Source organism: Mytilus galloprovincialis, chromosome 1, assembly GCF_965363235.1.
Source record: "Mytilus galloprovincialis chromosome 1, xbMytGall1.hap1.1, whole genome shotgun sequence".
Classification (NCBI taxonomy): Eukaryota; Metazoa; Mollusca; class Bivalvia; order Mytilida; family Mytilidae; genus Mytilus; species Mytilus galloprovincialis.
Window position 1 is genome coordinate 87492607 of NC_134838.1, and position 72089 is coordinate 87564695.

Genomic DNA, 72089 nt, shown 5'->3' on the forward strand with positions numbered 1-72089 from the left:
AGCTATACAACAAGTGAAAGAAAAATACACAAAGAATTTTAATGAAAAAAGATCTAAAGATTTTGAGATTGTGCACATGCTGCTTACTACTAGATATGAGAATATGTACATAATTTCCAAAGGAATGTAAATTTCTTCTAAAGGAGGATACTTGTTGCTGTTGTTATGTGGACTGACAATTAAATGGTATATCATTAAAAGACTTATAGTTAAATGGTCAGCTAATTTTTGAAATGTGAATAAATGATACATGTACCAATAATAAAATATAATTTATTATATCATTATATTCATATTCTTGTGTTATGGATTCTTATACAAACACAGGTAAATAATTACATGTATGTATATAATTAGGTATCAGTTGTTTTGGACCTCTTGGCAGTAGAATCTCTTGTCGTGAAGCTTCTCAGTTGGTGTCACTGGAGACTTCAGAAAGGTAATGATGACAGGATGCTTTGATGGAGTTCGAGATTTTTTGGTTGATTCTTGTTTGCTCGGATCGTTACCAGACATGAATGAGGTTATTTGAGCTTGACTTGGATCACTTTATTTTTCTTTTTTTTTCCTTTATCTATTCATTTCTATTTATTTAACTTTTCAATGCCTCGTTGGGAGCAGTTGTATATGTGGTGCAAGTACTGTTATTTATCTCAAGGTTGGAAAGATCGAAGATATCTTCGACTGTTGTACATTTGATGCACCATAATTTGTATTAGCTCAAACATATACGGTATACAAAATAAGGGGAATATACACAGCAACCCAGAGCAACGCCTAGTATTCATCAATCAGATGAGTATAAAATCCACAATACGATAACAATCAACACAACGAAAGCATTAGATTTATAACTATTGCATACTAGACACTAAAACAATGGGGATAACCGAAACAAATATAAATATTAATTACTTAAATAATATTATCAAAGACCGCAGTCACAGACAGAAAACTCTTTCATATATGAGAAGCTTTTATCTTATACAGCAAAAAGTAAAATCACAAAAATACTGAACTTAGAAGAAAATCAATTCGGAAAGTCCATATTCACACGGCAAAATCAAATAACAAAACGCATCAAAAACGAATGGACAAAAACTGTCATACTCCTGACTTGGTACAGGCATTTTCAAATGTAGAAAATGGTGGATTAAACATATTGAGATTCAATGCATATACAGTATTGATAATTAATATTTCAATCTACTTTTATGTTTTCACCGATTGAATAAATTTTCCTTTTATGATTAAATGCATAACTTGCAGAATACGTTTACTTTTGTACAAATTATCAATCCATATCTTGTGTAAATGTCTAATCTCTCTGCATCGGTTATTAGTCCCTTGATCAAGATCGTACGTAGTAAAACGTTTAATTCATTAAAGTTAGCCGCTTGTATTATTGGCCAAAACAATTTATAATTCAAATAGTTTGGACAGCAGTGCTTTCTTTGATAAGATATTAACGTTATCATTTTATGAAATTATTTAGCTTGTGCCCTCCCGAGGACCACACGAGACGTTAATATTAGATTTTTACTGTTTATTGATTTAAACATTTTATCATCTTGTCGATGTTCATCCTTTACTCCCCAGGTACAAGATCATACATTATAATGACAATTTAAAGATAATTATTTTACCTCAATTTAGGATAGACTCTTGAGTTTTGAAAAATCGAAATAGAATGAACGGATTATATAAACCGGAGAAAAAATATAATACAAGCCCAAACGAAAAAATATAAACAAGTCGATTTTGAAAACAACCTTTAAACCTACCATTGCACTGGAAAACCGCTTCGTGGTAGAAGGGTCTAAATACAGCACAAACAACATTTTCCAAAAGACAAAAAAAAAAAAAGAAAAAAGAAAAGGTTTTTAATCAAAACGCATTTGACTATCAGGTCGAACAACTGAAGTTCTTAAACCCTGCTGACTGCCATTGACGGTATAAATATATATAAATATATTACTTTTTTGGAGTGTAAAAAATTCTTTGGATGTTTTAGATAAATTACGTGCTTTTGATGGTCCTTTTGATTCTGTTAATAGTTTTGATTTTTTCTACTCTTTACACTACACTTTCACACTATCTTATTAAACAAAAGTTTTCCTATTTAATTAAATGGTCGTTTGGTAAAGCTGAATGTAGATTTATTTGCTGCAACTCATTTAAAGCCTTCTTCTCAAATGAGAAAGGTAAATACGATAGATATACTTACTGGAGGTGTGATGAGATGATTGAAGCTGTTAATTTTCTCCTTGATAATATTAATGTACGTTTCGGCAACACAGTTTATCGACAGGTTGTAGGTATCCCATGGGAACTAATTGTGCCCCTTTAATAGCAGACTTGTTTTTGTACTGTTACGAATCACAGTTTATGACTAAACTCAGTAAAGACCCGTCGAAATTGCATTTAATTGATAAATTCAACAACACTTACCATTATCTTGATGATATTTTTTCGGTAAATAATCAAGAATTTTCTCAATATACTGCTGAAATTTACCCCAAGGAACTTACTTTAAATAAATCAAATTTATTTCGGTTTTAAACGGGAAACTCCACACTAAAATTTACGACAAAAGAGACGATTTTTCGTTCCCTATTGTTAATTTTCCATTTTTAGATGGTGATGTTCCTTTGGCACCATCTTACGGTGTTTATATTTCACAACTTCGCTATGACCGTGTCTGTTGTGATGTTTTTGATTTTAACGAACGCAACCTATGTATTACTGGTAAATTATTAAACCAGGGATATCGTTACCATAAATTACTTAAAACCTTTACTAAATTTTTCCATAGATATAAAGATTTGGTTTTGAATAAAATTGAGAATGGAAATGGGGAATGTGTCAAAGAGACAACAACCCGACCAAATAAAAAACAACAGCAGAGGGTCACCAACAGGTCTTCAATGTAGCGAGAAATTCCCGCATCCGGAGGCGTCCTTCAGCTGGCCCCTAAACAAATATATACTAGTCCAGTGATAATGAACGCCATACTAATTTCCAAATTGTACACAAGAAACTAAAATTAAAATAATACAAGACTAACAAAGGCCAGAGGCTCCTGACTTGGGACAGGCGCAAAAATGCGGCGGGGTTAAACATGTTTTTGAGATCTCAACCCTCCCCCTATACCTCTAACCAATGTAGAAAAGTAAACGCATAACAATACGCACATTAAAATTCAGTTCAAGAGAAGTCCGAGTCTGATGTCAGAAGATGTAACCAAAGAAAATAAACAAAATGACAATAATACATAATAACAACAGACTACTAGCAGTTAACTGACATGCCAGCTCCAGACTTCAATTAAACTGACTGAAAGATTATGATTTCATCATATGAACATCAGGCACAATCCTTCCCGTTAGGGGTTTAGTATCATACCATCATAACATATATGAGAAGAACATAACCCGTGTCATGCCAACAACTGTTTTTAGAATAAATGTGTTTAGTTCCGATGCAAAGACCTTATCAGTGAAGTTTGAAGTTTGGTTGTACCTGCAGAAAACTTATTTCAAACGGGATAGCACATCTTCTTTTTTACGGAAATGTTGTTAACCGTGCCCGGAAATTTAAAAATGATCCATATAAACTTGTCGCTCCTTTAAATAAACTTATTCTAAAAGGTTACCTATTCAACACTGTAGTAAGATCATTGAATATTGTTTTTATTGGTATAAATATTTATTTTGTTATCAGTAAATTAAAAGCTAACTAAATATTACTAGTATGTTATATACATATATATATATTCATGGATCTACAATCTGTCGATACCTGTAACTTGGCATTGCACAAGGTCATGTTTTTCTCTGGCTGTTTATGACGTCTTTACACTAAATCCATTGGATGTTGGATGTGTACGGATTGATTGTTTAGTCTTAGATGCATGATTTTTTATTAGTTGTTAGTGGCTTTGAACTAGCTGTCAGATAACTGCGAGTACTCTCAGATCTGTTCATTGCGTCTTTTTGTGTCGGGATGTTTAAGTACCCGGCCACGTCTACTTGTATTTTTGTCCATCTGATGAGTTAAGCCTTTTTAAACTGGTTTTTATAGTTCGTTCTTATGTTGTACTGTTATACCACTGTCCAAGGTTAGGGGGAGGGTTGGGATCCCGCTAACATGTTTAACCCCGCCACATTATTTATGTATGTGCCTGTCCCAAGTCAGGAGCCTGTAATTCAGTGGTTGTCGTTTGTTTATGTGTTTCATATTTGTTTTTCGTTCATTTTTTTTTACATAAATAAGGCCGTTAGTTTTCTCGTTTGAATTGTTTTACATTGTCTTATCGGGGCCTATTATAGCTGACTATGCGGTATGGGCTTTGCTCATTGTTGAAGGCCGTACGGTGACCTATAGTTGTTAATGTCTGTGTCATTTTGGTCTTTTGTGGATAGTTGTCTCATTGGCAATCATGCCACATCTTCTTTTTTATATCCTATAGATTAATAGAGATATGATTGGTTAAAGGATTTCACATGGTGACTACGTATATTTGATATAGGGTGTTCTAAAAAATTGAGGGTTAGTTACCATACATGGTTAGTTACCATATGGGGTTAATAGAGAGTTACTTCCCTTTCAAAACAAAAAAGATGCCACAATCCTTTATAAAAACAACACGCTGTTAAAGAAAAATCTGAATTGATTCAACAGACGAAGAAATTGACGACGAAAGGTTAAAATAAATTCATAAAACAGAATTGAAGCTAACAAGTTGTTATCATTGGCATAACGGAGTTTTCAAAACAAAAAAAGAAATCTGAAAGGATTCAACAGACGAAAAAATTGATACATGTAATGAACGATTGAAATAAATTCATTAAACAAATTCAAAGCTGAAAAGTTGTTAATGTTGGCATTTGTTTCCTGTATAATAGACCAATGAAAGTAGGATCTTAATACTAAGTATTGAAGACCTGATCACTTTGTTAGGCCGGCTAGTCAAAATACCACATGTGAAGATAGTAACACGACAAAAAAGATATCAACCTGTACCACATAGACACTTTTACACTTGATAATTTGGTATCTTTTAATTGGATTTAAATGATAAATATCTCAGGAGTTGTTGCTTTTAATCAAAATGGATGATGTCAATTTCTATAAAAAATTTAAATTATTTTTGGCATTAAAAATATGTTTCTTTTTTAAATTAAGTGTTGTATATTTGACCTCATTGTAATCATTTTACATAGGAAATTAGATGATACTCAATTTATACCTTCAGCTAAGGCCACACCAATTTGATTCCTTGTTCGACGGACCCGCCCGCACCTATTTGTTTCAAAACAGAATTATTTTTTATTTTTTTTATATTCCCGCTTCCCGCATCCGGAAATGTAATCATGTCCATTTCCCGCACCGGTTTCTTTGTAAATATTATAAAAAGATATCAACATTTGTTTTTAAAATCACAGTCTAACCTTTAAATAACGATTTTAAACATAAAAGCACCCCACCACACTGTGTAAATATCTGTTAGAATATGTGTTTCAGCATGAAACCTATTTATCCAAAGTGGGAGTGCGATATAAATTTATAACAGCGGAAATACCTGTAGAAAAAAAATGGTTTCTTTCCCCCTTACTTATATTCCCTATCAAAAATGTTCGTTGTTAGAATAAAGTACAAAGAACTTCTGAAGGATTTGCCTTCAACTGCAATTATATTGTATGCTGACGAAACAAAACTATCCATAGCCGCTGCATGTTTATGCACCTGTCATGATTGATTCAGGGGTTGTCGTTCAGCAGTTATCGTTTGTTGATGTTGTTCATTGGTATTTTCACGTTTGGATATATAAATTAGATCGTTGGTTTTCCTGTTCGAATTGTGTACGCTAATAATTTTGGGGTCCTTTATAGCTTGCTGTTTGGTCTGTATCAAAGCCCTGTGTAAAAGGCCGTACTTTGACCTGTGTTTGTTATTATCAGGTTGAGAACAACCGTAGTCTCAGACAAGGGGTCATTTTACTGATGTAGAAAAGAAAATAGAAATACCAAGGATTTGTATATTTCTTCTATACAAAACCTTTGAAAACTTAGAATTTTGTACTCAAAAAGAGGAGAGTTGCATCATATTTTAAACAACTTTTTCTAAAAGACAAATGAAAGAGGGGTCCACTTATTTTGAATAATATTAAACTGTTAAAGTAAATGTGTTAATTTAACATGGTTAAAGTCCAGGAATATTACATAATTCTTGGACATATTTTGACCATTTAATACCAGATAGATATATAGTTCTTTGAGAAAATATGAGCCCTTTTGTACAAACAAATATATTATAACTTATATTGATCCCTCATAAAACATGTAAAAAGGATATTTATAACATTAAGGGGTTGCCCCCAAACTGATTATGACTTGGATGGAGAATTGTCTCATTGTCCGTCACACATACATAGACCAGATTTAATTATTTCTTGGTGAACAGGGAAAAAATACTTCAGAAATTAAATAAATGTCAAAGTACAAGTGATAAATCAAGTTTTAATATTGTCAAAACCTACCATTTTATGTTTACAAAAAAAATTATAATCGCTCGCCTTTACTTTTCAAGCTTCGCCTAAAAAATTTGCAAATTAAATATTTTTTTATTAAAATTTTCAAATCGCTCGCTCGCTCCAAATTTTGGAGTCCAAAAATCCGTAGAACAAGAAATTAAATTGTTGTGGCCTAATTAATATCTAACTATACCATATGATTGATGGCCCGGACAGCACTTTTACGTGTTGTAATATTGTCCATAAATTTCACTGTCATGTTAGTTTATTTTACGTTATTTAATTTTTTCTTGCTTTCACTAATATAATGTAACTTTTAACATGTTCTGCCCCTCTATTCATATTTTCGATCGAAAGATTGCAAATATTCAAATAGTGGCACAGAGGAGTTAATACACCAAGATGATATTAAACCTAACAAAGTATGAAATATATCAGCTCATATAAGAATTGGCTTTTTGGTTCTCTGCTGATTTAGAAGTCAATAAATCAGTCATCACGCAAGCTTTTTTAAGTTTGTAGATAGATGTTTTTGTGTTCTGTTAAAATGTTCCTTTTAAAATTGTTACACGATGATGACTGCTGTACCCATATTTTGACTATTTTATTTATTATGTCTGTTTAGTTCACGCATCATTGTAAATATAACGGAATTTGATGAGACTGTCATCAAAGTGAGAGGTTTAGCGCAATAAAACCAGGTTTAAGCCACCATTTTCTACATTTGAAAATGCCTGTACCAAGTCAAGAATATGACAGTTCTTGTCCATTCGTTTTTGATGTGTTTTGTCATTTGATTTTGCCATGTGATTATGGACTTTCCGATTGAATTTTTCTCTGAGTTCAGCATTTTTGTGATTTTACTTTTTTCTATTATATTATGTTCACGACATCTCATTTTAAAGACAGTACATCGATATTTTCCTATGATAAAATTCTAACCATAAAACCAGGTTTGATTTACCATTTATAACATAAAAGAAATGCCTTATCATGTTTGGAATATGACAGTTGTTTCTGATTCATTTGTTGTGTTTGAGCGTCGAGTTTTGAGCGTTTGATGTTGCCATTTGTTAAGGAGCTTTCCGTTTTGAATTTGCTTAAGAGTTCGGTATTTTGTTATTTTCTTTTATTTCCATACTACTAAGGATAAGATTTACTATTATCATACTCACTGTCAGTAGCAGTTTGATAAACAAAAGAATGAAATAATTAAAAGGAAAAAGGTGTGAATTTAATATGTTTTTCTATTATCTTTAATGACTGCAACCATTCTTGACTAGAGTTATCATTGATATGTTCATAATTTTAAATTAGCTGTTTACAAAACTTTGAATTTTTGAAATGATACAAAGGCTTTTCTACCTCAGAAATAGATTACCGTAGCTGTATTTTGCAACACATTTAGGAATTGTTGAACCTCAATGCTTCGTACTTTATTTGGCTTTTTACAATTTTTTTCATTCGAGTGTCAATGATTAGTCTTTTGTAGACGAAACTCGCGTCTGGCGCAAATATTAAATTTCAATCCTTCAATCCTGATTTCTACTATGAGTTTATTTACTCATATATCGTCACGCCACACATACTTTTACACGGGATAAGATGTGCAGAAAGTTTTACCCCTTTGTGCCAATCAGATGAAAGTGAAGTTTTATTTTTTGCAAGTGTTTAGGCATAATAACGCACGGCCGGTCAATTACCCGGTGAAATTAAACCTACTAAAATCTTAATCAAGATATTAACGTTATAAATCACTTTCAAGTTTAATTGAAATTTAATTGTATTAAATTAAATCAACAAAGCAAACAACTGACTCGGTGTATTAAAAAACAAATTACTTGGAAATCATTTTTTATAATTTAAACTTTAAAAAAGGGTGTAATGTTTTTCGTTTGTTTTTTTCGTTTTTTATTTTTTTTTTTTTTTTTTTTTTTTTTTTTTTTTTTTTTTTTTTTTTATCGCAAACAAGAAATTATTTTTTACAGCAATTAAAAATTTACTTTTTTATATAATTATTTTCTTTCTTTCGTAATACAATTTTTCTTAAAACAGCAGGTAGAATCAGGATAGAGAATATCAATTCTATCTCGAAAGATATTTTTTCTGCTTAAAGCATTTCAGGACTATTAAAATTGAAGATTGTATAGAAAACCTGCAACAACACACGATAACTATCAAATGATGTTTTAAGATATTGTAGTTTGCATAATAATCAGGGTAAATAATGACCTAAAATAATTCTTTTATTATGCCTTGAAGCACGTTTCATTGAAATTTGATTTCATCCGGTCTATTTTTTAGACGAATGACCTATCTTTCGGAAAGAAAGAAATCCGTTTATATAAAAACGCTGCAAACATAATCGGGATGTATAAAATTAATAGCAGAACTTTCAACTGCATTGAAATTAGATTTAATTTGAAATATTCAGTAGATGTTCATCTAGAGAAACTTTAACCTTCTATATATTGATATTTTTTTCAGAAGGGTAAATTGGAAATGCTTTACAAATTTTGTTATTCGACTTTCGCGAAATGTTAATTTATTTTTTTTTTAAATTTGGAATAAGCGTATTATAAATATTAATAATTATCTTTCGTGAACTAAATGACGTCTTGTCAACGACATTTACAAAAGGTATACTTTAGCATTAGACTACATTTCGACACATTGTCGTTTCTTCAAAACAATCTTGATTCAGGAATTCTTTCTTGCCGGTTTTGGCTTTACTTTTGGACTTTTACGGTGTTATCAGCTACCTCAATTGCCACTGAAATGATATTAATAATGAGCATCTGGTGGAGTGAAATTGGTATCGTTTATGTTGTTCACTATGAGAAAAGCATTTTATAGCTAGTGGCAATACATACAGTGATAATAGAAGTACAAAGTAGGCGGATCTTCGTCCTGTCTTTAAACAATTTATGTGACACAGGTATTATTTGGCGTTTTTGAAGTAAATAATTGATAAAACCGCCAAGCTTTCTCGTTCTGGATATATCCTTATTCTGTAAGTTTATTGTTTTGCAATATAGTTATGTATCCTGTCTTTTATATATTAAATGACTGAATAAATAGTCAACGTTTAATCTTACAGGGCGATGGATGATGTAATATGATTCTGTACACTACAAAATATAATATATAACAAGTCAAAAAGGGTACCACGTCACAATTAAATAACTATAAAATGAACAACTATTAGATATTTCGGATAACAGATATCCTTCTTCGGTAATAGCACGATGTCAAATGAATCATGTCAATATATTCAAATATACTTTTACATCGCCAAATGAGACTTATCGTTGAATGTCTACTCATAATAAGAAACACCAATGCTGCATAGTAAGATTCTAAAGGACCTAGAAAAATGATATGATAATCTATTCGAAACGAATGATACACCAAACGACAGATTTATACTATTATAATTATAGAGAGAAAAACATATGACAGTCAACAAATGCACTGTTTTTTCATTTAACCTGGAACATTACAATCTATGGAATGAAATGGTAGTAACTTGATGTTCATAACAGTCAAAATTTTGTTTAATTTATTGATATTTTTAGTATTTTTGGTGTTGTCTTAGTTTTGAAATATATGCAACACTGTTATTTATTCCATTTTAGCAAAAAGGACAAAGGTATTTAAGATGAATCTAAAATCTAATTATAAGGTTATTTAAATTTAATTGAATTGTGTGTTTATCAGTTAAAACTCAATTAGGCAACGTTAACCTTTGAAGGAATTGAATATTATTAAAGGTCATTTTTGTTCTAATAGATCTTCAACTCTCTCAGTTCTTGTACATTCTTGACTTTCAAAAATTCTGCTTTGACCGTTCTTCATGAAGATTCATAAAAGCACGACGGACGCATGCAATTTATTTAGTGTTACTGTCTTATTCTTTAATTGAAATATTAATTATCGATCTATGAATTAGAATTCATCTTAATTGAATTAAATAATTCTAGGATCTTTTTTACAACATTATATTTTAAATTCACATATTTCTAAATCTAATTTAGACAGAAAGAAATCCTTGTTCTAATTCTTTGATTCAAATATGATTATTCTTTGACCTATGTATTAAACTCCATTGAATATAAAAATATTTTACACACACCTGTTTTTAACAGCTAATTTAGATGTTAGATCTTTGCTTTGTTTTGGTGCGGCATATCTTTGTTTATATAAACGCATTTAAGCCACGATATTTAGCTTTTGAATTCTGCATGTTTCTCGTAGATATCGCTGAATACGAATATCCATGTAATGGTTTGTTGGTTTATGAAGTCTACTACAGAGTAAAATTACCTGAAATATGGTCTAGCAATATTCATATATATCCATGTTTGCTTTATGAAATTAACACATTTCTTCATTTAGGTATTATTTAAATTTGTTCTGATTTAAGTTGTGTATTGTCTATCTATAATACTTTATCTTTAGATGCATTGCATTTTTTTTCCATCTGAATTTATTGCATGGTCTCCCTTTTTGCGATGTTAGTGCTCTTAGTATTTTAAGATAAAAAAAAAGAAATAATTTGATTTCTTTTTCAAACACTTATCAGGATGGATCTCGCCCTCCTAAAAAAAATTCTTGTTGATTTTGATGTGTTTACCTTATACTGCAGTCCCACTAGGCCACCATCGCACTACGATCAGTGAAAAAAATGCAAATTTTGATGATCGTAGTACGATCGTGTAGATCGCAGTAAGGTCGTATCACGGTCGTGGTGAGGTCTTCAGGATCGGGATGAGTGTGGCCAACTTTGAATATGTTCAAAACAATCGTGGTGCGGTCGTGGTGAAATCAGGTCGTAGTAGAAGCGTAGAGAGAGCGCACTAAGGTCGTGGTAAGATCGCAAAGGTCGCTGTACCATCGTAGCGAGAGCGTAGCGAAAGCGTGATTCTATTCGGAGAGACTGCGCTACGATCTTATAGCGACGTTATTACGACCTAACTACGACCATCACGTTCTCACCACGACCCAATTCCACTTGCACTACGACCATACCACGTTAACACTACGCTGTTCAAGACCACAGTACGATTCTAGCACGCCATTGCCGCCCTCATCACGCTCTTCTAACGACCTCACTACCTTCATACTACGACCATAATTCTCATTGTCATTTTCACATAAAATATATCAAATCTCTCCAGGTTTTGTTTCTCTGTATGTAATTAGGACTTCTTGTCCATTTTCTCTAACGGCTCGACCATGCTTCTCGTTATTATATAGATAAGATCGTTGGTTTTCCCGTTTGATTGGTTTTATTCTAGTAATTTTTGGGGCCCTTTATATCTTGCTGTTCGGTGTGAGCCAAGGCTCCATGTTGAAGGCCGTACCTTGACCTATAATAGTTTACTTTTATAAATTGTTACTTGCATGGAGAGTTGTCTCATTGACACTCATACCACATCTTCCTATATCTATTGACAAATCTGTGTCATCTTTGCTCTCGTTCACTAAAATATCGTCATTTGAACTTGATGGACCAGCAATAGGTTGTAATTTAGGTTGGATTGATCTGTCAGACATCTATGCTGGATCATAATTCGTTACTATCAGAGCTCCCGTTGCCTATCAACAACCCCTACCACCACGCCAACGTGTTCTAGTAGATTTTGGTTGCATGACTCTATTGTTTCCGAGAAATCTGCGTATTAGTCAGAAAGAGAAGGAATGGAACTGTATTGATATGGAACACGATGTTGACGTTATTGCTGATAACGTAGTAAGATCGCGGTATGAACGTAGTATAATGCTGGTAATAACGTGCTATAATCGCAGTAGAAGCGTGGTAAGATCGTGTTGCAATCGGATAACTCGTGGTATGGTCGTATTGAGAACGTGATGAGCGTAGAACGATCTTGACAAGCGTAGTGAGGTCGCAGAATAAGCGCTGTGAACGTGGTATAATCGTAGCGGGATCGTATTAGAAGCGTAATGAGGACGTAGTAGCATCGTGAAATCAACGAAAATTTATATTTTCGTGCCGGTCATACCGCGACTTCACCACGATCTAAATTTATATAAGATCGAGGTGAGTGAGGTGCGATCGTGGTCTAGTGGGACTGGGGCTTTACTTTCCATATGAATTTAAACTGAATTGTTGTTACATTTCGTTAGACACTTTTCTAGCTATATGAAATTTGGTGTTTACATATCAGTCTAAATATAAGAAGACTTATTTCAACTATATCATAAAAATATAAAAGATATTTAAAAAAGAAGATATGCCCATGAGACAACTCTCCATGAGACAACTCTCCACAAGAGACCAAATGACACGGAAATTAAGAATGTATTTGTTTCTTATACTGTTTTGATTGTATGTTTTGTTTTTATATCCTTTAGATATTTAAATTTATATCTAAAAAAAAGGTTTCTTTTGGCCATTACACTTTGAATATTTTACGAAGCTTTTTTGGAATAATTAATTTTCATTAGATAAGTTTATATAACAGCATTGCATCGTCTGATGAAAATTTGTCGAATTTAACGTTGTAGTAGTTTATTTCGAATGTAGGACAGAACGACAGGACAAAAAGTATCGAAAAAGAGTCACAATTCTTATTTGAGATGCATCTTTGATTTGATAAACAGAAATTTGATTTATTAATAATTATTGCATTTATCATTTATGATTACACATAATGTAACAATGTAAAAAGAATTTATTATACACAATTTTTATAATCATTTTTTTTGTCTAGATAACGAGCTTGTTAAATTACGAGGGTAATGGTTTTGAATGATTTAAAATTCAAAATAAATCTTTAAATAATGCTGATTCCTTATCCTTAGGCAACATTGACCTATGATGGATTTTACTAGTAATAAATGTCCTTTTTGTCAAAAAGATCTTCAACTCTTTCAGTTCGTATACATTATTGACTTTCAAAAAAATTGCATATGTTTCTTGTAGATATTGCTGAGATGTTTGTGTTGATAAATTCGTTACACGGTATGCTAGTGACCTTATACTGTTAGTCAAATACGTTTTGTTAAAATATACTTTTTCACTTTTTTTTGTCTTTTGGAAAATGTTTTTTGTGCTGTATTAAGCCCCTTCAACAACGAACTTTGTTTTACATGCACACGTATGCACACGTATTAAAATTGCGGTTTTTATCCAACACAATCATAGGATTGAACGTAGTTTTCAATTTAGACTTGTATATATATCTATATATATATATATATATATATATATATATATATATATATATATATATATATATAAACAAGTCTAAATTGAATATATGTATAATGACTGAATAAATAGCCAACGATAAGTCTTACGGGGCGATGGATTATATAAATATGTTACAGTGCACTACAAAATATAAGATATAACCAGTCTAAAAGGGTACAACATCACCAAAAAGATATCAATAAAATGAACAAATGTAACTATAGATATTTCGGATAACAGATATCCTTCTTCAGTATGACAACGATGTAAAACGAATCATGTCAATCTATTTTAATTATAACACTATCACAATCTTGAATTTATACAAAAAACAACAGTTTTAGCAAACATCAGAGACGCTGGTACAATTTTAAAATTTCCAAACACGACGCAAAGACTGCACAAATATGCAAAAAACAAAAATAGTTTTTTGCGATATGAACTTGCACAACTCTAAAATTCCAAAAGTGAAGACAGTTAGGATGTTATAACAACTGCATGGAAAAATAATCACAATAAACAGCCCTGACCAATATAAGTTGGTGTAATATTTCAAATTGTTCAAAGGTAGGGCAATAATAACAGAGACTGCGTATTTAAACATTCCAAATAAATAGCAGTTTGATAATGATTAAAAAAATTAGTATTTTGACTAAGGTTAAATAATGGAACGTGACTGCGTACTTATACATCCCTGCCAATCGTGTAATTTAAACTAGTATACTTAGAAAAATCTTGAAATTAGTGAGAGTCCAGTACGGAAGCTGGAGTTACTGGAGACAAGTGATGGCAGGAAAGAGTGATGGTACGGAAAATGAGTGACTCGTTCTATGTTTTTTCATTAATGCCTGCTGGGGAAACTGTTCTGAGATTTTTTTTTAATCCAAAACCATTCCCGGGCAATTATGTCGGCCCTTGACCAATCCTCGTTGTGATATATGATGATGATGGTAGTCACTACGATGACCATTCATGCGTTTGTTGAATGACTGTTCTGTCTCGACAACATAGTACATGCCACATCGACACTGCAGAAGGTATACAACATTCTGGGTTTTGCAAGTTTCCTATAGAGTCTGTATACACAATATTTTGTAATGTAACTTGCAAAACCCAGAATGTTGTATATATTTTGTTCTTCCCTCGCCAGGATTCGAACATACAAGTCTGAATTGAAAACTATGTTCAATGCTAAATACAGCACAAACAACATTTTCAAAAAGACCAAAAAGAAAAAGTAAATTTTAACAAAACGCCTTTGACTAACAGGTCGAACAACTGATGTTCTTAAACCCTGCTGACTGCCATTGGCGATTGCCAAATGAATTGATCAAAAGATGTAACAAATGGATCTTAATATTAATTGACTACTAAACATAAAACAATAAACTTGCGGCAAAGATGGTATGCCACAAACATGAGGTGCAATAATTTGTACACCATATTCGGATTTCGACAATTAATGTCTCTTCGGTGATGTTAAGAATCGAAACGGTATTTGGAATATCCCTATATATATATACCATATGGTTGTATTTCTTGTTTATGAAAAGTTTTCATTTCACTAAAAGTTTTGTTAAGAATGGAGGTGTTATGAGTAAATAAAGTCGATAATATATCAATTTCCTATTGACACGTTCCCATTTTGCACAGTCATCTATGAAATCATCAATAGTGGTGTGCTCCAGACACAAACATTGATCAATGGTTAAGACTTTTATAACTTCATGATACCTGTCATGAATTGCTTGACCGATACGATATGTATGCGCTTAAATTCACAAGCGAATGTTTGTGCAAATCTTGGCTCTTTTGATGCTGGAGTTGCTGTCCGTTGTTGTTGACATTTTGACTGAGTGTAAATTTGCATGACGTATGAGGCATGCATAGCGAAAGACGTTTGTTGCATATTTTGAGTTGATGTGATTCCTTAAAGGTATTTTTCTAATTGAAGTATATCTTTTTTTATAAATTGGAAACTTATGTTGCTTCTAATTTAATGAAGTTAACATCTTTCAGAGTAAATAAGAGTAGCTGATCTGTCGAAAATGATAATTTGTCTGTTAGGGTTTTGACAATAACATATGTAAATATGCTCCCTGGGACCTTATGATGTGGTTTACTATATGTAATGACTTATAAGTAATGACATCAACAAGAATATGGCATGTCTCATGTTGTGAACTAAATACTAATTAACATATTGAGATCTGTGATATTGACGTTGAAAGTTATATAGGTTTGTTAAGTGTTATGTGACATTTATTTTTAAATGATAACATCATGATAACTCTGGTAACTTATACATATTGGAACCGTAATAATATGTCTGTTTAAAATATAAAGGTAAGGTATTGAAGTAAAAAACACTATTGTTTTCACACCAACTTTGAATGTCCGGAGACTGACAAGTATCGTCATTAGACAGAAACGTGATGTCTTAATACATTTGGCGAACGCATTTAGTAAGATTCTGTTAAATAAAACATTTGTTTGCGGTTGGTTGAGTTTAAAACAAATGATATTTTCAAAACTAATTCATTTCTTTTAATCACGAGTTATTGTGACATTGTACAACTCATGTGTTAACAAAGCTTTGGAAACTTCTTTAGGTTTGTATACTATGATGCCTTATATTTTTTGTCAAATTTGTTTACTGTACAAACAAAATTGTATGCGGTATGGAGGAAACTAAACCAACATATGACAAAATTGAAGATATATATTCAATGGTTTCATTATATATATATTCTTCATTGGTTAAGTGTTTCTAATCAGCAATATCCTGATTGTTTTCTATGATAACAATATATTTTGATATTTGAATGTTTATACTTTATGTAATATAGTATCCAGTATGTGATAACAGAACTACTAATGCCTGTTATATTATTTGTAGAAAAGAAATGAAAAGAATGCAATATTTATTATAGTAAAAAAAGTGGTACGATTACTTATGTAGCATTTCTACACTAAAAACTAAATGAAATGAATTCAACAAATGTAAGTCACCGTACGGCCTTCAACAATGAGAAAGAAAAACCATACCGAAAACTAACGGCCTGAATATAGGTGAAAACTTTTGCACTATTTATGCCGACGACAATGCCTTCAATAGAAAAAAACACATATTTGATCAATTTTATTAAAACAAAATCATGCCTAAGATAAATAGATTTATTTTACAAATCATATACTTGGGGCTGTTACTCCAAAATTTGATGTATTCTCTTTATATATTCTGCTTAATTTTGTTAGAATTTTACAAACGCTCACCATTTTATACTGTGGATTCATTCACAAATTTTGTATTGCATAAGCATAAGAATATTTTCATGTTCTAAAAATTAAAAAAACGAAAAGCGATAATCAAGATAGTTCTATCGACTTATTATGTTGACGAAACTCTTCAAGTATACTGATAACAACAAGCTAACTTAGATTTACAAACACCATGACACTGACTGCCCATTTATACAGTTTGTCGTTTCGGCCTTAGTGTAGATACATTTTGCTTCATCGTATTTTTTAACAGCGTTCAAATTTTCAAGATTTCATTTCAATTTCATTGAATTTGAGTATTGCAAATATTTAGTAACGGTTGATAATGGAAAACTCACCGGACAACAATTATTTTCTTTATTTTAAAAAAAATAAATAAAGCAGAAGGCATAACAAATTTCATTTAATTTGTGAAATTAAATTACTCATTTTCACACCAACATAATAAGCGAGTGATAAATAATAAATGTTAAAAACAATGTTTGTTATTTCAATACTTGAATTATTTTGAGAAAAAAATAAGATAATTGACCAAATATTGTGATAAATTATGTGCAATGATTTTGTGTCATGAACATACCCATACTTATTTTGTCTTTTATTACATTTTGTATTTTAATGATAAATTGGTGAATATATAGGTTACACATTCAAACAAAAAGACTTGCCACCTCTTGAAGATCAATGTTAATATGTGTATTTATCTTATTTGCCGGTTCATGTAAGCTAGGGTAATTAGAACATTTTAAAAGATATGACAATGTGCAATGTTGCATAACAGTTGGAAAATATACTAAATATCAAAATCAGGAGACAAAACTGAGAATATTGACTATTATAACAAAAAAATTGGAGGACAAAAATATATAATTACACATGTATTAAAGTTCGTATGCTACTTTTATGTATCAATCAGTTGTGACCGATATCCAAAACCTATGCCACAATAATAAAAGCACAAGAAATACATGTACAATAGTACACAATTTTTAAAGTCTTAAAAAAATAATTACTGATCACGATAATCTTACCTGTTTGAGACAACTTCAATTGTTTCAGATTTGAAATATTTTAACAGCTGAAAAGTATATCGTCATTCAACATGACTCGTGTTGACTTCTAAACATTTTTTTTAACGTGTATTTAAAAACATTTCCTTTAAGATTGAACTTTATACACAATTAGTTGGACGATTTTTTATTCCTTTTTTTTTGCTCTTTGTAACTAAAAATAAAACTGCTTCTTAGAACTGCTACAGAGTCGTACGATTTGTAAAATCTATTTGCAAGTAATATAAAGAAAAATATAGAAACTCGTAAGTTGCTCGTATAGTTTGATATGACGCCTTTGAAAACATTACAGCAATATCTTTACCAAAAACAACGGAAATCATAAGAAACGTAAATGATTGAAAAAAAAAGAACCAACACAATTATGGCATGTTTTGGAAAAATTTTGGATATCAGTCACACAATATATTCATTCCACCAGAAAAAAACAGACTGGTCGAATGAAAATGTAATATACTGTCAGGGCTAATAAATTTATCTTTATAGTAATATCATTTACAACTTTACATTTCTGGAAGGCTTTCGAATCTAGGCCGTTAGGGTAATGAAGTTGATCATCTATATATATGTTTCAGAGTTATAGATTTGACATGTGTCATTCCTTACAAGAAAAGAGTAATTCCTCTGAAAATGTGTATGCAAACTTTATCATTTGTTAGTGCTCTATATTGGCTATCACGTGTTTCTTTTTTATTCTCATTCAATAATCGCTATATTTGAGTTGAGGCTGACAGGTTACATATTTTTGAATACTACTGATTGATATATTCATACAAACAATTGTTAAATTTATTTCATTTTTTATTATAACTTAAATAGCCCAACTACAACACAAACTTTAGCCAAAACAGAAATGATTTTCTCTGATTTTGAAGATTATCCTCATCGTTCAGATTTTTTTTTATGCGAACAAAACGTATATAAGTTGTGTTAAAAAGCTTGTTATTGATTACAGTCAGCTGGTTTATTAAGAGTTAGACTTTGTTTATTCATATTTTCAAATCTTACTTAGTCCGTACATTTTGTGGCCTAATGGAACACTATAACTATTCTTTATGATGGCGATATATGATTTTTTCAACATTTTGCATTAAAAAAAAAAAACAGTCTCAAATCATCGTTTGAGTCTTAAAGTGTTATATGTCCAATTTCTGATAAAAATGGAAAAAGTTATATATATTATTTTATATCCATATTCAATCTCTTAAACAGCTACAATACGGGATTTGTACATTTTACTAGTATATATCAGAAATATACTGTTTTGTCAACACACTCCCATGACATTTTATTAGTTTATTTATTAAGGTAGGCACCGGAAGTTGAGAGAATAAAATTGTTTGAAGTGTTGTGCCTCTATTTTGAAGATGTTTATACTTATTTCAATTTCTAGTGTACTTTGTATGTTTCAGTCATACTTTATTTGGAATACAAGGTGTCTCCCAAATTTCGTCTCAGAATTCTTATTGACACTCGATCAATATTAACTAATGTTAAATCGTTAATTTTACAATTGCCAAAGTCATAAGCTCGCTTAAAACTTGAAATAGGATGTAATCTTGACACACACATCAATCGGATGTGAAAAGGATTCACTTTTGATATTTTCATTATTATTGTCACCACGTTCAAATTAGTGACATTTCCAGTACCTGACCAATACCAGGATATATTGTTTCTGGATAGTTTTTAAATGAAGCATATCATTTTGACCTTTTATCTCGTATAGGATTTGCAACACGCTGACACCTACCTCTAACGGTGGTGGTGAATGCAATGGAGTTTTCCTTAATGGATCTTTGCATATTCCAGGAATGTGCATGTACATATCCTCATCCGTTATCCTAACGAACTGTGCTTTTCTGCAGTGTAGTGTTGTCCACTGATAACCAAACAATGTTTTATAAGTAAGATAATTGTATGCGTCCTTAAAGTTTCCCAAAATGATAATATTCTTCATGGGTAGTATCTTTTTTTTTTCCATATATCTTTAGTCATTGGGGATTCTCCAAGTAGAAATTCGTGTCCTATATTTCCTTTGTTCTTTATGTGTTAGCCAAACAAATCTCTCGAATACCGTTTCGACTCAAGGAAGACGTTATCATAATCTGCATATCGATAGACTCATTACTAGGTTTACAAATTTCTTCATTATCATTATCGATGGTTTCAGTGATTGCTTTCTGAAAAGCAACCAATACATTTGTGATTCCTGTCTATCTATTTGTTTAACAGGTATTTTAGTCCTTGTTTGTGAAGTTATATATTTAGTTCATTAGTTTTTTTGCATAAAATTGCTTAATGTTTGAAGAGTTAATATATACTGTATGGAGTTTAATTCCCATGGACGTTATGGACCTTTCAAGAAACTTCCTATTTTCATACAAAGGAAAGAACGTATCTAACGTTCTCTCTTACTGAACCAAAAACACACGCCAAAATGCGTAAACATGGAAAAAGTTTTGCATTCCATAATTATATTTTTTTCTAAATATAAATACGCCAATATGAAGTGAATTGGTATGGCGTTTTTACCTCCCTTGTTCAAATAATTTAACTTGCAGTAGAATTCTTGCTTTAAGATGTGTAAAGAAAACGTTTCAATGACCATGCAGTAGTCGGATCGGCGGACGTAAGAGCTAAATGGGGTTCTTTTTTTGCTGTATCCACTTGCAGCGTTACGTATATAACAGGACATCCTGGAACGAATAAAACCAATACTTGCTTAATATTTGCATTATTTATTAAAATTTGAATTCAAAAACGTTTTTTGCGAGAATTTGAATTGTGACAAGCCAGATTTTCTTAAAATAAAATATTTACATCTTCTTCCTCTCGTTTAATTTTTTTTTAGTATTGACATAGTAGGTGAAGTGGCGGATCCAGTTGGAGCGAATTAGTATTGTGTTCTTTTCTTAAACTGATATATATACATTTTATTCAAGATCTCATGCAAACAAGACCGGAAATGGAAGTAGATTTCTAAGCAGATCCGGAAACCGGAAATTCAAAAACGCGACATACAAATGTTTGAACGATTTTGATTTCATTAGTACAATGAAAAATTCGGTAAAATTTCCCGATTTTTTTTAAATTTTTTTTTTTGAATTTTCTACTGTAATAGGGGACTTCGTCCCCATATAAACATGATAAATTAAACAGGTACAAGTATAATAAATTCCGAATAGTTCGACACAATTTTTGACATATTATTTGGATTGTTCAGCGTAATTAAATCATTGATATCGGGCCAAACTTTTAATGAATAAAAGTAGCTGTAGGGTACATATAAATGAAATAGCAATCCACTTAGAAAAATAACCAAGACATCTAGATGTTTCAAAAATAGATTAACCCCAAGAAGGCAACTTCGAATTCAATAACTGACGGGTCTTTATACCAATAGATCTAGATATACATATATTTTATTGTATGTCTTTCTATGATGTTGTGATGTTACACTATTGTTTCAGGTAAGGGTAAAACATTTAAACCCGCTGCATCTGTTTGCACCTGTCCTAAGTCAGGAACCTGATGTCAGTAGTTGTCGTTTGTTGATGTGGTTTATAAGTGTTTCTCGTTTTTCATTTATTTTGTATAGATTAGACCATTGGTTTTTACAGTTTGAATGGTTTATCACTAGACTCATTTTTTTTGTAAATTTTCTGTTTACAAAACTTTGAATTTTTCGAAAAACTAAGGATTTTCTTATCCCAGGCATAGATTACCTTAGCCGTTTTTGGCACAATTTTTTGGAATTTTGGATCCTCAATGCTCTTCAACTTTGTACTAGTTTGGCTTTATAAATATTTTGATATGAGCGTCACTGATGAGTCTTATGTAGATGAAACGCGCGTCTAGCGTACTAAATTATAATCCTGGTAACTTTGATAACTATTTACACCACTGGGTCGATGCCACTGCTGGTGGACGTTTCGTCCCCGAGGGTATCGCCAGCCCAGTAGTCAACACTTCGGTGTTGACATGAATATCAATAATGTGGTCATTTTTATAAATTTTCTGTTTACAAAACTTTGAATTTTTCGAAAAACTAAGGATTTTCTTATCCCAGGCATAGATTTCCTTAGCCGTTTTTGGCACAATTTTTTGGAATTTTGGATCCTCAATGCTCTTCAACTTTGTACTAGTTTGGCTTTATAAATATTTTGATATGAGCGTCACTGATGAGTCTTATGTAGACGAAACGCGCGTCTAGCGTACTAAATTATAATCCTGGTAACTTTGATAACTATTGGGCCCTTTATAGCGCGCTTTTCGGTGTTAGCTAAGTCTCCGCCGTACTTTGGCCTATAATGGTTTACTTTTACAAATTGTGACTTGAACAGAGAGTTGTCTCATTGCCACTATACCATATCTTCTTATATCTATATGTATGTTGTAAATACAATTATTGGTCAAATATCAAATCTTCTCATTTCTGTAAAGGTATGTTTTAAACACAAGAACTCTCCAAATAAATAATAAAAAAATAAGATATGACATATTACAACTACAGACAAGGTTCCTACCTTTGGTTATGTACATTTAAATTTTGTTGTGTTAAACTAGCTTACAGATTTCAACCCTTTTTAAACGTAATATATTAACAAACATGCATAACAGAAAATAAGATTAAGACAAGTACAGGAACAGCACGTTACTCTTATCTATTTAAGATTCTGCTACAAACCATTTTTGGTGCCGACAATATCATGTTCTTCACCATTTTGTGCAAACTTTACTGTTGTAAATCATGATTGCCCGCAAAATATACAACTATATTAAAACCAATCTAATTAAAATATTGATCTCTGATTACGTTATACTACATATGTAAAAGACATGTTATAATCTATTTATCACATATTTAAGTTTTGCAGGAAGGAGAAAAAAAAGTTCAATTTTAACAATTTAATGAAACAAAACAGCACCATCATTGTTCGCCATTGTCGTTAAGGATGCAATAACGTCACGTCATTTGGAATCAGGGCACACTATCAATCAATCTAATTAAAATATTGATCTCTGATTACGTTATACTACATATGAGATCTAACAACTACCCTTATCTCTTTCACTTCTGTCACCTTTTATTACGATATATTTGACCCCAGAAAGTATTTATATTGACCGATCAAAACCGTCCTAATGAAAACAGCCTCAGAATGTTTTAAAGATGGCGACGCAGGATGAAAAGACGATTTCGAAAACCAGGCCTTCCTAACTTCCGGACAGGCGCCATATTGGAAAAAAACTGATCATAGTCAAAGAGGTTAGTCGTCAATTTGAAATGTTGAGTTAAGAAAATCGAGCAAACCAATTTTATATTGGATTTGTTTTTATTGTACTGTGAGTTAAAAATTTTGATGTTATCATATTTTTATAAACAAAATTATTATGGTTATTGAGAAAAAGTTCAGCATTGCAAAGAATGTTGCAAAAACACATGTCTGATAAAACCAAGTCTTGGTTTTATGAATTTTTGACAATTGTTCGTTTTTGGATAAGATATTTCTTTAAATTAAAGGTCCGATAAAAGTTTAATAGGTTTTTGAATGTTCATATGACAACATCATTGCAGATCGGATGCAAATTATGCATTTTGACGCACATGTTATGCCGCTTCATTGTTATTCAAATGAGCGACCATAAACGGTTGTTTGTGTATTTTAACACACATGATGTATCATTGAAAATTGACAATACTACACAAACAGGAAAAATTATACGAGTCTAAAAGATTGTGTAACGATACCGATAAATAGATGGAAAACAAAACACTAAAAAGTGTTGAATATCATCGCTCAAAGATGGAAAAACTGAACAGATGATATAAATTATACAATAATTGCAAATATTTCGGCTCAACAAATGGCCTTCTTCGGTGTCAAAAGTTTTAACAATACAGATATATGATGTGAAATATTGATCATAATTCATTTTGTACACAGTTGGAATATAAGTCTGCTGGGATCGTGAAAAACACAATGCAGGTAGCCCAAAAATAATATAGAGTCTATAAGAATCTACCAACCAGTAAACTTAATAGGTAATTGACAATACTACACAAACAGGAAAAATTATATGAGACTAAAAGATTTTTACGTCCGCCATTGTTCACAAAGAACAAATAAAACACCCACAATACAGAAATTCGCCAATTAGTGCCCATCTTGACATTTGTGGTAAAAAGCATTTTCAAATAATGCCTATTTTTAAATGTAGACGGGATGAAGCATATAGAAAAAAGATGGAACGTTATTTCATAACAACGTTCCGATCGAAATTAAATCCAGAGAACTTTTAATAACGAACAATGGCGGAACGTCATAAACCTCCTTACCGACGTCGCCTATAGCGACACTACATCAGTTATCCTGAAGGGTCCCAATAGAAGGATGAAATCGATAGAATGGAACTGTTAATATATATATATATATATATATATATAAATATCTAAGAATATAACTTAAAGACGCTAATTAATACATTAAAACGTACTATTAGATTTTAGATAGAAATACGCAATATTTCGCTAAACAAATAAGCTTCATCAGGCGTGTGCATCTCTCAAGGTGAAATCGGATGCATGACAAAAAATATTGTTGTTTTCGAGCACTAGTCTCAGCAAATGAACGAAACAGTCTGTTGGGGGATGTTTATCCTTACGATTGTTCCATACTTTGGATGGCCATTTGCAGATACTATCGGGACCCGGAATCCATTCTTTATGAAGTTTAGGGAGCAAGTTAAATCGACCGCCGATATCGTCAGGGTGTAGATAGTCGTACGCGTCGTTGTCTATGTGTTTCTTGCTGTTCATATCTGAAAGGACCTCATGAAATTGTTTGCTTATTTCTTTTGTACGATCACAATCTAATTGTTTGTTAAATTTGATGTTTGAAAGCTGACGATTCCCTTCTTCAATGTAGTCGGTTTTGTTGATCACTACAACTGCACTTCCTTTGTCTGCTTTTTACTAACATTATCATTACGGATTTTTAAATTGTTCATGGCTTGGCTTTCTTGTTCTGAGAGATTCCGTATACGTTTGCCACTGACTGATGATATTACTTTAGTTTTGATAGATGAAAGATGATATAAAGGATTCTAAATTGTCGTTCTTACTCCTTGGAGGATTCCATCCCCTTTCTTTTTGAATCTGCGGATACATTTGTTCTCTTTATCATTGTCATATTCCAAATTATTCATTCCGGCTTCCTGAATGTTTTTTTTGTGTTGTCTATTAAAATGCTCTTTAAGGTGGTGGCGTCTTGCAAGTTGATCTACATCTGTCTCCAATTGTAGGTTGATAATATTTGCTGGTATCATGGGTATAGGACAGAAGTTTTAACCTCTTCTTAACTTAGATTTATACAAACTTGTTGTATGTAGTCAGTCTGTATTATGTCTCATAATGTAATTTTGTAGTCTCTTATCTTTCCTGAAATATTGTAGATGTAAATATTTCCTGTAGTTTAAGAAGGTGGTTGTTTATTATTTTGTTGTTGTCCAGTGGTATGCAAACACTTCTTTTATAATACAGGCTTACTAAATATTTTGAGTTATATTCATTTACATGTTTACCTATCCCAAAGAGCAAAGTTTTATAATGTAAGACTTCCATTGATGAAAAGAAAATTTTACGATCACATGCATCAACCTGTATTTTACAGCTGTAATTTAGGTAAATTATTTTCTGTGTGTATTGATGAAAAGTCCTGAAGTTCAATAATTGGTTCAAGAAACTCTCCTGATAAAACAAATCTCAATTAAAGTCAAGACAGCAACCCAACATATTTGAGCATTGTACACCAATTACCAGCTCAAAACACAACTAAGCCAAATTTAACATAAGGGATATCTCTGTGTTAACCAAGACATAATCCTTGCGAGTCACTCTGGTTTAAAGCAGGAAGATATGTTAGAATAATAATTTTATTATAAACAATCAAAACAGTTTTGGCCCTTGAGAAACACTCAGCATACAAAATAAAATTTTGAGTTCCTGCCTGAGCAAGTCAGCTTTCAACCTTCACTTAGAGGGAACCTGCCTGCCCGACAATGCGCCAGCCAGGAAGTGGAGTGTCTCCACAGAGAGGATGAGAATAGACATCTCATCTGCAGCCGGGTTGTGCAAGGTTTGCATCAGGGGATAGCCCATGTGCTAGTAGAGTAGCAGGGGTCTATCAAACTGGCGCTGGAATAATTTAGATAAAATTTGTCCCCGAAATGCTTGGGGATGAATGAAATTTTAGAAATGACAGTGATAAAATTCCATCAAGGAAATATAATATGAAAAGAAAAATAATATATATCACTAGTAAAAATGCTGAAATGTTTCCCTTGTCATGAAACATAATTGAAGGTGTTAGGAAGGTGGACGGTGGGTGGTAAATTGAATAATAGCACTGTAAACTATATTAACTAGTCAGACTGCTGTGAACCTTGAAAGTGATTATACGAAGACCATGCATATGGCTTCACACACAGATTGGGTACATCAAATCATACAGTGGGAGGAGACTGACCTCACTTGGCCTTCAGAATGATATACTGATTGCTGTGCAATAAATTTTTTTAAGATCTGTTATCATAATCTGCATTTCCTCACCAAGAGTAATTGTTTGTGACATGTATCTGATTAGGAAAAGATTAATGTTTGTCCTGGTGAGACTCCATAACCTCAAAGTGTCAAATACCATAGAAAATTTTCTCAAACTAAAAACAGGTGGTCAATGATGTAAATGTATCAATGATGTCAGCATCTTTCACCAGATAATAATTATACTCGTATTTGTATAAACAAAACTTATATTACATATAAGTTAAATAATTATACAAACTTGTTGTATGTAGTCAGTCTGTATTATGTCTCATAATGTAATTTTGTAGTCTCTTATCTTTCCTGAAATATTGTAGATGTAAATATTTCCTGTAGTTTAAGAAGGTGGTTGTTTATTATTTTGTTGTTGTCCAGTGGTATGCAAACACTTCTTTTATAAATGTGTAGTGTCAGTGAAACAAAACAATGTAGTTCACCAATGACAGGCGTACTAAATATTTTGAGTTATATTCATTTACATGTTTACCTATCCCAAAGAGCAAAGTTTTATAATGTAAGCCTTCCATTGATGAAAAGAAAATTTTACGATCACATGCATCAACCTGTATTTTACAGCTGTAATTTAGGTAAATTGTTTTCTGTGTGTATTGATGAGAAGTCCTGAAGTTCAATAATTGGTTCAAGAAACTCTCCTGATAAAACAAATGTCAATTAAAGTCAAGACAGCAACCCAACATATTTGAGCATTGTACACCAATTACCAGCTCAATACACAACTAAGCCAAATTTAATATAAGGGATATCTGTGTGTTAACCAAGACATAATCCTTGCAAGTCACTCTGGCTTCAAGCTGGAAGATATGTTAGAATAATAATTTTATTATAAACAATCAAAACAGTTTTGGCCCTTGAGAAATACTCAGCATACAAAATAAAATTTTGAGTTCCTGCCTGAGCAAGTCAGCTTTCAACCTTCACTGAGAGGGAACCTGCCTGCCCGACAATGCGCCAGCCAGGAAGTGGAGTGTCTCCACAGAGAGGATGAGAATAGACATCTCATCTGCAGCCGGGTTGTGCAAGGTCTGCATCAGGGGATAGCCCATGTGCTAGTAGAGTAGCAGGGGTCTATCAAACTGGCGCTGGAATAATTTAGATAAAATTTGTCCCCGAAATGCTTGGGGATGAATGAAATTTTAGAAATGACCAGTGATAAAATTCCATCAAGGTCCAAAAACTCAGATGGAACAGCTGAGTGCCCCCGAGGATTTAGGAGGACATGGTTTTGAAAACGTCACAAATCAAAATTTGGATACATAAGGAAGACAAAAGAGAGAGATTTTGGATGCACTAGTTACGAACTCTTGAACTTAATGGACTCAATGAGAGATACGAAAAAAGATTTATAAACAAATCAAAACCATTATCTTGAAATCATATAAATTAATTTATAGAAAATTCATACAATTTATCGAACATCAATAAATGTGTTAAACTTTTATTCAAACTGTATGTAGTCGTAGCTACAAACATATTTTTTCAAAGAACATCAATAAATATGTTAAACTTTTATTCAAACTTTGTGTAGTTCAAGCTACACAAATATTTTTGTGTCATGCATCCGATTTTACCTTGAGAGATGCACAAGCCTGATGAAGCTAATTTGTTTAGCGAAATATGGCGTATTTCTATTAAAAATCTAATAGAACTTTTTAATGTATAAATAAGCGTGTTAAAGTTATATTCTTAGATATTAAATTAATCTTAATTCAGTTACTGTATCAATTTATTTTCACAAACTGATCCACGCCTAAATAGATTGAATGTTGATTGTTGCTAATTTTAGACATTATATATATATATATATATATATATATATGTCGCTTATATGACATTCGTATATGTCCGGAGGTCAATTTAATAGTTACTTAGATGGCGTCTAGACTTAAATACATTCTTAACGAAGCTACATATTCTCGAGTCAATGCCCAGTAAATTGTTTATTTAAGACTTGTTATAATATGAATAAATGTTTAACATTAATTTTATTGTCATAAATGAAAAATAAGAATTTTTCAAATCGGTGAACATGCATTTGACAGCCAGTGCCCCTTAAACATATAAAATGAAATACATTATAATTATTTCAATTAATTCTCTACATAATGTTATTAATTAAATAAATTTGTAAGAATGATTCTATGGACCACCACCGTAATATGAGATATGATTGTTCTAAGATAGCTTTGTTTTACATCCAAAGACATGTATAAAACCATTCTTGATAACGTTCAAACATATCTTAGTACATATCCTAGGATATTTACAATGAAATGGCGAGCATTTATTTTATGATATTTGTAAATATTTATCACAAACAGGAAGCTTAACAAACAAAACTTCATTGTCGTACAGACATGGGGTCAATTACTTTTGAAAGTAATTAATTACATTCAATTACAATTACAAAATCTTCGATTAAATTACACATTACATTTGACCTTTTTTACCAATGTAATTAAAAGGATAATTTAGATAAAATTTTGAAGACATGCATTTCGCCAATAATATGTACATAATTATCATCCATTGCTTTATAGTAATAACAAATAATATCTTCAGCGACTATTTTCAAATTCAGTCAGTATCAAAGATGAGCAAAACTTAGGTATCTTATTTGGTTAAATGTTAAAAATGATAAAAACCCTGATTCAATATTTTGAAAATATTGACTTTTGTTGTTATTACCTATTGACATTTTATATTTTAATGTATTTTTTGAAAATATTTTTTATTTTGATCACAAATTATTAAAATTATTTTTCCTAAAGAAATATTTGTTGATTTACATGATTTAAAAAACCTGACCTTTTTAAATATACTTTAGTTTTAATCACAATTGATTAAAAAACATTTACCTAGGGAAAATTTCTCTCTCTCTAATTGTCGTTAGCACCTGTAGTTTAAAATACAAACATAATTGTTATAAAAACAATAGTTTTATAGTTTATAATATACCAAATAGCCAGAGGTTATATTTATCGATTATTTTTAATCAATGTCTAAAAATATCTATCTAAATATTCATGTAGGTAACAAGCTAATTAAGGTATAAGACCATGACTTACTAATGGTTTATTTTATACCCAAATCATGGCATGTTTTTATAATATCTGTTTTTTGTTTCTCTGTATTTTATTTTTTTGTAAGTTCAATACAAAATGAAGAATCTTCCATTGTTGTGTAATTATATAGTGACTACAATGTGTAGGCTTTGCTTTGTCAGCTTAGAACATTTACTAAGGTCATGGCTTTTCATTATTTTTTTATAACATTCACGATTCAATCTTTCTGATCCAAAACTAAAATGTAATTGATATATAATTGAAATATAATATCAATTACCCACAGTTTTGGCTTTGACTTTAAGTATATTTATTGAATTTAGAAAAACAGAAATAACAGAAAGTAGCATACCATACATTGGAAAATTGTTCAGGACGTGTAAAATAACTATTGATTTAACTTATAAAAAATAAATAGTCAATATTCAAATACAAAATGTTAAAAATGTCGTACGATTGTCAATGAGACAACTCTCAACAAGACACCAAAGGTTATTTTAAGACAGGTTCCTTGAATATACAAAAACAAGGGAACTGAATTGCTAAGAGACGAACAGTTTATTTCATTTGTTTGGTTGGGCTTTCGGGCAAGAAGATTTGAATAGACAGAATAATCATTTCACTCGTTTTAAGACTGGATCACTTGTTTTATACGTTTTCGTCGAAACATTATTTTTTAATGTGTACACACTGTTTTCGTGTTTCAAATCGTATGTGGCTGATGTGCATCTGAATGTACAGAACATTCTTTTTCAACATATATTGTGCAATATTATTGATCGACAATTCTAGACACTATCACATTAATTTTATAAAGCATCCATCATTCCCATCTATAAATATAAATTGTCCCCCTAACTAATAGAACTACTCTGAATCCGCTAAATTGCTATGTTTGTATTTCAATAGTGGATGATTTACAACAACAACAAAAAAAATAAAAAAAGTCTTTCACCAAAAAAATACGTTGAGTTTTCTACAAAATTTCACAGGATTTTGACATAACATTGCGCTGGTCGTTGTTAACTTGTTGGAACAAATCTTCTCCTCTGAAACTTATAAGTGAACGAAGTAGGCTAAGCAATACATTTTTACCCCAAAATATGGAGTTTGTATAAACTAGTTTTCAATGTAAATTTAATAAAACTATGTATAAAACAGTAGAATACTATTGTGGAATAAATATTAGTAGTTTTAGACAATACAATGGACACGCATTATGTACTAAAATCATTCTTTCAAGCAAAAATACTGACATTTTGGCATTTGTGCTAATTGTAAAACCGATTTTTTGTTTTACCTGAAATGAAAATGGCAGATCATGTGTTCAGTCTCAATCTTAAAAGAACACTGTATTTAATAAAAATGTATAACATATAAAAGTTTATACTGAACATGAATTCGGCCGTTTCCATTTTAAACATAACCATCGTAAAAGTGACATATAATAATAATTATCAAAGGTACCAGGATTGCAATTTAGTACGCCAGACGCGCGTTTCGTCTACATAAGATTCCTCAGTGACGCTCATATCATAATATTTATAAAGCCAAACAAGTATAAAGTTGAAGAGCATTGAGGATTCAAAATTTCAAAAAGTTGTGCCAAATACAGCTAAGGTAATCTATGCCTGGGAAAAGAAAATCCTTAGTTTTTCGAAAAATTAAAAGTTTTGTAAACAGGAAATTTATAAAAATGACCACATTATTGATATTCATGTCAACACCGAAATGTTGACTACTGGGCTGGTGATACCCTCGGAGACGAAACGTCCACCAGCAGTGGCATCGACCCAGTGGTTTAAATAATTATCAAAGGTACCAGGATTATAATTTAGTACGCCAGACGCGCGTTTCGTCTACATAAGACTCATCAGTGACGCTCATATCAAAATATTTATAAAGCCAAACAAGTATAAAGTTGAAGAGCATTGAGGATTCAAAATTCCAAAAAGTTGTGCCAAATACAGCTAAGGTAATCTATGCCTGGGAAAAGAAAATCCTTAGTTTTTCGAAAAATTCAAAGTTTTGTAAAAATGACCACATTATTGATATTCATGTCAACACCGAGATGTTGACTACTGGGCTGGTGATACCCTCGGTAGCGAAACGTCCACCAGCAGTGGCATATAACATATCTGATATATTTTTCATATTTACACTTGCATTTGAGCATTTCTAATGACTAAATCAGTTCAAATCTTTAACACAAACTGATTGAAACGATTGAAGTAGTCACTATACTTAAGTACTGTTCCATGTAATTATCAAAGTTTTCGTGTTTATGCTTCACACTTCAGAAAATCATTGTTTTCTCTATACTCAATCAAACAACTCAGAAATGATCCTAATCAACATATTGATAGCCTTTTATAAAAAAATTAGTAATGTCAGTATACCTTTCCTATATAATAAGATCCTTACTAGTATCATAGATCATGATAATTTGAACCCAACTTTGTATTGTTGCTTGGCGCTTTAATATTAAGTAAGGGTTGTTGCATTATTACTAAATAAAAGTAATAACTGAAGGTCAAAGTTCAAAGCCATCAATAACCTTTGACATTGTATCAACCATAAGCTTATTGATTACACAACATGTTTCAAGTAATTTTGATCCTTTATCTGTCATTGTTTTAAAGCTAATCCAATAAATTGAAAGTGAATGTATGTCATACGAAATGCCTATAATTTGCCTTCTTGAATACATTGAAAACTCAGTTATTTAAATCAGTGTTGCCCCATTGTTCCCTTTTTATCAAAATTCATTTTTATCTTTCATCTAACTCATTAGGTGTTACATGAATGTGTTAATGAACAAAATGTCAAATTATCATTGAAATGTGTACAGAATAACTGCCTCAAACGGGTAATTTTGTTTGTCAAAATATGCACTTTTGTGATCCGTTACCATGACAATTGGTATATATACAAGAAAATCTGAGCCTACACATGTATGTGCTGATACTTGGTTGGTGGTTACAGAAAATTGCTCTCAATTAGCAGTTGGTAGACGCTTTGAAGTGTTATGTCCTGATTAATTTCTTCGTAAAGAACATCCCTACTGTTGGTAACCGATGTATCTGTTTGGTTTAATTCCATTATTTGGCCCACTGGTAAGGATCCTCAATATTTAATTCGTTGTTCTAAGTACTGTTCACTTGGAATACAATACACCTCAGGGTACAGATGGAAAACAAATGAATACTATGGTCTTTCAAAATTCCTCTCATTGTTGATTTTGGAGTTCGAAACATTAACAAATAACATAAAGAACTACAGTCTTTAACAAATTTATAACGGACGGAGGGTCCCATTTTTACCAATCACAAACGTGAAAGTTCAATATTCCATTTGTTTTTATTTCATAACCATGACAAATGACCAGTAGAGTTCTTAGGAGCAAAAAAACATGACACCTCCATTCATACATTTGTAACTCTCCGCTCTTCCTCAAGCTCGACACAAAGTTCTATAATTTTAGTAAGATGCATAAAATCCTTAATACGGCACATTCATTCAACTATCGAATCCCATAAAAACAGATGTTTACCATTCAAATTTACAAAATTTGCCTTTTTTTTTTGCTTTCTCTAACAAAGAGTTCCAATTCTCATTTTTGGTTTCAACTGGGTTTCCGTCTGTAGCTGTCGCCAAACTTGTGCATCACTGGCTGTCGTAAAAAAAAAATCGGCATGTCCAGGGCCTCTCAATAAGAATGAAAAAAGACATCTCCTACAAAAAAAAAAAATACATACACGTTTAAAGGAATTTGTGTTCAATATGATAGATATAATCACATAAAATATTATTTGAAAATATTTTCAGAGGTTATATTACGAAGTAATCATAAATTTATAATATGTTTTCATTCAACACATAACTCATTAAAGCATACGAAAATTTTATTTTTCTTCGAGCTGAACATAAAGCAACATATGATCAGTTTTGTTTTATAATGCGTTCACGAAAACCATTTAAGTCTTCTAGACTAGATAATGATTCAATGCATTGAAGATATCATGCATTGCAAATAAGTCAGTGGATTTGTAAATCGCAATTATAAAAAAAAACGTGTACTCACTAAATAATGCATGCCTTGATTGTAAATGTGCTAACTAATACATATCCGTATAAGGAAATTTGTCCGACCTGTAAATTGCAACTGTTTTCTGGATTTAAAAAAAAAAAACCCGAATGAACGTATCACAGCAATTCAGAATCAAACTTACTATTTTGTGTTTCAGCATATATCCATGCATTAAATATTTTCACAATATCTTTATTAGAATAACTAATCAAAAGCACCCAATGTAAGGGTGAGTATTTCACTGTAATGAGTATTGTTATAATGTGCGCTTGATTTATTATTCCAAACACACGGAATTTGAGGACTTCACTTAAGTCATGAATAGATATTGAAACATAGTAGGCGAGTGACTTATTTCAAAACGACGCTTAGTAGACGACTTTAATGCACCAACCTAACACACGGCTGTATTATATATCATTCGAAAGCTAATAATCTGTATTTTTTGTTTTGCCCGGTCGTAAAAAAATCGTATAGTGCATTTTCTGTCAATTCAAGGTCAAAGGTCATGAATAAACATTCCAATTTTTTGATTACTGAACAAAAAAAAAAATTTTCTAATTCTTGTACAATAAAATTTTTCAAAAGATCATATGAACTTTATTTAACATGATACATTATTTCCAAATCAAACAATAACAAAGAGGTTAGATGCGCAATATTTCCCGAAAATTGAAATTCATCACAAATCCTAAAAAAATGAAAAATTGTTTCAAAAGCAAAATGTATCTTGGGGGATCGATATTTGTATGCTAAAAAAATAGATAAATGTATATGTTTTAGGTCAAGGAATATTTGTTTTGTAATTTTAAGATGCAATTATTAGTTATAGTTCATAGAACTGCCTTTTATTGAAGTGTTTGGAGTTGCCCAAAATCTACCATCTGCAAATAGCGATCATTTTTTTATTCTATGTTAAGATAGCATATCGCTAATTGTCAATATCAGGGAGGAGAATAATTTTCCATAATAAAAGAAGGGGTATTTAAAGTTCGAAAAGACTATATACGAACTAATTGAGGTAAACAAATGTTTTTACGAAGTCAAACTTATTTACTTTACTTTGTGTAATCATGTTTAAATGCAAACATGACTTTGCGACTAAATTGTAGGCATCATTGAAATAAGTAACCTTGTTAAGAAACACTTGGTTGTCTTAAGGGGATGTAAACGAACTAAATATAATGCTGCTGCTTCTAATTCAGTTTAAAATCGTGTTAGACACATTAAATGTGTTTAGAAATTTAATCTCTTTAATAATTTGAATAAACGATGCTTTGAGTAATTTCAACATCATCTTTTAAAATACAAATGCAGGTCATACAAATGCAGGTCATTGTGTACGTAAAACACTATAAGCAGTTGTGAAATAATTTTAAGTTGAATACCCTTCCTGACCTCATAAGATCATTCGTTGTTTTAAGCAGTGATCGTATGCATGCTGTGCTGTGTTTTGTGGACTGTTGTTCGTCTCTTGGACTTTAATTTTATTTTGTTCATGGTTTAAATTAAGCGTATTTGATTCATGGTTTAAAATGTTGATTGTCTCTTTGGTATTATTTTACTTTAAAGAGATTTACTTGCAGTAATGAAAATCGGCAAAAATATCGCCTCAAAGTAAAATGAAGAAGATTAACGCAAATAAGACAAATATCCGCGTAAATAACTAAATGTGCTCAAGGTGATATATATATATATATATATGTAGAACCAAATCGTTAGCATGATACATTTTACTACAATGATTTACAATTCTAAAAACTTTTACTACTTGTGAAGTTTCAAGATAATGGTAGCTTCTTTTCAGTCGTCATTAGAAGCTCTTGCATGCAGTCATCCTCATATGAAAAACGAACTAGTCGTTCAAGCTTCAGGAAGTCTAGTTGTAGCTAGAATCGTTGCGTATTAATGGATTTTTTTTCCTCAAATTTGTTCTTTATGATGAACTAATGCATTTAAACAAAGAACAAAGCAATTTAAGCAATCAAGAAGTCAAGTTTTATAATGTGTTTACTGTTTTTATTTTCAATTCTTTGAAATTTCAATTTTCATCAATTTATTTTTTATTTATTTTTGTCTAAATTTTCAATTTCTTTTTTATGGTTCACATCAAATTAATAAAAGGTCTTTTCACTACATCAATATTTATAATGAAGCTACACATCAAACAATTAGTAAACTCGAAAGATGTTTAGTTCAGTCTGGTAGTTACAATGCAGATTGCAATCTCTAATTTTTGACCCTTTTATTTCAAGCAATAACATTATTCGCGAACATATTTTTGTACTTTAAAATTTTTCAGATTCTTAAGAATTTGTTTATTAAATCTTATATTGACCACATACAATGTTTAAATAGGAAGAAATGCTTAAAAGCTGTTTTTTTCACAGATGGCGATATTTTGGGCAACTGTATGAGTTGTTAAGATTTGCTGTTTGATTAGAAATAAGCATAATTTTAGGAAATGTATATTGTCAAAAGCTTCTTTAATAGTTTTTACAGGGTTTTACTTAGTTTCAAGTGATTAGCAGTTGCATCAGAAAGAAAAATTTGTGTTTTCACACATTTTGTTAACTTTTACTCGAATTTCAGGAAACATGTGCTGTCTATCAAAACACGCTTTAAATATTTAAAAATGCATGCACTTATTCGACCTTGGCCTTTGATCTTGATTTGACGGAAATTGCACCGTAAGATTTTTTTACGACCGGTCAAAACAGACAGTACAGTTGTGTAGCTTTCAAATGATATATAATTTAGCCGTGTGTTAGGTGGGTGCATTAAAAATCAAATTTTCTGGTTAAAGTCACTGACCTCATATGATATCAGACTCAGATCAGAGTAAATTTTACACAAACGACTGGATATAAACGCTTCTGCATATTTCAACAAAATATTTTTGTGTTAAATGATTTTTAAATATTCCCGAAAATCGGATGATAATTTAATTTCACACAAATAATTAAGTTGCCCATAGGACAATGAAGGTTCCCCGTTCTTATTGACAGAAAAAAAGTAATCGCAGGTAACTCCAAATCGCCTATAAAAATCAACGTTTCAATGTAAAGAGTAAAACTGAGTTGGAACCTCTGTTGTTAATTTCTTAATCCTATGGCAACACTGGTTATAATGTAACGTCTCTTTTTTCTCTGACCAAACCGCAAAAAGCCTAACGTCAATTGACTCCATCACATTACTATAATACAAGCAACCTGTTGTGTTTTTATTTTTATCTTTTAGAAACCTCTTTCTATATTTTATCGTTTAGGAAGCTGTAGTAACAAGATAATTATTGCCGCTTTATGTGAATAAATTAATAAAATTTCTTTGATATTTTCAGAAACCGAACGATGATACGTAACTCAGTCATAACATGCAGTTCAGGTATGTTTGTAATTGATATTAAGGCGGTTGGGGGTGTCTTAATTAAAATTCATATAGTTTTTTCATAATTTGTCAAAATGAAGTTTTCATCAAATTACAGTAAAAAAGTTAGGGCCACCGGACATTTTAACACGCTATAGGTTGTGCAAAATTGTCAGATTGTGTATTGATTGTGCATTGAAAAATCCAATGTTATGTGATAAAAAAGACTACAACATAGAATTTTGAAATAAAATGTTAGAAGATAGATCTTTTAACATGCCTTCAGATAAGAAAAATGATAATAAATTGTGTAATTTCTATTGTAGAATTACTTTATAAGAGTTATCTCCCCTTATTCGTCAACATTGAAACAACTGAATCCAACAACACATTGTGTTTCTAAGAAAGTACAGCCGTTAATATGATAAAATACATAATTTTCTATGTTAACATTAAAATTCTAACACATGAATTACATTCTTCTCTCAAATTGTGAACACTTCAATAAAGATCTCGACCATTTGTTATCTGCTACTTCAAAATCTAAGATAGAAGAAAACACCCGAGCCACCTTAAATATGTACAATTCGGCTACAAAATCTATAGAAATAAGTTTGGAATATATATTTCCTGCTACCATTACAAAAAGGGTACTCAATGTACAATGTATATACCGAAGCAATAAATTAAGTGACATGATTGGGGAACTTTCAAATATATCATTGAATATTCATTTAAGATTCGTAAGTACTGATTTGAAAAAAAGTAAAGATGTTTATATATCCGTAAATGTAAGAGGTTATATAAGTTGTGTAAACACCGACCAATCTCCGGTATCTTCCTTATCAACAATCAAAATATTGATATTTACATTTATCCGTCGGCCATTTGTATAGACCGCTTTCCGGATATTCTTTCATATATTTCTTGTCTGGTCGCTGTGGTCCTGACAATGGCTATTTCAAAGTTTTCGCGATTTTAATTAATTTCTACAACTGCCGGTTAATGAATTTATAATTGATAGCAAAATGACAAAATGGATATAGATTGCTGTAATTAAGACAGCACTTCAACTTAACATTGCTTTGAATGTTGATGACATGAAGTTATGTTTTGTTCAGTCAAATATGTTTTAAAAGTTATCAATTAGGATTACAATATCTCGACACAATTAACTTACATCGAAAATGATTTACGTGTCGGCATTATTATGCTAAAACTAAAATAGATAATTACAATAACAATCAAGTCCAAATTGTACCCAAGTAGTACATAGAAGATTATCAATGTTGAAAACTACGGTAACCATAATAATGTCATTGAACTATATATTGTATTGCGCATTAATCATTTTAACAAAACTTTAAACGCTTATGCACTCCGACAGTACGCAATGATAAAATTAGTGATAAATTCGTGGTCTTTGTGTTGTTTATATAATATGAAGGTACATATTCGATTCTCTGTATGTGTGTTGTACTCATCAATATAGGGTTCCAACATTGACATTTTTCTTGGTTATTGCGTATCGACATCAACATTTTATTCTTTTGGACACTATTTCCATATAAATAATAAGTAGCACCTACATCAACAAAAACATGGCGACTTTGTTAGATATATTTGTATGAGATTTTACAGTCAGTTGTGCTATATGTCTGTGGTGTATTTTCACAGAGCTTCCGTAGATGGATTATTTGTACTTTTACCATCAGTATCTGTTTTTGTTCTTCATCTTTATTGTCAATATAACAAAACTTCAAATCAGAATCAGAAGGGTAAGGTATAGCAAGTAACGCAACCATCATTGTTTTACCAACCATGTTCTTTTGAAAATGCTTATAAATCAATCAAAGCTGGGCTTCAAAGTTATTATGAAACTGCCTTCTCTAGAGGTGGTGCAAATCAGATGTTGATGACTCCAAAGATATTTGAGAGGACATACAAGCTAAGACTCATGTCATCTTTCAAAAGTATTAAAACATTTGACTTTTCTTCACTTAACACAAGAATTCCCCATTGCAAACTAAAAGACAAACTGAAAGAGTTGGTACACATGTATTGTTTTGTTTTATAAAAAACGTAAAAATAGAATGGATTAAGTCGATACAAGTATTTTGTCTTATGGGTTGGAATATCAATCCTATTTTGGAAAAAATCATTCTGACGTTTGGCGGACGTGTTTTTCAACAAACTTCAGACATTTCCATGGGAACCAACTGTACCCCTCTTTTTGCCGACTTGTTTCTTTATTTTCATAAGGCTGTCTTCATACAGGAACTATCGTAAGGAGAAAGAAAAGAAGTTGCCAGTATCATTTAACTCTACTTTCCGCTTTAAATTAATCTCTCTCACTATATATTTCAAAATTTGGTGACTATGATGAACGCAACTATCCGATGAAACTAGAAATGAGGGATAACACAGATACAGTAAAGCAGCCTCATAACTTGACTTACATCTAGAAATTGACAATGACTGTCGGTTGAAAACAAAACGTACGATAAAAGAGATGATTTCAGCTTCTTATTGTCGGCCCTGAAAAAGAGTACACCACCATCCACCAGGAGAAGGGACGCCAAGCGTTACGACCAGTGTGTGCAAGCCAAAAGCTCTGCTGCAACATCGGCTGAGGTTATACCACACACCACCACGGTAGACCAGAACCAACAGACAGAAGCCAAAACAGCACTAGAGGGAAGCAGGGAGATAGTACCCACAACATATCATGGGGAACCTGAGGGCATTGTCATCAAGACTGACACTGTCATCAGTCCGTACAACCCCAGGAAGGCATGCAATCGCCAATACTATCTTCAGCCAACTAAAGACAGAGGCAAGCGATGATACCTACATGATCCTGAGTTGCTCCGAACACCACCACACACATCGCCAATAGTGATGCCATCTCCAGAGGCAGTAACAATAGCAATTATGATCTTGGAACGGCCAAATACACCTTACCAAACTCCTCGAAAAAAAGTTAAAGCTAAACGGTCAACTGAAGCAGAACCAAACAATAGGTAGAAGTTAGTCCGCAATATCCAGACAGGATAGGCGGACGGAAAAATCCACACATCATCATCTTATTGTGAACTTTCCATTTCTATTTAGAGGGGCCTGAATACGGAGTTTATATCTCCAAACCGATATGATAAACTGTAACGCCGCCTCCTTGGTTCCAGAGTCGGCCACCAGAGAACACAGGGTCACAAAGAAAAAGAGAGTAAAAGGATCTATAAAGTTTAAGGTTCGACGTCCACTGCTTTCCGTCGGACCAAAACACGTTACAGAAAGGGAAATCGTATACTTGTGTTTATATAGAATTCTTAGTTATGAAATAAAGTATCTGAATAAAATAAAGTTTCATATTTTATTAATATTAAAAATAGTCCACGCCGGACAGAATGGGTCTTGCAGGCTCCGTCACTGGACTGGTCAGGTCCCCGGTAAAGGTTGGTCTTACATAGACACACAAAACTAGTACATGTATATAATTCAACATGCAGTCAGGTAACAAGGTTGTCACTTATTTTATATCTTTCTCTAATCTCAATTAAAGGATAATAACGCCCATCTACATTATAGAAGACAACAACTTAGTATAACAAACTAAATGATATATTAATCATGTCAATACCGCCAACAGAACTCTTAATGTGCAACTTCAATAACACCGTCACCGGTAACCATATTTAGCACCGTCACCATCACCAGCGTCACCGGTGACCGTATTTATCACCGTCACCGTCACACATATTTAGCACAGTCACCGGCACCCGTATTTAGCACCGTCACCAGCACTGACAATCTTAAATTAAAACAAAGATAAGTTTCAACGCTTGTCTGTATTTCTCAGACATATTCCAGCTTCTATTAAAGTTTGTCACTTCCCATTCTTTGTCAACCCAACACTCCGTCGTTTCTGTTGTTATTTTTGTATCTATACTTTCGACTGACCAATGGCAGAGCTTGTTACATATCGATTACCAATCGGAAACCATGGATCACACAAGGGAAATTCCCGTAATGTTGATATTGTTTGTAAACATGGATTGATCTTCATCAATAAAGATGAGTTTTGACTTTAGATATATTAGTAGATCATTCGAACAGTAATATTTGAGTTTATAGTATAATAAGGTAACTAAATAAAGGCAACAGTAGTATACCGCTGTTCAAAACTCATAAATCCAGGGACAAAAAACAAAATCGGGGTAACAAACTAAAACCGAGGGAAACGCATTAAATATAAGAGGAGAACAACGACATGACACCGAAACGTAACACACACAGAAACGGACCAAGCATCAGACAAAACACCACGAGAATAACAAATAACTACCGCGAAAATACGGAATCAGTACGTGAAATAAAACTTCTTAACGAACTAAAATACACACATCTGTCGTATCATGGAAACAACAGCCAAAATAATAAATTACAATTCTTTTACTTTACTTGCAACATTAGACATCTCACTAACATCTATCGTTTATCCTCAATAATTTCAAGAAACTATACAGACATAGGTTTGCTATAAAAAGGGGGAATGCCGGCATTACAATACTTTGGCTTGTATTTCGTATAATGATTTTATAGAATGTAGGGTTGCTGCTCACAATCAAGCTATTTAACCAAAAGTTCCAAATAGCTGAGTTCAAATCATCCCGTCGTAAATTTTACGGACGCCATCGCGAGTTTATTGACCATTTTTCAACATCTGTTTCACATATTATTGCGTATATGTTCCCCGTCACTACAATCCCGTCCCCTTTTTACGAATGTGACCTATCAAATAAGACTTATTACCGGGTTTGTACAAACATGAGCAACACGGCGGGTGCCACATGTGGAGCAGGATTTGCTTTCCCTTCTGGAGCACCTGAGATCATCCGCAGTTTTTTAGTGGGGTTCGAGTTGCTTAGTCTTTGTTTTCTATGTTGTGATTTGTGTGCATTTGTTTAAAAATGAGAATGGAAATGGGTAATGTGCCAAAGAAACAACAATCCAACATGTTTGTCTTCTCTTCTTTTCTTTATTTTTTAGCAATGTCATTATCAGCTTGTTTTCGATTAATGAAATTGAATGTCCCTCTGGTATCTTTCGACCTTGTTCGTTCAAAACCTGTTAAGGAATATGGTGTTTGGAATCCGTTCCGTTAAAAGACAATCGTCTTATATTTGACATTGTCAGGTTTTTTTTTTAATTATCCTTTTTTCATTTAGTAGTTTTACTTTTCTACTAGCAAGCCATATTGTATTATAACAATCAGGAGCAAAAAAGGGGCTAACATTCTAGATAGGATATTAGCTTCATTAATTATTTTATAAAAATCGAGTTATTATCCAGGAATTATTAAACGATTCTTTTTATGTAATTATTTCTATCGCCAATAAAAGTACGATCAGTAAACCGGTAACATTTGATACAAAGCAAAAGAACCAATTGAAACCGTAGAAGATCATTCAGCATTATTCAACACCTCAACGACAGATTTGAAGTAAAGTCAATGCTCTATTAACGGTACAAATTTTACTACACGAGATTCGCAATTCGACAGTAAAAATGTCCCCAGATATACTCGAGTCATACTTGAGGCCAAACTATTTTGAATTCAAAACACATTAAAATTAAAATTGAAGAGCTATTAAATCCGAAAAGAAAGGTATACTCAAATGGTAATACTCATATTATAAAAACATATTTTTAAACGGTGTCCTGCTTTTATTATCAATCGTGTAATGCTTGTTTTTTTAAACTTAAAACATGTTAACAATGTTCGGAAGAAGACTGTGTCTATAATACATATCCAAATAAGTCAGGAAATTTGGTTCTTCCTTTCAATTGTTTCACACTGTGTCCGGTTGGAGTCTATGAAAGTACAACAATTTGAGTTTTCGATAAGACTGATACAATGGTATCAAATCCTTTGACACAAAAAAAAAAAAAAACAAACTATCCGAAGTTGAAAAGAGTTTACAAAAGTCTTTTTTTTTTTTTAAAGATATCAAACAAATTTAAGATACTTCATCAATATACTATCCAACACTGGAGCACTTGGTTTGATAGCTTCCTTATGAGCAGCAACCCTTTATATAGCAAATTAACCTGACGATATCGGGATATGGGTATTTAGTCGGATCTTAAGACGTACTTGTGATTTGTTTGAAACCGGTTTAAACGAATAAATGTTGAAATGTTCAGAACTTAATTAAATCTGTTTTTGGGTAAGATGGTGCAAGCATACGATTTTTATTGTGTCTTACACTTTGAGAAGCGAATAATCTTTAGTTACTTTATTTAAATATTGTGTAAAAACGTTAATTATGAGCTATGAAAGTCAAGTGGCTCAAGCATTTTACTGAGGAAGTTTTAAAAAAATGCAAAGAAATATTTTAACAGTGGGTTAGATTTCATTAGTCTTTACTATCTATAGATTAACAACTTTTGGTTATATTTATATTTAAGAATCATCATTGAAGGTGGAGCGCGATTGCACAGTTATTTAATTATATTGATGTGCCATTTGTATGCAAGAGTGACATTCCGTTGTATTATGTGCCAATTCGAAAAAGTTATGCGAGTATTGTCTCCCTTTAACAGGTTCATTATTTTATAATTAAGTTTAGGTTTCTGATATAAATTTGAATAGTTACAAAATGTATCAATTCAATATATTTCAGTTTTTGTTATTGGTGTATCAAAAACATTGATGTACGAATATAATTTCATAAATTTGAAACGTTTGAAATGATAACATACCAATATAAAGAACCGTTCATCATTTTTGAAAAAAGACTATGATTGAAATTCGTATTATTTATCTTCCCTTCATGATAGATTGATTGGGAAATGAACCAAAGTTCTCTAAAGGTAATCACAGAGAGGGACTAGCAAGCAATTTTTAATTGTAGCTTATTTAACTTTAAAACAACTTTCCACTATAAACAAATGTTATTTTATACAAATATAAGGACCTTGTTAGCTAAATGTACAAATTTTATTAGATATTATGAATTTTTATTACAATAGATTAATATGTTACTTTATAAAAGAAATCATAATATGAAATACCAGCCCTTACATTTCGTATCAGCTACGAGATATATACATGTTCTCCGTATGCAGACGTTGCGTTAATGTTGCTTTCTAGAAGTTAAAATTTCACATGCAATGGGGAAGCTGATATTTTAAGTCTTAAATTTTGTTTTTAACTGACCTTCATTGTCAATTGCTAGATGTTAGTCAAAATATGAGACAGAATTAGTTGTACCTATTGTATCCTTTATTTCAAGTTCGATGGGATAGTTGCATTCAACATAGTTACTAGTACTGAATTTTGATTAATTTAGTGAGAGAACATCAGCTTTTGTGCGGAAAGTAAAGTTTACGATACTCCGACGTTTTGTATCTACATGTGTATACGTTCTGCTTTTTTTATGAAATAAAGCAAGGCCAACTCTTTAAAGATGTTTTTGTTTGAAATGGGCAATACTTGTTGAAAGTAAAGTAAAGTCAAAGGTTTTCATACTATGGCAGGATGCAATAGATATAGATCGTATATAGAAATTCATATGTATGCATTGATCTAAAAGCATCTTGCAGCATTGTTAATACAAACTCTACCTTCAACATATCTTTCTTTTACAGGAATATTTTCTTCCTTTAAAATAAGAGATCTGACTAAATGTTAAGCATGCTCTTAATCCAAAATAGTTTTGCTAATATTTAGAAGTTATTTATCGAAAACAACAAGGTAAGCCTGGTTGGCTGTAATTACATGATTGCACATGCGTCAATTCGAATGGAAGCGAGAATCTAATATTTCTGGATTATATGTGGATTATTGTGACTCAGTACCATTGACAATTAGTGAGAAGTAAACAAACAAAAATACAGAACCCCGAAGAAAAATTCAAATCGGAAAGTCTTCAATTAAGGGTATACGATACAGTTTTGATTCCACGTTGATTTTTAAACGAAAATTTGCGTACAAGCGATTTTTCACCCATTAAATTCAAATATGTAATAAAAACATACATGTATGTGCTACTTTAAGAGATAAACGAGGTCGAAATTTTAGACATTAACAAACACTTCAGTTTTTGGGACATTTCTATCATTTGGATAAACATACGATGCTTTTTAGTTTCAAAAGATAAACACAATACCAGCAATAGAAACAGAAAACAGACAATTTAATGCACCCACCAAACACACGGCTGAATTATATATCACTGAAAAGATAAAACTAAACTTTCCGATTAAAGATGCCGTAATAATGAGAAGTGGTCGGTATTTTCATAATTGAGGTCAAAGGTCAACAATAATCTATTTCCAAATGGTGTCCTTAAGGTAGTACAATACAAAGATTTTTTCCCTCCCAATCAGACAACTTTAAACTGATGTTATTCATTTCATCCTTCTTTATTTTTTTATAAATGAGGTACTAAAAGAAAGAAGAAAGATTAATCTTTGAGATTGTGATAATTTCATTATGACATAATTATTACATAATTAATTATTATGTAATTAGTTGCTATATTGTGATGTCCAAACTTGAATGAATTTAGCGTCTTTGTTCTTCATAGCATCCCAAAATATTTTATAGATTCTTGTACAACACAGCTTGACCTCCAAAACCATGTCTCAGATTTCCAAAAACATCAATAGAACAAATTTTATACCCAATTGAATTTAGTGGTCTCTTACGAATTGATGTTGCAAACTACCTAACTGTGACATTTTCCGGAAATTTTTCCCAACAGATCCGGAATATTTTTAAACAATTATTTAACACAATATTAACAATGATAAAAAATAATATTTATATCCTCTTTAGATGTTCAAAATATCAAAATAACAATGAAATAAACAACAAAGCACTTATAGAATATTGTAAAGACAGATATACACACTTTAGCACATTAAACTATTTCAATGGATTGCACATTGATGGAACTGATCGGAATGAGATTAGATAAAAAATAAACCGCTCGGACCACAATTCCGGATTTACATAAATTGTATTACGGATTGATGTGTTCTATATAGATTTTGAAATTCTTGTAAATCAAATAAGAAATGTTACAAATAAAAGTTGTTTTGTATAAAGTAAAGATCGAAGTGTATATTTAGGCCAAAGAAACACAAATGAATCGTTTTATTAGTTTCCTGTTGTTAAAGGATACCAGTAAAAATCGTGACTACAACTACTGAAGAACAACTGTTTTTAAAATGTTGATGGTAAATATTTTAAACATGATTGTATTCTGACATTTGCATATTAAAAAATAGCCGTTATATTGTGATTCGTATCGCCCTTAAAGCCATTTTACGGAAATCCGACCATATGATTTTCTTACGGCAGGTTTAAAATATAATTTTAACATGTATTCTTTCATACAAACAAATCCAGGTGTGTTCTGTGGGTGCATTAAATCCTAAGCGCTAAGCGTCTTTTCAGATTTCGCCCATTCTCTACAAGCGGATTTTTGTTAAAACATTTGGAACATCTTCCCAACATAAGTATGCTCTAAAACTATATACAAATTCTTTTGTAATAATTAATTTTTATCAAAGTTTCAGGATTTAGAAAATATTTTTTTTTGCTGTATATTTATCTAATTTCATGTCTGCTGTACCAATATTTTGACCTTTTTATTTATTGTGTCTGTTCAGTACACGCTTCATTGTAAATATAACGGAATTTGATGAGACTGTCATCAAAGTGAGAGGTTTAGCGCTATAAAACCAGGTTTAATCCACCAATTTTCTACATTTGAAAATGCCTGTACCAAGTCAGGAATATGACGGTTATTGTCTATTCGTTTTTGATGCGTTTTGTCATTTGATTTTGCCATGTGATTATGGACTTTCCGATAAGATTTTCCTCTGAGTTCATTATTTTTGTGATTTTACTTTTTTCATAAAAATTTTGTCGTTGATTTTTTCATAAAAATTGGTACAAATATTCTTCATACGTAATCCAACCTAATGTCATTTTAAAAAAGGGGTCCATGAACTTGTTTTCATGTTTAATCCGTCTGAATGATAAAAATCGGTCGAAAAATGCATCTTTTCCCGATATGTCGCAGTTGGCAACGTCATTACCTCCCCTGTAACTATATCATATGCCCTTAAATGGTAAAATCAAAGGCTCATACACACCAAACGAATGAACAAGTGTCACATTTTTGACTTGGCACTGACATTCTCCCATGCAGAAAACGGTGGATCAAACCTAGTTTCACAGCTAGCTAGTAACCTTACTTTTACGACAGTCGCAATTAATTCCACTGAACCGACAAGATTGTTACAGTTTTATTCAACATTGATTCTATGAAATGCATGGATTAAATATAACAGTTAAAACTCTATATTATCAAATTTGTCTCAACAGTATTTTTTTTGTGTACATTGATTAATAAGTAAAATCATTGTGTACAGGTTCTGGTTTCATTTTTTGGAGTAGTGATCTGAATTAGAATCAGATTCATTTGATCTTCTTTTTAATCCTTTGTTATTACTCACAGTTTTTATTGTTTATTTAGTATCGTTGTTATTAACTGGTTTACGTCTGACATCGCCATCACTGACTGCAAATACGATCCTCACAAGTTTGAACTTAGCGGGTAAAAATCGGTTATGTTCAATCACTGTATTTTATAGAAACAATGTTCTATTGACCTTCAGTGGCTAAGATAGAACACATCAATTTATGTAAATCCGGAATTGTGGTTCGAGCCGTTTATCTTTATTTAATTCTCATTCCTATTAGTTCCATCACTGTGCAAGCCATTGAAATAGTTTAATTTTATTTCACTTTCACATGTTTAAGTGTGTATATCTGTCTCTACAATATTTTATAAGTGCTTTGATGTTAATTTCATTGTTATTTTGATACTTTGAACATCTAAAGAGGACATAAATATTATTTGTTATCATTGTTAATATTGTGTTAAATATTCCGGATCTGTTGGGAAAATTTCCGGTAAATGTCACAGTTAGGAAGTCCATTTTACTTGACCCAACAAGTGCCAATAACGTGAAATCGTCCTTAGTTTGGCGTAAATACATTACTGGTTAGGCTAAAAGCCTGAAAAAAAGTCACTGACAAGGGCGAATAAAGTTTTGTTTAAGCTACCAATAGTTATCAAAGGATCCAGGATTATAATTCAATATGCCAGATGCGCGTTTCGTCTACACAAGACTCATAAGTGACGCTCAGATCAAAATAGTCATAAAACCAAACAAGTACAAAATTGACGATAGGGAAAGATGCGATATATTTGAAGATTGTAGACGAGTTGTTTTCTTTCAATTATATCATTTCGAAAATATTGAGGTAAAATACCGTAGATTGTGTTGTAAATCATACACAAGCTAACAAAATCTTACTCGTTATAAACAAAAAATTATGTAAACGGATGAAAAAATCGACAGCACTTGCATAATTTGACCAGCTTCGAGCATATCTAGAATAAAAACTCGATCAGATTCGTATTTCTGCATTTTTTGCAAGAACAAACAAAAAAGTGTAAGACTGCACACAGAGTCGAATCAATAAAGTGCTGACTTCTGGGCTGTTGATTTCTTCAGGGATTAAAAACGCCACCAACAGTGGCATCGACCAAGGTCAGTGGTTGTAAATAAACTCAACATAGATACCAGGAATGCGATTTTATATTTGCACCAGACGTGTGTTTCGTCTACAAATGACTCATCAGTGCTGCTCGAATAAAAAAAGTTCGGATCTTGAAATTAAATCAAAGGTTTTACAGGATAATTTTATTGAAAATGCTGATGGTTATTTAGGTATAATGCTTGCTCTAATAAAAGTAAAATAACAAAAATGCTAAAATTCAAAATGGAAAGTCCCCAATGAAATGACAAAATCAAAAGCTCAAACACACCAAACTAATGTATAACAACAGTCATAGACGTCACACACCTTCTTAATGTTCTCTTCTGTTGTCAATTCAATCAATGCCACCTAACCTGACCAAATTTTTTTTTTTTGTTAAATGCTGAAAAGTTTTTTCTGGCCGTTTATACCCAAAATTAAACGACCGTTGGAAAAAATGCTTGGACGCATGTCGCTTACAGAAAGCATAGTATTAATGAGTTCTAATTTCAAATTGGGCTTGCGTTACAAATATATTACGAATTAGGATCAAAACAATCAATTAAAACATTACATGCTTACGAGTTTGGAAGCACAAATGATGATATAAGGCGATACCTAACAAGCTGTTCAAGTCATGAAATTGATAAGAACAACATGACCTGTACGTTCCAAACGGTAGTCTTCCATTGTCGTCTTTTGATTGTCATATTCAGAAAGGATCTCCTTACATATACATTAATCCAGAACCGGTGAATGGCAATGATACTTTTCATTATATTGCTAGTGATGTATTTTAACTGCAGACATACATGACAGATTCGAGCACTGTTGAACAAATAAAAGTTATACCAGGGCAGGGAAGATCAGTACCAGTAGACGAGCAAAACATGTCTTTGATGAACTGTCTACCATTTACTAATCAAAACTAGCGCCCTCATCCTCGCCATCGATAGAAAACCAAAAATGATATACTATGCTGTTCCGAAATTTGTACAGCTCAATCATATTCTGTCTTGGTTTTGTTGCGACTTCTGTACAGATAAATTGTTAAATTTCCAATGAATGTTTTGGTACATGCAAAAATTCAATGCTAAATGCACTAAATGAAACACGTGATCAGTTCAATGACTTGTCCCAGGTATCTTTATTAAATATAGATATTGTGAAAATATCAATACACACCTGATTGTAGTTGTTGTTGATGATGATGATGATGATGATGATGATGATGATGATGATGATGATGATGATGATGATGATGATGATGATGATGATGATGATGATGATGATGATGATGATGATGATGATGATGATGATGAGGAGGAGGAGGATTTTATGACCTATTTATGTCTTAAACATGATAATGTCTTTATATAACTTCTTTTACCTTCAGTTATTATCTACTTTTCTGTTATTCGTAAGTTTATGTAAGTTTGGCAACAAAAGCTATTTCTGGTTCTTGTGATAGGACGATTGTAAAGTAGCAAGTCGTGTTTAGACTTCATGTTTATGAAAAAAACAATTAATACCAAAGTTCATCCTTGTATGGAAACAAAATGAAGTCATAAATGAAAAAAAAAAAAAAAAATCCAAGGAAAACGTCTATTTTAACGTTGAAAAATAACGTTGTTTTTATAAAAAAAAACTGGTATTCCATACAGGCTACATATATACTGAATGAAAAATTGTCCTCTGCTTTCTTGATATATTTATCATTTTTGAATTAATCGCAAAATCAACAGTAAGGACACTATTTGGAAATATATGATTGTTGACCTTTGACGTCAATAAGGCATAATTCCGACCACTTCTTATGATTACGGCATCATTAATCTGAAAGTTTACAGTTTTCTCTTTTCGGTGATATATAATTTTGTCGTGTGTTCGGTGGGTGCATTACATTTTTTGTTTTCTGATTCTACTGCTGGTATTGTGTTTATCTTTTGAAACAAAAAAGTATCGTATGTTTATCCAAATTATAGAAAAGTCTAAAAAAAACTGTAATTTTGGTAAATGTCTAAAATTTCTACCTCATTTATCTCTTAAAGTATCACATACATGTATATTTTTTATTACATATTTGAATTTAATAGGTGAAAAATCGCTTGTATGCAAATTGTCGTAAAAAATCAACGTGGGATCAAAACTGTATCGTATACCCTAAAATGAAGACTTTCCGATTTGAATATTTTTTCGTGGTTCCGTTTGTTTGTTTGTTTACTTCTCACTAATTGGCAATGATACTGAGTCACAATAATCCACATATAATCCAGAAATATTAGATTCTCGCTTCCATTCGAATCGACGCATGTGCAATCATGTACTAACAGCCAACCAGGCTTACCTTGTTTTTTTCGGTGAATACCTTCTAAATATAAGCAGAATTGTTTTGGATTAAGAGCATGCTAAACATTTAGTCAGATATCTTATTTTAAAGGAAGACAACATTCCTGTAAAAGAAAGATATGTTGAAGGTAGAGGTTGTATTAATAATGCTGTAAGATGCTTTTAGATCGATGTATACAGATGAATTTCTATATACGATCTATTTCTATTTCATCTTGCCATAGTATTAAAACCTTTGACTTTACTCTAAACCCATATTTAAAGAGTTGGCCTTGCTTTATTTCATAAAAACGCAGAACGTAGACACATGTAGATACAAAACGTCGGAGTATTGTAAACTTTACTTTCCGCACTAAAGATGACGTTCTCTCACTAAATTAATCAAAATTTGGTACTGGTAACTATGCTGGATGCATCTATTCCATCGAACTTGAAATAAAAGATACAATAGATAAAACGAATTATGTCTCATATTTTGACTAACATCTAGAAACTGACAATGAAGGTCACTTAAAAACATAATTTACGACTTAAGATATCAGCTTCCCCATTGCATGTGAACTTTTAACTTCTATGAAGCAAAATTCACGCAACGCCTGCATACGGAGAACATATATATATCTCGTAGCTGATACGAAATGTAAGAGCAGGTATTTCGTATCATGATTTCTTTGATAAAGTGTTGCTGCTCACAAGGAAGCTATCAAACCAAGTGATCCAGTCTTCGGATAGTATTTTGATGAAGTATCTTAAATTTGTTTGATATATTTAAAAAAAAAATGACTTTTGTAAACGCTTTTCAACTTCGGATAGTTTTTTTTGTGTAAAATGGTTTTATACCATTGTATCAGTCTTATCGAAAACTCAAATTGTTGTACCTTCATAGACTCCATCCGGACACAGTGTGAAACAATTGAAAGGAAGAACCCAATTTTCCGACTTAATTGGATATGTATTATAGACACAGTCTTCTTCCGAACATTGTTAACATGTTTCAATTTAAAAAAAAAAAGCATTACACGATTGATAATAAAAGCAGAACGCTGCAGATGCCAACAGAACGATAGACACCGTTTAAAAATATATTTTTATAATATGAGTATTACCATTTGAGTATACCTTTCTTTTCGGATTCAATAGCTCTTCAATTTTAATTTTAATGTGTTTTGAATTCAAAATAATTTGGCCTCAAGTATGACTCGAGTATATCTGGGGACATTTTTATTGTCGAATTGCGAATCTCGTGTAGTAAAAATTTGTACCGTTAATAAAGCATTGACTTTACTTCAAATCTGTCGTTGAGGCGTTGAATAATGCTTGATGATCTTCCACGATTTCAATAGGTTCTTTTGTTTTATATCAAATGTATCCTCGTTACTGATCGTACTTTTATTGGCGATACAAATAATTGCATAAAAAGAATCGTTAAATACTTCCTGGATAATTACTCGATCTTGAACTTTTGGTTAAATAGCTTGATTGTGAGCAGCAACCCTACATACTATAAAATCATTATACGAAATACAAGCCCAAGTATATCATATCAGTTTGGAGATATAAACTCCGTATGCAGGCGCCTCTACAGAGAAATGGAAAGTTCACAATTAGGAATCTGAAATCATCTCTTTTATCGTACGTTTTGTTTTCAACCGACTGTCATTTCCAATTTCTAAATGTAAGTCAAGTTATGAGGCAGCTTTACAGTTTTTGTTTTATCCCTCATATCTAGTTCCATCGGATAAGTGCGTTCAATGTAGTCATTAAATATAGAATTATATAGTGAGAGAGATCAATTTAAAGCGGAAAGTAGAGTTAAATGATACTGGCAACTTCTTTTCTTTCTTCTTACGAAAGTTCCTATATGAAGACAGACTATGAAAATAAAGAAACAAGTCGGCAAAAAGGGGGGTACAGTTGAATCCCTTGGAAATGTCTGAAGTTTGTTGAAAAACACGTCCCCCAAGCGTCAGAATGATTGGTTCCAAAATGGGATTTTCCAACCCAGAAGACAAAATACTTGTATCGACATAATCCGTTCTACATGTGTACCAACTCTTTCAGTTTGTCTTTTAGTTTGCAATGGGGAATTCTTGTGCAAAGTGTAGAAAAGTCAAATGCTTTAATACTATTGAAAGATGGCATGAGTCTTAGATTGGACAAAAATGTATGTCCTCTCAAATATGTTTGGAGTTATCAACATCTGATTTGCACCACCTCTAGAGAAGGCAGTTTCATAATAACTGTGAAGCCAAGCGCTTTGATTGATTTTTACTCACTTCAAAAGAAAATGGTTGGTAAAACAAGGATAGTTGCGTTACTTGCTATACTTTACCCTTCTGATTTTGATTGATAGTTTGGTTATATTGACAATAAAGTTGAAGAACAAAAACATATACTGATGGTAAAAGTACAAATAATCCATCTTCGGAAGCTCTGTGAAAATACACCACAGACATATAACACAACTGACTGTAAAATATCATACAAATATATCTAACAAAGTCTCCAAAACATGTGCTACTTGTTATTTATATGGAAATATTGTCCAAAAGAATAAAATGTTGATGCCGATACGCAATAACCAAGAAACAGGTGAATGTTGGAACCCTATATTGATGAGTACAACACATATAAAAGGATTTATCCTGCCGAACTCACTTCAAATAAAGCTAATACCAACTATAAACATGGTCTCTTTCAGGATCTTTCTTGATCTTGATATTTTTATCTTTAACGGGAAGCTGAATATCAGAATTTATGATAAAAGATGTTTTTATTATTTTAAAGGTCTTTTGTATAGAAAACAATAGCTGTGCATGGAAGTTATGCAAAAAACAGTTGTAACCAGTCATTTCTATCCAACTGTTTGTGAATTCATACACCAGATTGTTTATTCATATATACAACTTTTGCAAATATGGCTTTGTTTAAACACTTCTTGTTCATATATTAGCTAAATTATGTAGATAAATGTTTAGAGATGGGACTGTTATGAAAAGAATTCTAAACTGACCATTTGAGGCAGAAATTGTGAACTTTCATTGACAAATAGGCATACAGTAATATGTGGACTGGATACAGAGGCAGGGTTGCAATACTTTTTATAATCTTGCATTTTGGAATGATTAACAACAAAACATAACATTTAGGTGTCAGAACACCAATTACTCCCTACAATTTAGAACGTGAAAGTAGGCCTACTTGGACAAAAACTAGTGCATTTGATGTCATTGTTTACTTAAACTAGCCAACAAATAGGCAGAAATGAAACTTTTGGTGAAAGACCATTTTGAGTCTAAATTTACTTGTCTATGAGTTTGCATTTAACATTGAGGATTAATGCACTCCATAGTAAACTTATTTGAGATTTCAAGAAAACCAGGTGTTATTTTTAGTAATGCATTTTTCGGGACACCTCTTCTTTCTTATATGAGTTTAAAGGTATGCTGAAAATTGGCATTCAGAAAGCTGATACATTTACAATTCAGGATATACCTGGTATCTATGAAGTTAAACATAAGGTAAAATATTAAGACAGCTGTGAAAACTGCAAAATTTGGCTGAACAGATAGGGACTTTTAATTAATTGTCTGACACCTTTTATAAAATGATAGTAGCCACATTTCAATCTTTTTAGGGGCACACTGTCACATATTGTAAATTTGAAGCCTTAAACCTGAGTTTGTGCTATTTTTAGCTTTTTCTCACCCTGACAATATGCTTTTTAATAAAAAAAAAATGTCCCAAATTGTTATAAATGCAGTTATGGGTTTCTGTTATGTTAAACATTAAAACATAAGTTGTTTACTACCCCAAATAAATTGTTGTTCTGAAATTTAATGAAATTGTTTGATTTTACCCCTTATATCATCGCGTCATACCATGTATTCGACAGACAGCATAGCCTGATGTAAACACTGCAGAAACTCACAAAAATACCATTTATTATTTCAAATGAATTTTTTATATTTTAAATTCTATTGACTGATGTAAAAAGACTTGTTACGAAAAGGTATATTCACGACGCTGAAGTTGACAATTTACACTTTAAATGGGGGGACTATGTCAAAACACACAAGAGAGATTAGCTGTGTTTACATTGGAAATTTTTAAAAAATTGTATTGATTCTTTGGAGACAATTAATTATAAATATCCCGCATGGAACGAATATTCAATAACATTTGAACCATAAGAAATATAAGAAATGGATATTCATAAATTCTTTAATATTCAAAGTTTAAGAAACTCTATAATGCAAAAAAAGTTGGGGGGAAAAGGTGGGCAGGTACACGTGGTAGATGTGCAGAGCACGGGGTACATACTTGTGTTAATTCTTAGGAAAAACTGTATATATGACAAATGTGTCATCTCTGTGGGCATACAAGCCCTTAATACCCCAGTCCCACTAGGCCACGATCGCACTACGATCTGTGAAAAAAATGTCGCAGTAAGGTCGTACCACGGTCGTGGTGAGGTCTTCAAGATCGCGAAGAGCGTGGACAACTTTGAACATGTTCAAAACAATCGTGGTGCGGTCGTGGCGAAATTAGGTCGTAGTAGAAGCGTAGTTAGAGCGCACTAAGATCGCAGTAAGATCGCAAAGGTCGCTGTACAATCGTAGCGAGAGCGTAGCGAGAGCGTAGCGAAAGCGTGATTCTATTCGGTGAGATTTCGCTACGATCTCACAGCGACGTTATCACGACCTTACTACGACCATCACGTTCTCCTCGCGACCCAACTACGCTTCCACTACGACTTTACCACGCTGTTCACGACCATAGTACGATTCTAGGACGCCCTTGCCGTCCTCATCACGCTCTTCTCACGACCTTACTACGTTCACACTACGACCATCATTTTTATTGTCATTTTCACAAAAAATATATAAAAAAAAACTCTCTAGATTTTGTTTTTCTGAATGTATATATCCATTTGCTCTAACGGCTCAGGCATGCTTCTCGTTTTTATATAGATTATACCGTTGGTTTTTCCCGTTTAAATGGTTTAACATTAGTATTTTTTTGGGGGGGCCCTTTATAGCGTGCTGTTCGGTGTGAGCCAAGGCTCCGTATTGAAGGCCGTACCTTGGCCTATAATGGTTTACTTTTATAGAGTTTTACGTTGATGGAGAGTTATCTCATTGACACCCATACCACATCTTCCTATATCATATTGACACATCTGTGTCATCTCTGCTATCGTTCACTAAAATATCGTCATTTGAGCTTTATGGACCAGCAATAGGTTATAATTTAGGTTTGATTGGTCGTTCCGTCATCTCTTGATGACAAGTATTATACTACTTATGTGTATAGTATCAGTTTAATTGAAGTCTGGAGCTGGCATGTCAGTTAACTGCTAGTAGTCTGTTGTTATTTATGTATTATTGTCATTTTGTTTATTTTCTTTAGTCACATCTTCTGACATCAGACTCGGACTTCTCTTGAATTGAATTTTAATGTGCGTATTGTTATGCGTTTAATTTTCTTCATTTGCTAGAGGTAAAGGGGGAGGGTTGAGATCTCACAAACATGTTTAACCCCACTATTTTTGCGCCTGTCCCAAGTCAGGAGCCTCTGGCCTTTGTTAGTCTTGTACTATTTTTAATTTTAGTTTCTTGTGTACTATTTGGAGTTTAGTATGGCGTTCATACTTTGCTCCCTCTGCCTATACATCAACCCTACTACCACCACGCCCACTCGTTCTAGTAGATTTTGGTGGCATGACTGTATTGTTTCCGAGAAATCTCCGTTTTAATCAGAAATAGAAGGAGTGGAACTATATTGATATGAAACACGATATTGACGGTATTGCTGAGAACGTAGTAAGATCGCGGTATGAACGTAGTATAATCGTGGTAGGAACGTGCTATAATCGCAGTAAGATCGTGTTGCAATCGGATAACTCGTGGTATGGTCGTAGTGAGAACGTGAAGGGCGTAGAAAGATCTTTATAAGCGTAGTGAGGTCGCAGAATAAGCGCGGTGAGAACGTAGTTTGATCGTAGCGGGATCGTTGTAGAAGCGTAATTAGGACGTAGTAGCATCGTGAAAGCAACGAAAATTAACATTTTCATGCCGCTCATACCGCGACCTCACCACGATCTAAATTTATTTTAGATCGCGGTGAGCGTGGTGCGATCTTGGTCTAGTGGGACTGGGGCTTAATAGACCTTGCAAATAATCTTAAGTTTTATCATCTTTTTTATACCAACTCGGGATAGGTATGTAACGGTCATTTTCATATACTTTGTTATGAAAAGCAAACAAAGAAGTGACTATATGTATTTTGATCAAGTTTTTGCACTCTAATTGATTATCTAACGTGGTCTATTTTATAACACCTAATTTTTATACGATTCAACAAAAACATGGTGCATTTTAGTTTTAGATTCTTTGCTCATTGTTGAAGGCCGTACGGTGACCTATAGTTGTTAATTTCTGTGTCATTGGATCTCTTGTGGAGAAGTCTCATTGGCAATCATACCGCATCTTTTCTTTTATAATTAAGCAGAAAAAAATATTTACTCATTTGACCGAAGTACATTTTGTATTTCCGCGCTTCATTCTAAAAATGTACACACGGTCAACGCTTTTACAATCCTATGCAGTTACAAAAAGATGCATTCAATACTTATAATTACATTTTTTAGCTATGATCATGAAAACACGATGTTTATCAAGCTTTTTATTTGATTAACCTGTGCACTTCATGGGATCTCGTGTTATCATGAATGATAAATTTTATTTCGTAATGAAGTTAATTAAGGAATAACGCGATATTACAGTTAGTCAATCAGAATAACGTATTATAATGAAACATACATCTAATGTAATTATTATATTTTCAAAATGTTTGAAAGTCTTTCAAATATCTTTATAGATTGGTTCTTATTGCTGTGTTTTACAATGCAGTATGTATTATATGTAACAAATGGTGAAACATTGATAAAGTATTTTTCTTGTCTTGTCTTGCATTAAAAACAGCAGTATTTGTTATCCATAACAAATGTAACCAATTCGTCTTATATTTCAGTAAATATTTCGTCTTTAGCCTTTTTTCAGTGAAATATAAGAACATCCTTACAATACATCCTCATTTTATCTTGCTAGATATTTAGAAATGTTTAGCAAATGCAGTCAGATTTACTAAGTCGCTTGCATTTCAGTGGAGCATCGTAACATTGACGGGGAAATAAAGTCTACAACCAGATCGACAAAAAAATAAACAACAAAAGAAACCGCACTCCAACGACAATTCTAAAAGTCCCTTATCAAATGACAAAATCAAGGGCTTAAATACATCAATCAAATGACAAAATCAAGGGCTCAAATACATCAATCAAATGAAAAACAACTATGACCTTCCTGACTTGGTACATGTATTTTCTTACGTAGAAAATAATGAATTAAACCTTGGTTTATAGCTAGTTGAACATCTCCCTTCTATGACAGTCACATATTATTCCTTTATATTGACAACAATGTGTGCACAATAGTCAAAACTGGGAGTGCAGCTGTAGATAGGGTTTTTGTCTCATCACGATAAAACAAACAAAGATTCTCCCATATCCGAGTATTGCAGAGAATTTGCCACTCCAAAAAGACATCTTTTACTGTTATTACCATGGACTGTCATTCAGTCATTCAAATTATGGATTTTCTTAATGCTGATATAATAGTTAATGTGACAAACGCTATAAGGATATGACTTTCTATTTTCAGCAAATAATGTGTTTAAAGTAGTTCTAGCCTTTTTATTTGGAATATGGACGATATGGACGTTAAAACAAATAAACGACTTCGAAAGAGCAGATTTGAAAAATATTAAGCTAATAAGAACTTCTGAAAAAAACTTTACTATATTATTTTATGCGAAACCTGTCTCGTTTAATCCAAAAACAGTCATCTTTGATAGATGTAACTACAAAAATTGTGAATTAACAGTAGACAAAACGATTTTTTCCAAAAGTGACGCGGTCATCTTTTATCATAATTCGTTTTCAACATTGCCTGACAAGCCAAGTGGTCAAGTATGGATATTTGCTACTCAGGAAAGTCCATATCATACAAGTAAACGTTTTAAAAATGATAAATTGAAGATGAAATTTAATTGGACAAAATCGTATCGAAAAGATTCCGATGGGTTTTCACCGTATGCATTTCTGAAGAAACAACTTCAAGATCCAGTAATAAATTACACTTCTATATTTATGAATAAAACAAAAAATATTGCTTGGGTTGTTAGCAACTGTCAAACTCAATCAAAGCGAGAAGCTTATGTGAAAGAACTGTTGAAATATATTGATGTTGATATTTATGGAAGTTGTGGGAAACCATGCTTATTCAAAAACAAAGAAGAATGTAAATCCGATTTGAGTAAAACTTACAGATTTTATCTTTCTTTTGAAAATTCATTGTGCAGGGACTATTTGACCGAAAAAATACTAACAATGTACAGGTATGGTATGAACTTTATTCCAATTTTTCGAGGTGCACCTAATGCAGGAGATTATTTGCCACCGAACACATATATCTCAACGTCTGAATTTAAGTCACCGCAACAGCTGGCGACATTTTTAAAGAAGATTGGCAGCGATAAATCACGTTATATTTCATATCTGAAAGAAAAAGACAAATATTTTGATGATGGATCTGGAGGGTTAAAATCGGGATTTTGTGACATATGTAATCGTTTAAATGTTAGAAATCAAAAGCCTAAAATTATGGATCTCAACAAATGGTTATGGGAAAATCAGTGCCATATGCCAAATGATCTGACAACTTAAAATAAAGATTTTTGTCAGGAACATACATTTATATTTCGCGTATCAAACAAAAACTAAAAAAACTAGCCAAGGAATTTGTTTTTGTCCCGGCTGATAAAGCTGCTAATAATACCATTATTGTTTGACGTAAATTTTATATTGAGGTTCTGGAAAAGGAAATCACGAATTCACCAACATTCAAACTGATTTCATTTTCTGAAAACGACATATATAACAAACATAAGGTTTTAGCTACTTCTTTACGAGCAGAACCACATACAATGAAAGTCCTAACTATGTAGTGGCTTCCAAAGCTACACAAAACACCTTAAAAATATAGATTTATATCATCTTCGAGCCATTTTTCCACTGCTAAATTTTCTATTCTACTTACTAGTACACTTGGTACAATTAAAAACCTTATAATATATTGTTCAAATAAGGCCTTTGAAAATAGTGGAATTAATTACTTTTGGAGCGTCAAAAACTAGTTGGAAGTACTTGATAATTTGCATGCATATATTGATGATTTTGAATCTGTTCACAGTTTTGATTTTTCTACCCTACATAGCACTCATATTCTTATTAAGAAAAAATCACACACCTAATTAAGTCGGCATTTAAAAAGTCAGAATGCGAATACATTTGTTCAAACTCTTTTATGTCATTTTGTAGTAGCAACAAACAAAGAACTTTGTCAATTGGACATGCTTTGAAACTATATCTGCGCTTGAATTTTTATTGATAACATTTTTGTTCGTTTTTGATATTCCGTGTATCTTCAAGTTATTGGAATTCCAATGGGAACTAACTGTGCACCACTTATTGTGGACCTGTTTTTGCATTGTTATGAGTTACAATTTATGACTAAAATCAGCAAAGACCCATCAAAACACTATTTGATACAAAAATTTAACAATACTTTTAGATATTTGGATGATATATTGGCTTTCAATAATGACGACTTCAGTATGTATACTAAAGAAATTTATCCTGTTGAACTTACTTTAAATAAAGTTAATACTAACAATGACCACTGCCCTTTCCTCGATCGTGATATCTATATCATTAACGGGAAGCTTAATACTAAAATTTATGATAAAATAGATGATTTTTCATTTCCTATTGTAAATTATCCATTGTTAGATGGTGACGTTTCCTTGTCACAATCGTATGGTGTTTGTATATCTCAACTTGTACCAGTCGCTCATGTGTATGTAACAACGTATTAGATTTAAGCGAGAACAATTTATCTATTACTGACAAATAATTACACCAGGGCTTTCGATATCACAATCTAGTCAAAACATTTACTAAATTTCATCATCGGTATAAGGATATCGTTCGTAAATATAACTCAACATGCAGACATTTTTTACGTTCAAGTATTTCACATCCAATCTTTTATGGTAATATTCTTTACAAAGCACAAAAATGTCAGTATTCACCTAAAAAATTTACAAAACCTTTAAACAGACTTATAAAGAAGTTATTTAGGTACGATACTGTTGTCAGGTCATTAAAGATTGCAAATTTTAAGCTTTAATATTGATTCACTTATATGGTTTTTGCATCAGAATTAAACACATGTATTCTAAAACCAGAATAATACTAAACCCCTAACAGGAGGGATTATGCCTGATATTCATATGATGAAGACATAATCTTTCAATCAGTTTATTTGAGGTCTTGACCTGGCATGTCAGTAACTGTTAGTAGTCTGTCGTTATTTATGTATTATTGTCCTATTGTCATTTTGTTTATTTTCTTTTGTTTCATATTCTGACATGGGGTTCGGACTTCTCTTAAACTGACTTTTAATGTGCGTGTTGTTGCGCGTCTGTTTGTTTTCTACATTGGCTAGAGGTATAGGGGGAGGGTTGAGATCTCAAAAAGCATGTTTAAACCAGCCGCAATTTTGCACCTGTCACAAGTTTAGGAGCCTCTGGACTTGATAACATTATCAGTGCACTAGTATACATAATTGTTTAGGGGCCAGCTGAAGGACACCTCCGGGTTCGGGAGTTTCTCTCTTTATTGAAGACCCATTGGTGACCTTTGGCTGTTGTCTGATCTATGGTCAGGTTGTTGTCTTATTGACACATTCCCCATTTCCTTTCTCAATTTTATTGATACAGAATGTTAAAACGAGACACTACTTTCAGATTTCAATATTTATAGAAGTGAATGTCATGTTTTTTCTCAATATTTGCCTCTTTAATGTATATGATAAGACCTTAAGATTTTTTAGAAGAAAGTTTCTATTATTTAAATAGTGGGATATATGTTGGACTTCCAACTGCAAATCTATGACTTTTTCCCAGTAATCGTTGATGCGTTCAGAATGGCGTTCATGTTTAGCATATTTTAAAGTTTGTTATAATTTGCTAAATTGACGCCGTAAAGTCGGAGAATTTAGAATATATTTCCAAAACATATGGTTGGGTAGAAAATTTAAATTATTGGATTACTAGACAATCTCTGTATGTTAAAAAAGTATTTAAACCCATGTTAAACATGTTTAAGATAAACACAATGTGCAATTGCTGGACACATCAATTTGGTTACCAAATATATTGAAACATCTAATAGTATCTTTATATCTCGTTCTAGTATATATATCAAGTGTTGTTGATTCTGGTCTAGCATGTGAACAGTTTATTAATACTGTACGCTGTTTTCATTAACCCTATTGCGTTACATTACGGTGCTAAATCATTCGAAACAATTGTTTCTTGTTATATGATCTGGTGCAAAATAAGAGTCGTCACCAAATAGGATATATGTCCATCAAAATTAAAAATACCCTGAAACGACGACAAAGCTTGATCTGTTTGACCAACATACAACAGGAATGTTAACAAAATCAAAGTATGTACACTGATCCAAAAGAAAGTGAATATTTTATATATAAAGCTTCCGATTCTTCTTAAAACTCGTATTCTAAAATAGGTCACATGGTACGAAGGTTACAATTATTGATAATGTCGATTCCGTACGTACCAGGGTTATTTCATAGGCAGGTGTGTTATAGAGGGGGCACACTAGAAAATAGGCCTCCCGTTTTGTTTAAAGTTAAATATGCAATTTCGAAAAAAAAAAAAAACCAAATCGAATGCTCCATGTATTTCTATCATTGACATCGTCTTTAACATGAATAATTTGATTCAAAGAACCTTTTTTGACAGGTTCATTCTAAACATGAAAAGTTATTCAGTTACAAAAAATGACGCCTTAACGTGACCTCATCACAACTAGCGTATTTTCTAATTTCTTTCGTCATTATTTAATAATTTATTTCCACTTTGAAACACACGATTTTGATGTTCTGAAAGCAACCGCTACGTACTTTGTGTTTCGGCTTTGTTTCCTGCAAATTAAGAGATGTATTAACAATAAGATGAATGGTTTAGTATTCGCATAAAAATTACTAACATATATGGATCTTATTACCATTACTTTCGAAAATTGTATAATTCGAACTAGCCAAATAATAGATTGCCCCCTACCCCTCCCGAAGGTAATTTTGGAGATGAATGAAGTGGAAGTATCTCTGTCTTAACTTATTACATAATAAAAAAAAGGCAAAAGAACCTCTTCAGAGTCTTGTCTAATTTTATTTGTGAAAACATGACAGCATATGAAAAGGAGGCAATATCTTTCTGTGAATGTGCTGTGGGCATTTTAAAACACATGTGCTGCTACCCATTATTGACTTACTAGCTGTTAACTGTTTCTTGAGTTGATAATTTAGGTAACTATTATTTTGAGAGAGAAAAATCCTGGGTTTTGGTGTTTTATTTTATTTTTTTATTGTTTTTTTTTACAGTTTATTATTTGCTCATTTAAGATCATTGAAATTTCTGTTATCAGTTATCAGTATACTAAATTTAATCTGTTTTAAACAAAATCAAAAATTTGTTTACCATGTTTATGGACCCCCTCTTGTTTCCACTATAATTACATGATAAAATGTATATGAGAACCTTTTTCAGCTCACATTTCCAAAGGAAATGCGAAACTCTTGCCATCACTTGGTGTCCATTGTCGTCCGTCGTCGACGTCATCCGTCCAGAGTACACAACTCCTCCGCTGAAATTGCTAAACTAATTTCAACTAAATTTAAGCTGAATAATCCTTAGGGTATTTATTTTTCAGCAAAAAAAGGGCTTGATTTCCTTGATAGTGGTTTGTTGCTTAAAAGGAAGATATTAAACAAAGTGTTTCAAATAGTGCAGTTGAAATCATCACTTCGTAAAATTCACGGACGGCATTACGAGTTAGTTGACCGTTATGTAATATCTGTTTCACAGTTGATTGTGTATATTTTCCTTATGCATTAAATACAACTCCGTTCCCTTTGCACGAATGCGATCTACCAAATAAGGCTAATTACCGGATGTGTACTAAAATGAACGCCACGATGAGTGCCACATGTGGAGCAGGATCTGCTAATTTTATACAGGTTTATTAGAATGTTTTGTTCTTGTTAATCGAATCGTTAGTCTCGATTTTTGCTATTTTAACAAAAACATATCACTCTTAGGATTCAAGCAAATTATTCAGCGGATGTTCTTTGATCTAAGAGGTTTCTGTAATGTTGCGGCAATCCTAAAATGGATTATACCATAGGCGAAGTTGTAACATTATAATGATATGAAAAGTAAAATCCAAAAAATACTGAACACCGAGGAAAATTCAAAACGGAAAATTCCTAATCAAATGGCAAAATCAAAAGGTCAAACATATTAAACACATAGATAATAATAGATATATTCCTTACTTGGTACATAAATTTTCTTATGTGGAAAATGGTGGATTGAATATGGTTTCACAGCTAGCCAAACCTCTCACTTGTATGACGGTCGCATCAAATTCCATTATATTGGCAACGATGAGTTAACAAAACAAACAGACTCATTAGGCAAAAATGTTACAAATAAGGGTATAACAGCAAAAAAAAAACCCCATTAAAACTGGGGTGATCTCAGGTGCCCCAGAAGGGTAAGCAGATCCTGCTCCACATGTGTCACACATCGTGTTTCTTATGTTATGACAAAGCCGGTAAATAGCGTAATTCGGTAGGTCACATTCATGAACAGGGAACGGGATTGTAATTCAGACACATAGAACATGTTCGATATCATATGTGAAACGGATATTCCATAACGATCAACCAACTTGTGATGTCGTCCGTAAAATTTACGAAGTGATGATTTCAACTACATGTATACCATTTGGAAGTCTTGGTTTAAAAATAAAAAAGTTCACAATTGGGAAGCTGAAATAATCTCTTTTGTCGTAAAGTTTGGTTTTCAACCGATTCCCATGGTCATTTTCTAGACATAAGTACTAATCAAATGGCAAAAGCAAAAGCTCAAACACATCAAACGAATGGATAACAACTGTTATATTCCTGACTTGGTACAGGCATTTTCTCATGTAGAATTTGAACCTGGTTTTATAGCTAAGTACACCTCTCACTTGTATGATAGTCGTATCAAATCCATTTTATTGACATTAATGCTTGAACAAAAGAAACAGACACAATAGGGGAAAATGTTAAAAATAGGAGTAAGCAGTCAAAATTGTGTTATAATCTTAATCACAATAAAAACAAACAAATATTTAACAAACAAGTGCGAAAAGGCATATATCAACCTCATTCATTGCTTTCTGCTTTTTGTATTTTATTTATGTATATTAAATCCACACATAAAGGATTGAAAGATTTTAAGATTTGGGACCCAATGGTTCGATTATCATTAACCCTGCCGTAGAATCACGCGTTTGACGTCATAATTTACACGCCACACAGGTAGATTTATACAATACTTTTGTCGTTCAAGGTATAAAAGAATTTTAGTTTATATTTATTTTAGGCATATCCTCTGCAGAATGTAGAGTAGAAGTTTACCTTGTCCCTTTTTGAAAAAAAGTTTGATAATTTTATCTTGATAATCGTTAAAGTCGATCATCTTAGGCAGTTTTAATTAAACCTCTCCCTCTCACACCGGTATAGCTTACCGGTGAAACCAATTTTAAGATTTTTTTGAGACATTTAGACATGTTTAATCGCCATTTGCTGACGTACAGATGTGGTTAAGGGCTCAAATTAATCCTCAGATAACCAGCAATGCGATTTGATGTGCATCAAACCTCTATCATTATTAGTTAATAAACAAGTCGCCCCTTACTGATGTGTAATTTTTCTGTAAAAACCATTTATTTTTCTTCGAATTTTGAGGGATATTCTCAAAAAGAAGTGCAAAGAAAACTGCTCTTTTAAGAGGATTTATGTCTTTTTTCAATAACTGTGCAGTGAGTTTTTGAAGAATAGTATTAAACTAATAGTTCTTACTTGTACTCTAGTTGCAAATGTAATTTTTAGTGTAGCAGCGCAATCACAAACTTGAATTACACTAAAAATCTGAAGTCATTTCTTAAAGATATTATGAGAAAAGAGACAAAAACCGCTAAGATATTCTGAATTTTTTTGGCAAAGTTGAAATAGATGTAACAAAACATGGTTTCGTAAGTGTTGCGGTATACTAAAGTTGAAAACACTTTTGTTTGAATAAAGAAACATGTATATTTCAATGACGAATTATCTTCAAACTTAATTTTTGAATTATTTTACCAATTATCTTTCATTTGAGCCCAACATGGCATGTGTATGACCATTGATGCGAATTATGTATTCATTTAAACTTCGATAATGTATTTTCGATAAGTAAAGGTCTAAAATGCATGAAAGGGAAAAGGTTAAAGAAGTCAGTGTTATTTCGATGAGCGATAAAACACCGTGCCTGAAAATGTTTGCACTTATAAATATTGACAGCTACAGCTGGTTCAATATACACTAACAATGAAAGTTGCAAAGGCTAAGTCCACATAATCATGATTTATTTTCTATTTGTGTATTTTTGCAGTTATTGTCGTGATTTTAATGGGGATCAAAGGAAGGAGTCAAAGATAAGCCTTGTAAAACATGACGAAGTTTTAATTTTTTTGTTTGTTCATTTATGGCGTTCAAATAGTGATCAGAAATTTGAAATAATAAAATTGACTCATACTTTAGAAAACTTGAAGGACTTGACATATACTGTTTATTTTAGTGCATAATTTATTAATATACAATATAGGTTTTTCTCATTGTTGAAAATGGTTCATCCATGGCCTTTAGTTTCCAGTTGATAGTTGTCTCATATCCTTATTCAGTATTTATGTTTTACTGCAAACTATTAATGTTTTAAAATTGATGTCTAGACCAAAGAAAATCATTAAGTTAAACCAATCAATGGTTATATCTAGATATTAAGAGTGAATCAATCGTCTAAATTTTCTGTAAGAACTTTGTAGGTAAAAGTTATATATATAATACAGAGGTGGATTTAGTGGTGATTTAACATATCAATAAAGATAGCCTCTGGTTATAGCGTTTTGTTTTATTTTCAACTATAGGATTACTGTTCTGTTTGCATTTTGATAGGTGTTAAGACAATAAGAGAGAGATGAACATTTTCTAAGTTAATGATTTTTTTTCAAATCAATTAATTGTGATTTGAAATAAATCATATCAACAAAAAAGTCAGGCTTTTAAATTTATTTAAACAAATATTCTTAAGAAAAATAACTTTAATAAGTTGTTATCAAAATAGAAAAGCTTTTAAATTTGTTTAAGCAAATATTTTTAATATAAAATCTTTTCACAACAAAAGAATTAGGACTTTCTTTTTGCATCATTTTCAATGAGATACATTAAAATATAAAATTTCAATACGTCATATTAACAACAAAATTCCAAATAAATTTTAAAAATATTTATCATTTTGAGCATCTAATCAAACCATTCTCTAGTCCTATTGATTCTTGATTGGCAAAGTAATCTGTGAAATTCAGCTTTATGTATGTTTTCTTTCCTTATTCCTACAACACACATGATACCTAATTTTTAGTCTTTTTTTAAACTGGCTAATTTTGAAAAAAAATAGCTTAAAATCTTATTTGTTATAACTATAAAGCAATGTAAAATATTAATATGTACATATCATAGGAGAAATTTATGTCTTCAATAATTCACATAAATAATAATTTCAAAAGTAATTAAAGCAAATAATAACTTTTGCCAAGTAATTGGTAGGTATTTAATTACATTGGTAAAAAAGACAAATGTAATGTGTAATTTAATTGAAGATTTTGTAATTAAAATTGGCCCCATTTCTGCACCAAGCAGCCTTCAACAATGATCAAAGCACATACCGCATGGTTAGCTAAGGCTCCTAAATGACAAATGTTAAACAATTCTAACGAGATTGTTTTGATGAAAGACATAATTTGATCCTGAAGGTTGGTTTGTTCTGGCAATATTGAAATTAGAAAATGTGAGTATTTGAAATGATTGTCTTTATTCCCTGGTCAAATAAATTCCAGGAATAATTATGACCTGATTTTTCCATCTTCTTGTATAAATTGTTATGGATGTGGCCAATGAAAATATAGAAAGTTGACATGGTGCGATGGCAGAAATTTACATAAACGAACATGATTCATACACCATATTTGACTACTCGTGAATATTTTTTTTATTCGTTACAAATTGTCTGCACCCTTGCCGTCATTAGCTCAAAGTTCGAAGTCATTAATAGACGTTTATGGGACGTCATGCTCAAAATTCTGTTCAACATTCATTAATGAACAATTTACAAAAAAAGCTGGATTTTTCTCTAAAACAGACTGTCCAACAGGGGTATGCGTGTAAAAGATAAACAATATTACAGTATACAAAACATAACATTGAAATTAAAATAAAGTTAGATGTGGTGTGATTGCAAAGAGACAATTATCCACCAGAGTTTAAAAGCAGTTGATGTAAGCAATCATAGGCAACCGTACAGCCTTCAAAACGCCGTATAGTCGGCTACAAAAGCCACCACGTGAAAATGTGCAACAATTTAAACGAGATAATTAATAGATTAATTTATAACAAAACAATCTTCGAAAATCAAATATGACACATATGAAACAACGACAACCATTGAACCACAGGCTTCTGACTTTGAACACTACATACAGAAAGTACACGAAGTAGAATTTAACATGCATGTGAGTGCTTAACCATGACCTTACCTCGGACTGTAGTGTAACATTACACTATCAAAAACAATGTAAAACACAGTTTCAATATACTTAATGCAATATATCGACATTACTGGATAATATAAATCCATTGGGGATGATCGCGGGACTACGGAAGGGCGGGCAGATTCTGCTCAACATGTGGCACCCGTTTTGTTATTCCTAAAAGTACACACCAAGTGATTTGGTTTTATTTTGGAAGTTCACATTCGAGGAAAATATTACGGAATTTTGGTGATGACATTTTGAACATATCCATCGTCAACTGAAACAGATTATTCAAAAAGTTTGTGCAAGGTATATCAAAGAATGTAATTTATGAAAATAAAAGATTGATATCGCTTAAATCGAATAATTCTAAGTTGTTTTTTTAGTGTATTTCGGAATATGGGTATCTAGTCGACATGAAATTGTGATAATTTAACAAACTGGAATGGATAAATATGAATAAGCAATGTCGAATGTCCATGCTTCAATGAAATCTGTATGTGGGTCACTAAGTTGATGCAAGTATACTATCTGTATTTGCCTTATACTATGAGAAGCAAATAATCTTTAAATACTATATTATATTATTGTGTAAACAATTAATTATGAGCTGTGAAAGTCATGTAGCTCGAACATTTTTCAGAGGAAGTTTTAAAAAATTCACGGAGATATTCTTTACTGTGGGTTAGCATCCATTAGTCGTCACTATCATATAGGCTAGCCGCAAAACCAGATGTAACCAATTATTTTTATCTTAAAATTTCCTGTACCTAGTTAGGAATATAGCAACTGTTATAGTTCGTGTCTGTGTGTGTTGCATTGGTATTTTTTTTTTGTTGCACCTAAGTATCCTGTTGTTTCGTTATATTTGATGTGTTTCCCTCAGTTTTAGTTTGTAACCCGGATTTGTGTTTTCTAAATCGATTTTTTACTTTCGAACAGCGGGATTACTACTGTTGTCTTTCTGTATTCATACAGATTAACAACTTTTGGTTATATTGATAATCTAGAATATTCATTGAAGGTGGAGCACGTATGCAAGAGTGGCATTTCTTTGTATTATGTTCCGATTTGAAAAAAATCAGTTCAGGCTATGTGAGTATTGTTTTAATTGCACAGACTTATATTTACGTACAGTTATTTGAATTAATTTTGAATAATTACAAAGTTTATAAATTCAATAGATTTAAGTTTTTGTTATTAGTGTATTAAAGACATTGATGTATACAAATAATTTTATTAATTTGAAACGTTTAAAGTTACTACACACCAATAAAAAGAACCGTTCATCATTTTTGAATATTATTTAGTTACAGACAAGCATTTACAATACCGACTTACTAAACTGCCTCACAAGATACTTTGTGTATTGAGACACTATATTGTTATATGTTTGGCATTGCAAATGCCTCAGACAGACTTTAATCACAGAGAGGGGCTAACAAACAATTTTTAATTAAAGCTCAATTAACGTTAAAACAATTTTCCTCTATAAATGAATGTTACTTTATTCAAATACAAGGACCTCGAGTTTGTTTGCTAAATCTATTAACTTTGTTAGATATTATGATTTTTTATGACAATGGATAAACATGTTATTTTATTGCATTGATGTTTTGTCGCTTAGTCCGATCCCCTATTTCCTGTAACTTTAGTGTTTGTTAATTTTAATTATCTCATTTGTTGACAATAAGGTACAAGACTTTGGATTTGTGTCCAGCCTGCGACATGAAGGTAAAACGGTACCATTTATTCTGCCATAGGCGACAATAGTTACATTTTCTAAATTTACCTCTTTATGTAATAAACACTTGGATAAAACAGTTATGTTTAGTGTCAGTAATTTATTATTCTGTTTTGAAAAATTAAGCCAAATAGTATCATGACCAACTTTTAACGGAGCTTGTTTATGTTATCCATGACAACCGTTATTTTACACCAAAGGTATGAACTTTAGAAGTCTTTTCGTATAATTCTCTAGAAAATATTTCAATAGGTTTCAAACTTTACATTGTAAATATACACACTGCAGTTATTCATAGATAAATAAAATATATTGTACCCTTACATCCAATTACAATGCTCCTAATTTGACTTCCTTCACCTGCCTTAGGTACACAACAGGCCAACCTCATGCTGGGAAAAACGTAATAGTATCATTTATCTATATGTAGCGGTAGTGGCGTCGGTGTCTTCGTAATTCAAATCGTTTGATTTCTCGTTGTAATTGTTTTTTACATTTTTCATTTCGGGACCTTTTTTAGCTAACCTGGCCGAAAGGCCAAGTGAGCTTTTCTCATCACTTGGCGTCCGGCGTCCGTCGTCGTCGTCCGTCGTCGTCGTCCTGTGTTAATTTTTACAAAAATCTTCTCCTCTGAAACTACTGGGCCAAATTTATCCAAACTTGGCCACAATCATCATTTGGGTATCTAGTTTAAAAAATGTGTCCAGTGACCCGGCCAACTAACCAAGATGGCCGCCATGGCTAGAAATAGAACATAGGGGTAAAATGCAGTTTTTGGCTTATAACTCATAAACCAAAGCATTTAGAGCAAATCTGACAGGGAGTAAAATTGTTCATCAGGTCAAGATCTATCTGCCCTGAAATTTTCAGATGAATCGGACATTCAGTTGTTGGGTTGCTGCCCCTGAAATGGTAATTTTAAGGAAATTTTGCTGTTTTTAGTTATTATCTTGAATATTATTATAGATAGAGATAAACTGTAAACAGCAATAATGTTCAGCAAAGTAAGATATACAAATAAGTAAACATGACCAAAATGGTCAGTTGACCACTTTAGGAGTTATTGCCCTTTATAGTCAATTTTTAACCATTTTCTAAAATCTTAGTAATCTTTTAGAAAAATCTTCTCCTCTGAAACTACTGGGCCAAATTTAACCAAACTTAGCCATAATCATCATTGGGGTATTTAGTTAAAAAAATGTGTCCGGTAACTTGGCCAACAAA

General features: G+C 32.0%; 1 long non-coding RNA gene across 1 annotated transcript; it reads left to right on the forward strand.

The window, feature by feature from the left end:
- Positions 1–21997: 21997 nt before the first annotated feature.
- On the forward strand, positions 21998–59590 carry LOC143043303 (uncharacterized). Its single transcript, XR_012968302.1, has 3 exons — positions 21998–23378; positions 37225–37268; positions 58953–59590. It is a non-coding gene; the product is annotated as an uncharacterized LOC143043303 (long non-coding RNA).
- The last annotated feature ends 12499 nt before the right edge of the window (positions 59591–72089 follow it).